This window comes from Heptranchias perlo, chromosome 5 (assembly GCF_035084215.1).
Source record: "Heptranchias perlo isolate sHepPer1 chromosome 5, sHepPer1.hap1, whole genome shotgun sequence".
In the NCBI taxonomy this organism is placed as follows: Eukaryota; Metazoa; Chordata; class Chondrichthyes; order Hexanchiformes; family Hexanchidae; genus Heptranchias; species Heptranchias perlo.
In genome coordinates, this window is record NC_090329.1 from 25601616 (window position 1) to 25673069 (window position 71454).

Genomic DNA, 71454 nt, shown 5'->3' on the forward strand with positions numbered 1-71454 from the left:
TGCCTTCTGTTCCAAGGAGATCAGTGCTCCTCCGACTGTAGTGATGTTCTCACTGGAGGATTAAAGAGGAGAAGAATAACGCGCCCCAGGGAAAAAACAAATAACCGTCTTGCTATGTTCTCTGCTCCCGCCTCCTCCCCAGCCTGCCCATTGTTTGAGAGTCAGCCGTGGCAAGTCCCCGTATCGGAGAGAGGGTCTGATGAAGAATGAGAGGGAGAAGCCCCCTGGAGCAGAGACAGTAACCCTGTCAATGGGCCGAGCCAGATTAGTACAGAATGGCGTGGCACAACACTGAAGGAGCTGTTGAAATGAAGTGTTAACATCTCCTTTAATCATATAAAGAACTGCAACACTTTGAGTGGTTGGGATAAATGATTATTATTCTTGTTTCATTTTGGTGAAAGCGAGAAACAAAAAGAATTAAAGGCGGTTTTATATTGTGACTCAAATCAGTGAAGAAATAAATTAAAATCATGGCTAATAGCTGGAAACATTCAGTAAAATATTGTTTGCACCTCATCTGATGTATTAGGACAGAGTACATAGGAAGAGAGAAGCTAACCCCCAGATAGGGAGGGAAATCAGAAGATGAATACAACTCCTAGCAGTGGCTTCTATGCGGAGTTAGCTGAGGCCTGGAAACACCACCCAGGAAATACACCGTGTGAGGAAAGTTCGAGAGGAAAAATAGTTCACAGGAACACTTTATTTAAAAAAAACTTAAGTTCACAATTCCTTCCTCCCACCCACAATGATTATACATCTACACAACATCTAGAAAGCACAAGTTGTACTCGATTTAAAAATAGCTACGTTGGCTTTATCCCCCTGATTTACAGTGCAGTGACATTTTGATTAATGGACTGGAGTAGAGTACAAGTGAATGCTGTAAAATCAGTTGACCAGACCTTCTAATGTACTATCTCAAATAAATGGTTTACCTCATGATTGTTGAATGATTTATTGATTAGAACAATAAATAGTAAACTTCTTGCACCTTTTAAAGAATTAGAAAAGCAGGAAGGTTTCTGACTCAATGTCCCGCCCGTGCTGAGCTAGTTGGTATCTTAGCCCGGCTCTACAATTGGGCTCAATGACTCAAGAATGGAAAGTGGAAACATTCAGCTAGGATTCCCACTCCTGATCACTGATATGACCCCCCCATACTAGAAAATGGGGGCACACGGCCACCGGATCTGGCCTCAGTTGTGATGCCCCGCACGGTTGTATAGCCTGCTGCTGCTGTCTGTCTAGGCTTACTTGGGTAAGTTACCAGAAAGGAGCTGGTGCCCATGAAATCATATCCAGCACGAGACAGTTCCTTGTGGGGGGGAGAAAACATTGTGGCTAAGTGCCCCCCGCCCCCCCCCCCCCCACCAGCAAAATCACCTTTAAAAAAAATCCATTCTCGGGCTGTGAGTGTTGCTGGCAAGGCTAGCATTTATTGCCCATCCCTAGTTGTCACAATTGAGTGGCCTGCTAAGCCACTTCAGAAGGCAATTAAGAGTCAACCACATTGGTGTGGGACTGAGTCACATATAGGCCCAGACCTATAGGGCCAGTTTCCTTCCTAAAGGACAGCAGTGAACCGTGAGTTTTTATGACAATCCAACAGCTTCATGGTCATTTTTACCTTATTTCAAATTCTCACACATCCATGGTGGGATTTGAACTCGAATTCCCAGGATTATTAGTCGTGGCCTCTGGGTAACTTGTCCAGGCCTCTGGATTACTAGTCCAGTATTTTAACTCGACCTTCTTGTTGAGATTTGTTCTATGTTCATCTGTGTCCGCGTTGAACCAGGCTGTTGCCCCGAGGAGCCTATGCTGTTGCAGTGTTATTCTCCAGTGAATCACTGGGACAAACTGACTGACCATCGCTGTACCTGAGATCATTAGCTGCCAGCAATTTGGATGAGGTGCTAAGATTTTGGACTGCTTTCCAAAGCCCTTCAGTTAGGAGTCACTGGCCACTGAAAGATTAAACTGTGAGCGGTGAGTCGTGCGCGAGTGTTCCCCGACTGGGAGGGAACCCTCATGTCTGGCGATTGTTGCGTGGTGTCCGTTCATCTGTTGTCGCAGTGTCTGCATGGTCTCGCCGATGTACCATGCCTCCGGGGCATCCTTTTTTGCAACGTATGAGGTAGACAACGTTGGCCGAGTCACAGGAGTATGAACCATGTACCTGGTGGGTGGTGTCCTCTCGTGTGCTGGTGGTATCTGTGTCGATGATCTGGCGTCCACGACACCACACAACCCTGCCACAGCAACCTCTGCAAGACATGCCAGATCATCGACACAGATACCACCATCACACGAGAGGACACCACCCACCAGGTACATGGTTCATACTCCTGTGACTCGGCCAACGTTGTCTACCTCATACGTTGCAGGAAAGGATGCCCCAGAGCATGATACATCGGCGAGACCATGCAGACACTGCGACAACGGATGAACAGACACCGCACAACAATCGCCGGACAGGAGGGTTCCCTCCCAGTCGGGGAACACTTCAGCAGTCAAGGACATTCAGGCTCCGATCTTCGGGTAAGCGTTCTCCAAGGCGGCCTTCGAGACACACGACAACACAAAATCGTCGAGCAGAAATTGATAGCCAAGTTCCGTACCCATGAGGACAGCCTCAACTGGGATCTTGGGTTCATGGCACGCTACATGTAACCCCACCAGCAAAAAAAAGTTATCTGTTTTTAATACAACTGGTCATTCTCTGTCTTTCGCTGCCTTTTGGGTGTCTCTCTCTCTCTCTCTGTCTTTGTGTTATGACCGCTTGTGTATTCAGTAGTCTGGGATGTAATATTTCCCTGTCTGAACACAATCCACTCCTTTGATTGCTTTGATTATATCTATGCCGAGGTGTGATAACGGGCATTTGAAAAGATTATCTGTAATCATCAGGCATTGTTCTCTGACTATATATGCTGTGCATTTACGGAATCCTACACTCACCTGACGAAGGAGGAACGCTCCGAAAGCTTGTGATTACAAATAAAGCTGTTGGACTATAACCTGGTGTTGTAAGACTCCTTACATCAATAAATAGCAGTTCCCAAACAATATTTAAAAAAGCAGCAACAGGCCAGCCAGGCCAAAGAAGTAAATGTCGCCAGATTTTACCATTGAGGTGAAATAATAATGGTCTCAGGGCAGTTTCTGGTTCACTTAGGCTGCCATGTATGGTTAGAAAGAATTTTCATTTATACAGCGCCTTTCATGACCTCAGGATGTCCCAAAGCGCTTTACAACTGATGAAGTACTTTTGAAGTGTAGTCACTATTGTAATGTAGGAAACACAGCAGCCGTTTTGCACCCAGCAAGATCCCACAAACAGCAATGTGATAATGACCAGATAATCTGTTTTAGTGATATATTTGAGGGATAAATGGGAGAACTCCCCTAACACTTCTTCAAAATAGTGCCATGGGATCTTTTGTATCCACCTGAGAGGGCAGACAGAGCCTTGGTTTAGCATCTCATCCAAAAGGCAGCACCTCTGACATTGCCATATTCCCTCAATGCTACACTGGAAGGTCAGCCTGGATTATGTGCTTATAGTCTCCAAGTGGGGCTTGAACACATGACCTTCTGACTCAGAGGCGAGAGTGCTACCACTGAGCCACAGCTGACATTTACTTAAGTGGTGTTTGAATTCTCTACCATTTTTAAGTATCACTTGGGATACAACCGGTGTATTATGCAAGAATTGAACTGATTGAAACGTCAAGCATAAAGGTCACTTTTCTTGTGTTTATCAGCAGCCAGGATTGCACATCTTTCACCAACATTAGAAATACTTGCTGAATCTTCAGAGACTGAGGAACAATGCAAACTGTTTGCTTTCATTGTCCAATGTGTCGCTCTGCACTGTGTCCTGTACTGTTAAAGGTTTGAGTGTGAGGTACAGACTGAAGAGTACCTATGCTGTGCTATGGAAGGACATTTGGTTTCAATAGTATAATGAACATAGTGAGTTGTTATGATCAGGAATGCTCTGCCTGAAACGGTGGTGGAAGCAGATTCAATAGTAACTTTCAAAAGGGAATTGGATAAATATTTGAAGGGGAAAATTTGCAGGGCTATGGGGAAAGAGTAGTGGAGTGGGACTAATTGGATAGCTCTTTCAAAGAGCCGGCCCAGGCATGATGGGCTGAATGGCCTCCTTCTGTGCTGTAAGAGTCTATGAAATGTGGAACTGGGCTAAACTTTCTATTCTCTTTGTATTTGTTATTTTTAATCATCGAACTAACTTTATTGTTGTCAAAATTGTTGAAACTTATTTTGTATTAAAATCTATTGATACAGTCTTCAGAAAAAGAACCAAGTTGTACATTTTAGTGTAATGTTAATATTTGTAATGAAAGATCACAGTGGTTTGATTGTCATCCTACAACACCATTTCATTTTGTTCCGTACTGTAGGGGCTCTGAGTACATTGAAGAAATAATGGAGGAGTGTATCTACATCATAATTAAATGAAAAACACTCAAAAATGCTATTTGCATTAATATCCCAGCTTCCTTTAAGGCCTTCCAGATTTGTTAACCCTTCAAATGCCATTGGCACTGGGGAAAACTGCTTTTGAAGATTTTAGCTCAAACCCCAGTGATGTTGTAAAATCCCTTAATTTGAACTGTATGAATACTAAAATATTGGGAGTGTCTATTACTGTAAGTACTAAGATACTGGGAGTATCTTTATAACTCAATACTAAGATATCAGGAGTGCCTTTATTACTGTAAATATTAAGATCAGAAGTATCTTACTGTAAATTCTGAGCTAGTGAGAGCATCTTTAGTACTATAAATGCTAAGATATTGGCAGTGTCTATTACTATAAATACTATGATATCAGGAGTGTTATGACCATAAATGCTAAGATATTGGGAATGTTTATACGGTAATTGCTAAGATATTGAGAGTGTTTATACTGTAATTGCTAAGATATTGGGAGTCTTATGGCAAATACTGCTATCGGAAATGTGTTTATTATTGTAAAAACTGATAGCAGGAGTATATTTATTACTCTAAATAGTAAGATATTGTGAGTATTGCATCACTGTAAACATAGCCCCTCAAACATATTCCACCATTCAATTAGGTCAGTACCTCAACTCCATTTACCCACCTTAGCTCCATACTCCTTGATACCTTAACAAAAATCTATTGATCTCAGTCTTGAAAGTTTCAATTGACCCCCAGCATCCATAGTCTTTTGGGGAAGAGAATTCCAGATTTTCACTACCTTTTGTGTGAAAGATGCTTCCTGATTTCACTCCTGAATGGTCCGGCTCTAAGTTTAAGATTGTGTCCCCTTGTTCTGGATTCCCCCACCAGAGGAAATCGTTTCTCTGTATCTACCCTATCAAATCCATTTATCATTTTAAACACCTCAATTAGATCCCCTCAACCTTCTAAACTCAAGGGAAGAGAAGCCAAATTTATGCAACTGGCCCTTTAAGTCCCAGTATCATTCTGGTGAATCTGCGCTGTACCCACTCCAAGGCCAATATATCCTTCCTGATGTGCAGTGCCCAGAACTGAACTCAAGGTGGGGTCTGACCTTTGTATTCCAGCCCCCTTGAGATAAAGGCCCACATCCCATTAGCCTTTATAATCAGTTTTTGTACTTATGCATTAGCCTTTAGTATTTTATGTACCTGGACACCTAAATCCCTTTGCTCCCCCACAGCTCCTAGTCTCTCACCATTAAGAAAATATTCTGATTTATCTTTCTTGGATCCAAAGTGGATAACCTCACACTTCTCCACATCGAACTCCATTTAGAGTGTCTATTACTGTAAGTAGTAAACGTTTAGAAGTATCATTATCACTGTAAATAATAAAATAGCAGGAATATCTTACTGTAAGTACTAAGATCTTGGGAATATCTTTATTACTGTAATAATGTTATATTTGAAGAAAATATTTTAAAGTATTGCTTCTACTCTTCTCATATGTGTGTATGTGTGTGTTTGTTTGTTGCTGGCAGAGGCTAGAACTTCAGTAAAGACCAAATTCCCAATCTTTCGAATAAGAAAGTGAATTCTGCCAGTCAGCCCTGAATTTCGGTAATAGAATTACAAACCCCTTTTATTCCGCTAATCAGAACTGCTTGTTCCAACCCTCGGAAGACACTCAGCAAGTTTAAAGGTGCCCTCAGCTATAGCTGTTCCATTCCCATGGCAAACCTCATTATTTTCAATAACCAATTTCCAAAAATGGTGTAATTCAGGACAATTAACCTCAGCAATAACAATTCTTCTTAAGCTATTTGGAAAACGAATGGACCAAATAAAATGATATTAATGAGTTCTGCATGCTAACTCTCAACTGTGGTAATGGGAGTTCTGAGCCTGCGGCTAAGAAACTGGTTCCTTGAATTAAGGCTGTCCCTGACCCTATTTCTCAGGTGCCCCCAGTCCACTCGATGCAAGTCCCCCACTGACCTCATGTCCTCTTGCAGTTCCAGCTTGAGTGCTCACAGGTTCCCTCTACCCTACCTTACAGTAGCAGCACCCACAGTTGGCTGTGCCAGAGCAATCTTATCTCCCTCTCCCAGCAAGCATCCCACCCAATGCATTTCCAGGGCTTAACCTCATTCCTGCCCCGCTCACCTCTTCCACTGCCAGCTTTCATAGGAACAGGAAGAGGCCATTCAGCCCCTCGAGACTGTTACATAGGAACAGGGGGAGGCCATTCAGCCCCTCAAACCTTTTCCGCCATTCAATCATGGCTGATCTGTATCTTAACTCCATCTACCCAACTTGCTTCCATAATCCTTAATATCTTTGCCTAACAAAAATTCATCAATCTGTTTTGAAATGTTCAATTGACCCCCCAGTCTCAACAGCTTTTTGGGGGGGAGAGTTCCAGATTTCTTTCCTTTCCCGACACGCAGCAGTTCTCCAACCACCAGCCCGCTCCATATTGCCCTCCAACATGTTTGTTCCCTTGTGAGTGACACCCTCCACATCAACGACCTCATCTTGCGTCGTCTATCGGCAACCTGGGCCTGGCCAAAAATTGGCTCGCGGGCAGCGACTCTTTCACCCTTGCCATAGCCACCTCACCCAACTATACCTTCCACCACAGCCCCCGACCATCCATCCTTCAGCATCAATTCCTCATCTCGCTGAACATCCATATCTCCCTGCCTGCTCCATCCTCAACCTCTGCTCCTGGAAAAAGCCTCCCACTTTCTCTTTCACCAACACGATCTCTAACTCCCAACTTCTTCCCCTGTAGTTCTTCACCTGCCAACACTCCCTTGGTTCCACTTGCCCTTGGTGCATGTCAGCCGTGGCTCAGTGGGTATCACTCTCGCCTCTGAGTAGGAAGGTTGTGTGGTTCAAGTCCGACTCCAGGGACTTGAGCACATAATCCAGGCTGACACTCCTAGTGCAATACCAAGGTAGTGCCGCACTGTTAGAGGTGCCGTCTTTTGGATGAGATGTTAAACCGATGCCCCGTCTGCCGTCTCAGGTAGATATAAAAGATCCCACGGCATTATTTCGAAGAAGAGCAGGGGAGTTCTCCCCGGTGTCCTGGCCAATATTTATCACTCAACCAACATCACTAACACAGATTATCTGGTCATTATCACATTGCTGTTTGTGGGATCTTGCTTTGCGCAAATTGGCTGTCATGTTTTCTATATTACATCAGTGACTACACTTCAAAAAGTACTTCAATGGCTGTAAATCGCTTTGGGACGTCCTGAGATCATGAAAGGCGCTATATAAATGCAAGTCTTTTGTTTGGTTCCAACTTCGACACCCTCATCTCCTCAAGTCCCCTATGGTCTCCCACCCCCATTACAGTCACAGTTCCCATCTCCAGGCCCTCAAACCTGATGTGTGCAGACTCCAGCGCATATGGCATATAACTGCCCTGTTATCTACAGCCAGATCTGGCTGGACCACTTCAATTAATACTGTCTCTCTCCAAGGCCAAATCCTCCATCTGTTCCAGGATTATCTTCTTGGGTCTTCGAGTAGTTTCAATCAGCTGTTCACTCCTTGTTAAAGTGCAATTACCTTAGTGATGAGATTCTGGATGCAACTGCTTACAATTAGAAGAGGCAGTTTGCTAAGTGAAGACTTCAGGCGTTCTGAATCAAGCCTGTTCTAAGAAATATGTTGGTTGGATTCGATTTTTGGTTTTACCGTCCATCGCGTATAGCAGGCAAATTCACACCAATGTACGCAGTGGGGACTGTACTGCAATCGCCCTGGCTGGTAGAGTGAAAAATAATTTATTATATAAATAACCAGGAATAAGAGCTTTACTGGGCGGGGAGAATCAACAAAAGTTATTTGCAGCTTAAGTGAGTTTTGTAAATTGGTGATTAAACAGTATTACAGTTATGTGTGTGAAGACCATGGCTGAGGGTTCCACTTCTGAACTCTCAACCCCACAATTTACCAGCTGTTAAAATGAATGGATGGAAAATCATTCAGTGGTGAGCAGGGGCTGGTGGGCGGCCTTTACCTTTCAAGATCAGTCACGTGTAATATTTTTAAACTTTGTATCAATCGTATGATAAATGGCTTTGTTACATTCGCTGTTGAAGGCCATCTATGAGCAATGCCATGGGAGGTCCAGTTTAAGGACTTTGCTGAGAGGCAGAGAGGGTGAGAGAGAGATGTACTTGCAGAGCGAGGAGTTCTGTCAGTGAGAGCATTCCAGGATGTCTGGAACATACTTTCATTCTGAATCAAGACTGGCCAACTAGGCTGAAAGCACAGAACCACTGAAACAATGAAAGCACAGGAGTAGATCTGGATAAACCATTATCTGCCTGCGACACTGAGACTAAATAAATAGTAAACTAATTTATTTGTAGTTTCCTATGTACAGTTTATAATGCTGCAAATTGTGGTCAAATATACAAACAACGTTACAAACATTTTGCTGTTGTGACAATGAAACCAGGTTCTCTTTATTGGTCATGTTCAGTGCTACGGAACTGCAGGAAGCCAAGCTTGCTGAACTAAGAACATGTCTGTTTTAATCAAATCCAAAAATACAGGCATCTGTGGCTGCAGAGCTGAACAAAGCAGTTTCATAAATAATATCACTGGTTACAGTGCATGCGGCAGCTAAACTAAACACAAATAGTATCTATTGAAAGGGAAGTCAACCTTAACTATTGAGGATCACTCACACTAAGGTATAATGTGCCTCTCCAATGTGTTGCAAGAGCAAGAAAATCAACTATTTTTGTTTAGATAGATTTAACAAAGCAGCGAATTTAATAGATTTAATGGATTTACCAGAGTGATTGCAGGTTACAAGTGAGAGGTCAGATGGTTCATAACTGGAATACTAGAAACCTGGGAGCATTTACTGGGCTGTAATTTAAGCAAAGAGGCTCAAGTAATCTCCTACATGTCTGTAACCATTCCCTGATCCTTTCAATATTTTCTAGGGCCAGATTGTTGGATGTGCCACTATTAGCACAAAGGAGTTATCTGTGGGCATGCAACTAGTTGGAGTTGTCAGGTTGAGTTAATATTCTGGAGTATTGTTAGATTACCATTGTGGTCTGGGGAGAAACCTCACAGGGGTTTTATCCCGGTGGGGGATTTACCCGTGCTGGGTGACTTTGTTAGGAGATTCAATGCGGTTTTTTTGCACCTCTGTGAAGCTGTTTGGGACATTTTTCTATGTAAATGCAAGTCATTGGTGTTTTTGGTTGAGGGGAGCATGTGATATGGAGAATTGTATGTGGCCTGTCGAAGGAATGGGTTTGATAGGCTTTCCTTGTCCCATACTTTCTTGATGTCCTGTGACCCCAGCGATTAGTTTTCTGCTGTAACGGGTGCAGATTGCAGCCAGTAATTCTAAAACAGCAGTGCTGTTTCTCTTGTTTTTTTTTTTGAAGATTAACTGAGGGCAGAGGAGCAGTGGGACATTGCAAAATAGTGAGTGAGATCAACAAAATGGTACCTACAAACCCACTGGGTGCCTGCATTGTGGGTTTCTCAGCCTAACAATTCCAATGGTATTCCAAACAAAAACAGTTAATTGCAAAGACTGTAATTCTCATGACCCCTATTGACCTGAGGCAGGTAATGGGTCATCATTAACTATGCCAGCCATAAGGAGGTCTGTTCCTGAGACTGTTTGTGTGGGTGACCCCCAAAGAAATGGACCTCTTCATTGACTTATTGGTGAGTTAGCAAAGGGCTACACGCAAATAACCACTTTAATAAGAAAATTATGGGGGGGTGGGAGGGGTTCACTCGATCTCTTGCCGTAACTTTGGCGGAAGCTGGTGAAATGGCATAAACAGCTGTTAGCACCGTTTCTATGGGGTTTCAGCCAATCTTTCATAAGAACATAGGAAATAGGAAAAGGAGTAAGCCATACGGCCCCTTGAGCCTGCTCTGCCATTCAGTAAGATCATGGCCAATCTTCTACCTCAACTCCTCTTTCCTTCCCGATCCCCATATCCCTTGATTCTCTTAGTGTCCAAATATCCATCAATCTCAGTCTTGAATATACTCAACGACTGAGCATCCACAGCCCCCTGGGGTAGATAATTCCAAAGATTCACAATTGTCTGAAGAAATTTTTCCTCATGTCAGTCCTAATTGGCCGACCCCTTATCTTGAGTCTATGATCCCTAGTTCTAGACTCTCCAGCCAGGGGAAACAGCCTCTCAGTATCTACCCTGTCAAGCCCTCTAAGAATTTTATATGTTTCAATCAGATCATTTCTCATTCTTCTAAACTCTAGAGAGTATAGGCCCATTCTACTCAATCTCTTCTCATAGGACAACCCTCTCATCCCAGGAATCAGTCTAGTAAATCTTCGTTGCACCCGCTTTTGCCAAAGATGTGGTGGAAAATCGGGTGAACCCCAGCCTATTCTATCCCTAAGTGTTCACATATTCTCACAGAGCAGGTAAACCACGTCGAATGATAATATGAAATCAGTTTAGTTTTCTCATTGACGCTCACGACCAAGGAGTGTTGAATGACCGGCCGTCTTAGAGCGTAGGAGTGTTAGTCTTTTAAAACTCCTGATCCAAACTTACAAAAGTTGAGAATGAGAAGTAGAATTGAGTGGAGACTGGAGATTCAGAGGGCCTTACACAGTTTGGTCGGTTTAGTTACGACTACAATGCAATGCTGTCGTTCTTGTATTCTGGTGCTGAGCAGGGAAGGGCAAAGTTTTAATGAGGGCATCTCACCCGTGCCAACAGTAAGAGCTTCAGCAATGTCTCACTGCCCCAGACACTAGTTAAACCAAATTAGTTCATTTTGGCCCAATTTTATACCAGAGGTAGGTACCAAGGAATCTAAGTCATGGTCAGCATGGTCTCCTGGACCAGTCTCAATTGCCTAGAGAGAGCTGAGAGGAATTTTCCAGATTTTTGCCTGTAATTGGCCGTGGGTTTTTATCTGGTCTTTGCCTCTCTCAGGAGATCCCCTGGCTCCGGATGGGTGGGGAGTGTCTTAATCAAGATGCATGAGGCATTAAGACTGTACGGGACTGGCCGGATGGACCAGTTGGTCTTTTCCAGTCCGACATTTTTGTATGTTCATGGATTTTTAAAGGGTTGTTTTAGCCATACCGGGAAACTTCAGGTTCATTCCAGGAAACTCCACCGAGCATCTGACTAGTTGAGCACCAGATGTGTTTCAGAGTAGCAGCACTGAAGGGCCAACAGGTGAACGTTTTGTGGTGCGATCTATCAGGGTTAGACAGGTGCAATCAGTGGTGAGTTAATATCCTTGCGATTACCGCCACATCACTTCATGAATCTCCGTCCACTAATCTGCTCCAACATCCCGCTCGACATATTTGCAGATGCTGAAGGTTTAAATGGCCAAGGACCAGATCAGCACGATCTAATTGAATGGTGGAACAGGCTCGAGGGGCTGAATGGCCTCCTCCTGTTCCTATGTTCCCAACTGGAAAAAAAAATGTTAATTTTCCTTTTAAGCAAGTAAGCCATCAGAATGTGTTGTGTGTGGTGGTTGTGACTTTACATTTACCTGTGAATTAGGTGTGTCAGCATCACAAAGCAGTAATGACAGGAATTAATTGTTAAGGCCGACTCCCCTATAAACTAGCCTAGGCATTAGCTCTACCCAGTCTCACAATCCCAAATTTATGCAGACAAGTCACCCGGTAAACTGCCATACTCAGTAGAACGCGTTGTCAGGCCAAGGTACTTCCTCAGAAATTTGCTATATCTTTTCTGATTGGTCTGTCTGCTCAGATGGCTCCAGTTCCTGACCGATTTCCTGACGCCCATGAAGCCGCCATATCTTTTCTGGAAACTTCTCTTGCCCTCCGCAACTTTCCTAAAATCATGTTTCCCCTTCATAAACCCTCCATATTTTTTGGAAGCCAGTGGTTCTGGTTGGAAATCATAGGAATTCTGGTCTGATGGCATCTCTGTATCTTGTCGACTGTTGTCCACCTCATTTGTGGCCTCGGTTCCGTCATTGTAGATATCTTCTGTGCTGCCAATGGGTGACATGTTCTTCACGGTTTGGAGAGAGCCTCGAGCGTTTCCCGAGTTGAGTCTCCCATTGCTTCCAGCGATGCCAAAAGGCAGGCTTCTGGCTTGAGATGTGCTCACGTCTGGAGGTGACACTGGTGACGCAGAAGCGATTTTTCTGCAGTCCTCTGCAGAGGGTACAACTTTCCCTTCGCACTCTAGAACGCAGACCTAAAACGACAGGACAGGTTAATCAGCGATGGAGTGCGCTTCTGTTACTTTTCACTAAATAATTTGTTCTATCACTCCCCAAGAATGTCTGCATTCTTACACAGGAGGAGGCCACTCAGCTCCTTGGGCCTATTCTGCCATTCAGTGAAATCATGGCTGATCTGTATCTCAACTCTATTTACCCGCCTTTGTTCCATATCCCTTGATAACGTTACCTAACAAAAATCTATTGATCTCAGTATTTATTACTGAAAATACTAACATCAGGAGTATCCTACTGTAAATGCTAAGATATTGAAAGCATCTTTATTATTGTAAATATTAAGATATTAGGATGTTAATACTCTAAATGCTAAGGTATTGGAAGTGTTTTTACTGTTAATACTAAGGTATCAGAAGTGTGTTTATTCCTGTAAATATTGATATAAGGACATTCAGCCCCTCGAGCCTGTTCCACTATTCAATTAGATCATGACTGATCTGTACCTCAACTCCATTTTCTTGCTTTTTCTCCATATCCCTTGATACACTTACCGAACAAAAATCTATTATCATCAGTCTTGAAAATTCCAACCGACCCCCAGCATCCACAGCCTTTTGAGGGAGAATGTTCCAGATTTCCACTACCCTTTGTGTGAAAAAATGCTTTCTGATTTCACCCTTGAATGGCCTGGCTCTCATTTTAAGATTGTGCCCCTTTGTTCTGAATTCTCTCACCAGAGGAAATAGTTTTTCTCCATCTACCCTATCGAATCCTTTTTATCATTTTAAACACCTCAATCAGATCACCCCTCAATCTTCTAAACTCAAGTGAATACAAACCAAATGTATGCAACCTGGCCTCATAATTTAACCCTTTCAGCCCCGGTATGATTCTGGTGAATCTGCACTGTACCCGCTCCAAGGCCAATATATTCTTCCTGAGGTGCGGTGCCCAAAACTGAACACAGTCTCCAGATGGGGTCTGACCAAAGCTCTGTGACAGCGTTACTCTTTATTGGTGAGATGTCCGTGAACAATTCCAGATATGACTCTCAGGTAGAGCTGATCTTGCTCCCACCAATCAATGTGATGAGTTGTGTGATGTAGAGTGCCATACTTTTCATTCCGAACCTGAAATCCCAGTGACAATGATGCAGTCCCTGCTTCCTGCCATTGGTTGGTGCTGGTGTACTTTGTACAGCCCATTCTTGCTAACATGCTTTCTAATAGAAAGTATTTTCTTTACAGCAGCTCTGTGCACTGCCTGTTGAACTTTCTCCCTCCGCCTCGCATCCCTTCACTTGGAATGGTAGACAGCCTAGTAACCAGTAACCAGTGTGGTGTGGTGGGTGCTGACTCTCTGCATGTCTGCAAGAGGGAGCTGGGCTGGTTTTTGACTGGGGCAGAGATCGCACCATATAGAAGGTAAATGTCTTGGTCCATGTGATCTCCTGGACTAGTTTCAATCGCCTGAGGTTGGCGGGGGGAGGGGTCAGAGAGGAATTTTCTCCCCCAAATTGCCCTGGGGTTTTTATCTGTTTTTTTGCTTCTGCCAGGAGATTACATGGGGGTGGGGTGGGGGCAGGTATGTCCAGTCATGATTCTCCAGCCATCATTAGTTTGGGGCAAGCTTGGTGGACCGGCTGGTCTTTTCCTGCCCGTCATTTTCATAAACCAGAAACTTGCCGCTTGATTACCTCCTCTTCGGATGAAGGAGTTCCCCAGAGGGCTCCGTCAGTATATCTGGTGAATAGCTGAGCCACATGGGCCTGCGAGGTCCCTGGTGTGATCCCTGGCCCGTGCCCAGTATGCTGACCTCAGGGGAGTGCCCCGCTAGGGAAGGGGTGAAAGAATATGCTGCTGCTCCTGGTCACCGCCCAACGAGCCCTGCGGAAGCAGATGCAGATGGAGCTCGGCTGGGACTGGAGGCTGGGGACTGGGGCTGAGGGCTGGGACTGGGGACCGGGGACTGGGGACAGGGGACAAGGGACCGGGGAGTGGGAGCTGGGGCTGGGACTGAGGACTGGGATTGGGGGCCAGGGACTGGGTGTTGGGACTGGGGACTGGGGGCTGGGGACTGGGGACTGAGACTGGGGACTGGGGGTTGGGGACTGGGGTCCGGGGTCGGTGGCCGGGGTCTGGGGGCGGGTGTGTGGACTGGGATCTGGGTGCTGGGGACTGGGACTGGGGGCTGGGATGGTGGCTGGGGGCTGGGGGCCAAGGACCGGAGATTGGGGACTGGGGACCGTAGAGTGGGAGCTGGGGGCTGGGACTGAGGACTGGGACAGGGGGCTGGGACTGAGGACTGGGGGCTGGGACTGAGGACTGGGACAGGGGGCTGGGACTGAGGACTGGGGTCTGGGGTCAAGCGACTGGGGACCGGGGGCTGGGGACCAGGACTGGGGGCTGGAACTGGTGACTGGGGCTGGGGACTGGAGGCTGCGGGCTGGGGACCGGGTCTCAGGCAGCGATGCCTGTCCCCCATGGTTGATTGATCTGCTGACACTCACTATCATGAGTGATGGCCGCCTGCATGAGATACCATGCAACCACTGCACCTCAGCAGTGAATCGGTGCCTTCAGTGAAGACAAATGTAGGTCCTTTACAGTCAGAAATGGGGTAATTATAATGGGGAACAAAGAAATGGCAGAACAATTAAACACATACTTTTCTTCTGTCTTCACAAAGGAGGACGCAAATAACCTCCCAGAAATGTTAGGGAACCAAGGGTCTAGTGAAAGGGAGGAACTGAAGGAAACCAGTATTAGTAAAAGAATAGTGCTAGGGAAATTAATGGGGCTAAAGGCTGACAAATCCCCAGGGCCTGATAATCTACATCCCAGAGTACTAAAGGAAGTGGCCCTGGAAATAGTGGATGCATTGGTGATCATCTTCCAAAATTCTATAGACTCTGGAACAGTTCCTACAGATTGGAGGGTGGCAAATGTAACCCCACTATTTAAAAAAGGAGGGAGAGAAAAAACAGGGAATTACAGACCAGTTAGCCTAACATCAGTAGTGGGGAAAATGCTAGAGTCTATTATAAAAGATGTGATAACAGAACACTTGGAGGGCATTAACGGGATTGGACAAAGTCAGCATGGGTTTATGAAAGGGAAATCATGCTTAACAAATCTACTGGAGTTTTTGAGGATGTAACTTGTAGAATAGATCGGGGAGAACCAGTGGATGTGGTGTATTTGGATTTTCAGAAGGTTTTTGATAAGGTCCCACACAAGAGGTTAGTGTGCAAAAATAAAGCACATGGGATTGGGGGGAATATACTGGCATGGATTGAGAATTGGTTGACAGACAGGAAACAGAGAGTAGGAATAAACGGGTCTTTTTCTAGGTGGCAGGCAGTGACTAGTGGGGTACCGCAGGGATCAGTGCTTGGGCCCCAGCTATTCACAATATATATCAATGATTTGGATGAGGGAACTAAATGGAACATTTCCAAGTTTGCAGATGACACAAAGCTGGGGTGGAATGTGAGCTGTGAGGAGGATGCAAAGAGGCTCCAATGTGATTTAGACAAGTTGGGTGAGTGGGCAAGAAAATGGCAGATGCAGTATAACGTGGATAAATGTGAGGTTATCCACTTTGGTTGTAAAAACAGAAAGGCAGATTACTATCTGAATAGTGATAGATTGGGAAAAGGGGAGGTGCAACGAGACCTGGGTGTCCTTGTACACCAGTCGCTGAAAGCGAGCATTCAGGTGCAGCAAGCAGTTAGGAAGGCAAATGGTATGTTGGCCTTCATTGCAAGAGGATTTGAGAACAGGAGCAGGGATGTCTTACTGCAGTTAGACAGGGCCTTGGTGAGACCACATCTGGAGTATTGTGTGCAGATTTGGTCTCCTTATCTGAGGAAGGATGTCTTTGCCATGAAGGGGGTGCAATGAAGGTTTACCAGACTGATTCCTGGGATGGCAGGACTGACGTATGAGGAGAGATTGGGTCGACTAGGCCTATATTCACTAGAGTTTAGAAGAATGAGAGGTGATCTCATCGAAACATATAAAATTCTAACAGGACTAGACAGACTAGATGCAGGAGGATGTTCCCGATGGCTGGGGAGTCCAGAACCAGGGGTCACTGTCTCAGGATATGGGGTATGCCATTTAGAACCGAGATGAGGAGAAATTTCTTCACTCAGAGGGTGGTGAACCTGTGGCATTCTCTACACAGAAGGCAGTGGAGGCCAAGTCATTAGATGTATTCAAGAAGGAGATAGATGTAATTCTTAATGTTAATGGGATCAAGGGATATGAGGAAAAACCAGGAACAGGGTACTGAGTTAGACGATCAGCCATGATCATTTTGATTGGCAGAGCAGGCCTGAAGGGCCAAATGGCCTACTCTTGCTCCTATTTTCTATGTTTCTATGTTTCAGGAGAGGAAGGAAGAAACTGGCAAAGGAAGTAAAAGTGCAGAAGTGTTAAGATCTTCTTCTAAATTGTTGCACCACCCCTGACCCTGCTGACCCCATATTCGAGAAAAGGAGTAACACTGCCCTGTGCATCCATCCTCATGCAGGGTAAGACAGGTCCACAGTTGAAGAGGGGTGGGTTGGAACATGTTCTGAATGGGTTTAAGTCCAGAGACTTGAGCACATAATCCAGGCCGACCTTCCAGTCCAGTACAGAGGGAGTGCTGCGTTGTCGGAGGGTCAGTACTGAGGGAGTGCTGCACTGTCCGAGGGGAAGTACTGAGGGAGCGCTGCACTGTCCGAGGGGAAGTACTGAGGGAGCGCTGCACTGTCGGAGGGTCAGTACTGAGGGAGTGCTGCACTGTCGGAGGGTCAGTACTGAGGGAGTGCTGCACTGTTGGAGGGGCAGTACTGAGGGAGTGCTGCACTGTTGGAGGGGCAGTACTGAGGGAGCGCTGCACTCTCCGAGGGTCAGTACTGAGGGAGTGCTGCTCTGTCCGAGGGTCAGTACTGAGGGAGTGCTGCACTGTCGGAGGGTCAGTACTGAGGGAGTGCTGCACTGTCGGAGGGTCAGTACTGAGGGAGTGCTGCACTGTTGGAGGGGCAGTACTGAGGGAGTGCTGCACTGTTGGAGGGGCAGTACTGAGGGAGCGCTGCACTCTCCGAGGGTCAGTACTGAGGGAGTGCTGCTCTGTCCGAGGGTCAGTACTGAGGGAGTGCTGCACTGTCAGAGGGTCAGTACTGAGGGAGTAATGCACTGTCGGAGGGTCAGTACTGAGGGAGTAATGCACTGACAGAGGGTCAGTACTGAGGGAGTGCTGCACTGACAGAGGGTTAGTACTGAGGGAGCGCTGCACTGTCGGAGGGTCAGTACTGAGGGAGTGCTGCACTGTTCGAGGGTCAGTACTGAGGGAGCGCTGCACTGTCAGAGGGTCAGTACTGAGGGAGCGCTGCACTGTCGGAGGGTCAGTACTGAGGGAGCGCTGCACTGACAGAGGGTCAGTACTGAGGGAGCGCTGCACTGTCAGAGGGTCAGTACTGAGGGAGCGCTGCACTGTCGGAGGGTCAGTACTGAGGGAGCGCTGCACTGTCGGAGGGTCAGTACTGAGGGAGTGCTGCACTGTCGGAGGGTCAGTACTGAGGGAGCGCTGCACTGTCGGAGGGTCAGTACTGAGGGAGCGCTGCACTGTCGGAGGGGACATCTTTTGGATGAGACGTTAAACCGAAGCCCCGCCTGCCCCCTCAGGTGGACGTAAAAGATTCTGTAGCCACTATTGGAAGAAGACGGTGTTCTGGCAAAGGCTTAACTGATGAAGGCAGTGGCTGGCCCAGCCCAGGAGGGGTTGAGGGTCAATTACCTGATCTGTGCTGAGTTAGCTGGCCCTATTATAGATGGTGCTGCAACTGGCCTCAGTACCCCTGGTTAGACAGGGAGTGAGGCTTCCTGTGCCGGATCTATGACCAGCGACCCTTGCTGACAGTGCGTGAGGACCAGGCTTGGACCTGAAACCGCCTGCGTTCGATTAGCCTGTTGACATTCACTGTCGCGACTTATTCATGAAGAATAGCCACTCAGCAAAGTACAAAAGGTCCCTCTGGACCCCACATCCCAATAGGATCTGTTGCCTTCAGGAGGGAAAGAGGAGATATGAAAAATTGGGCAGCATTTTTTAAAAAATCAACCTAAACATTTTGGGAAACAAAACATGGCTGTATCTAACACAATGGTGAAGAGACATTGGATCAAACTGTGATCTACTGTCATAGAACTACATCAAATCTACAGCACAGAAACAGGCTGTTCAGCCCATCTGGTCTATGCCTGTGTTTATATTCCACACGAAATCCTCCCACTCTAATGACCTCTTCACACCCTGGCCCCATTTAAAAAAAAATTTTTTTATTCGTTCACGGGATGTGGGCGTCGCTGGCAAGGCCGGCATTTATTGCCCATCCCTAATTGCCCTTGAGAAGGTGGTGGTGAGCCGCCTTCTTGAACCGCTGCAGTCCGTGTGGTGACGGTTCTCCCACAGTGCTGTTAGGAAGGGAGTTCCAGGATTTTGACCCAGCAACAATGAAGGAACGGCGATATATTTCCAAGTCGGGATGGTGTGTGACTTGGAGGGGAACGTGCAGGTGGTGTTGTTCCCATGTGCCTGCTGCCCTTGTCCTTTTAGGTGGTAGAGGTCGTGGGTTTGGGAGGTACTCCCTCATGTATTCATCAAGCCTCCCCTTAAATCCTGCAATTCTCTCTGCTTCAACCACTCCACGTGGCAGTGAGTTCCACATCACCATTGACCAGAAACTTAACTGGACCAGCCACATAAATACTGTGGCTACGAGAGCAGGTCAGAGGCTGGGTATTCTGCGGTGAGTGACTCACCTCCTGACTCCCCAAAGCCTTTCCACCATCTACAAGGCACAAGTCAAGAGTGTGATGGCATACTTTCCACTTGCTTGGATGAGTGCAGCTCCAACAACAGTCAAGAAGCTCGACACCATCCAAGATAAAGCAGCCCGCTTGATTGGCACCCCATCCACCACCCTAAACTTTCACTCCCTTCACCACCGGCGCACAGTGGCTGCAGTGTGTACCATCCACAGGATGCACTGCAGCAACTCGCCAAGGCTTCTTCGACAGCACCTCCCAAACCCGCGACTTCTACCATCTAGAAGGACAAGAGCAGCAGGCACATGGGAACAACACCACCTGCACGTTCCCCTCCAAGTCACACACCATCCCGACTTGGAAATATATCGCCGTTCCTTCATTGTCGCTGGGTCAAAATCCTGGAACTCCCTTCCCAACAGCACTGTGGGAGAACCGTCACCACACGGTCTGCAGTGGTTCAAGAAGGTGGCTCACCACCACCTTCTCGAGGGCAATTAGGGATGGGCAATAAATGCTGGCCTCACCAGTGACGCCCACATCCCGTGAACGAATAAAAAAAAAAAATTCTCACCACTCTGTGTAAAGAAATCCCTCCTAAATTCTTTATTTGATCTGTTAGTGTCTATTGTATATTTATGCCCCCCCTCTTCTGGACTCACCTACAAGTGGAATCAGATTCTCCACATCTATCCTCTCCAATGCTACAGTTCCTTACAGAATGAATACCATTAGGGAAAACTGCTGACAAAGTCCCAGGGATGGGGGGGAAATCAAAACCAGGAAATATGTCAATTCCTCCAGAGAGCAGGAGGACAGTGGACAACTGTTTTGACTGGGCTATGGTGTAAGGCATAAAACAAAACAATCCTACAAATTGTTAATTAAAACCAGAACTCTTTGATAAAACTGGCGGGGATTCCTGCAGAAAGGAACACTTGTATTCACAGTGACGGAATTATTGGCAAAGAATGATGAATTCCTATAGGCTCAAGGCCTTTGATTTTATTGATTAACAAAGTGATGAAAAATGGCAGATACAAGACTGTGAGATGGAGACATGGTTTCTGAGACTCACCAGTATGTTGAAGTGTTGATGCGGATAGAGTAGTTTGTTACAGGTGAGGCACTCAGCCTGGCAGTCCCCCTGACAACAAAAAACCAGGGAGCAGAGCAGTACGAGAGACAGGAGAGAGATCTTCATAGTGGTTCAGTTAGGATAGGCTACAAAAGAAAAAGATACATTATTCATTCACATTAACCCTCAGCTTCATTTAGGTGATCTTCAAACTCCCCTTCAAAATGTTCAACACCCGCTAACTGAATCACAGGTATAGAACGAATAAAACACTGAGCTTTCTATAACTGAAACACAGACATAGAACAAATAAAACACTGAGCTTTCTATAACTGAAACAGGTATAGAACGAATAAAACACTGAGCTTTCTATAATTGAAACACAGGTATAGAACGAATAAAACACTGAGCTTTCTATAATTGAAACACAGGTATAGAACAAATAAAACACTGAGCTTTCTATAACTGAAACACAGGTATAGAACAAATAAAACACTGAGCTTTCTATAATTGAAACTCAGATATAGAACGAATAAAACACTGAGCTTTCTATAACAAACACAGATATCGAACCAATAAAACACTCAGCTTTCTTTTACGTCCAATTCTTCTGAGGGCACCAAATGTTTACTCTTATATTTCTCTGCAAATTTCTGTTCATTTTCTTTATGAAACCCCTGAACATATTGGAATATAGGATAGTACACAAGTGTCAACTGATGGGTGATAAAAAAAAGTCCTCAGTTTTATTTCTTTAAAAAATGTGTGAATAATGAAAGGCAAGATCTATTTATATAGTGACTTATCACGTCTGAAAAGACTCCACATCAATTGTACTACTGTGACTTTAGGTACTAGATCCCACAAACACAGTGAGATGAATGCCCAGTTCATCTATTTTAGCTAAGGCTAAATGTTGGCTGGAGAATTCTCTATTCTTCAAATAGTGCAGTAGCATTCAGCTGAACAGGAAGACAAGCTCTCAGTTTAACACCTCCAACAACGCAGCACTCCCTCAGAACCATACTGGAGTCTCAGCCAACATTATGTGCTTAGGTCAAGGCTGGAGCTTTTACTCATAACCCTTTAGTTAGGACAGAAAAGTGCTACCCACTGTTAAATGCAGCAAGTGTATGCAACTATATTTGGTTGGAGCTTACTAGACTGGTTGAGGGAAAAATATTGACAGGACACCGGGGAGAACTTCCCTGCTCTTCTTCCAAGAATGCCATGGTATATTTTACATTCAGCTGAACAGGGAGATGGGGCCTTAGTTTAAAGTCTCATCTGAAAGACGGCACTCCCTCAGTACTGCATTGAAGTGTCAGCCTGGATTATTTGCTCAAGTCTCTGGAGTGGGACTTGAACCCACGGCTATAATCCATTGGAATCACACATTGTGGCCGTTAATATGCTCCATAGGGGTTTGGGATATGAAAAGTAAACAACAAGTGTTGAAATTAACCCTGTAGATATTGAGCTGCTTTAAAACCTTTTGAGGTTCAAAAAATAAGTTCTAGTGACTGAGGTTTGGACCCAGCTCCGCCATGTGTCCCCCCTGTATCACAGTAAGAGCTCTGTCCTACATGGTTACATGGTGTGATGATGTGGACAGATATTTTGCACCTTTAATAACCTCTGAGCTCATTTCAATGTTTTTATTTCCCCAAATGGCCTTGTTATTTTATGCCGCTTGTGAATTGTTTCGTGTTTTGGAGATCTGGTTAGGGGCGATGTCAAATATCCTGCTGTAAATATCACAAGGCAAGCGAATCTGCAGGATGATGCCTCCGGCACTGCCAGCCTTACCTTTATGAGAGGTTATCACTGTGAAATGCCTGCTGTACGTTAATGATGAATGTAATGGCCTCAGCCTTAGCATAAAACAAGAGGACTTCCAGCCTGAAGGACATTTCCAATAAGACTGTTGGCTAAAAGCCAAATCAATGGAGCGGGAGCCCATTTTCATCAGTGTACAATCTTTCAAATTGTTACTAGTCGATCAGTGGCAGTTTGTCCAAGCGATTACTGCAGTAGAATTAATAATCTCGTTGTTAAGATCCACTTTCCATGTGCAATGTGCCATCTGTTTGCATGTAGCACTAGATTCACTTGTGAAAACATACTGTGGGTTAGGGTACCCTTGTCCAGCTTCCACCACTCCCACCCATCATCGCTCACAAGTATCTAATCCAATAATAGGAACAGGAGGAGGCCATTCAGCTCCTCGAGCCTGTTCCGCCATTCTATTATGGTGTTAATGGTATGAGGTATCAGCCATGGCTCAGTGGGTATCACTCTCACCTCTGAGTCAGAGGTTGTGGGTTCAAGTCCTGCTTGAGAGACTTGAGCACAAATTCCAGGCTGAGACTCCCGGTGCAGTACTGAGGGAGTGCTGCACTGCCAGAGGTGCCGTCTTTCGGATGAGACATTAAACCGGATGTAAAAGATCCCATGGGCACTATTTTGTAGAAGAGCAGGTGAGTTCTCCCCATGTCCTGAACCAATATTTATCCCTCAACCAGCATCATTACAATAGAGTATCCAGTCACTATCATATTGTTGTTTGTGGGATCTTGCTGTGCGCAAATTGGCTGTAATGCATTTCCTACATTACAAAAGTAACTACACTTCAAAAGTACTTCATTGGCTGTAAAGCGCTTTGGGCCATCCTGAGGTTGTGAAAGGCGCTATATAAATGGAAGTCTTTTTATTAGATCAGGGCTATCTGTACCTCAATCCAAATTACCCTCCTTTGCAAAATAGCCCTTGATGCCCTTGGCTTACAAAAATCTATCGATCTCAGTCTTGAAAACATCAATTGACCCAGCATCCACGGTGTTTTGGTGGAGAGAGTTCCAGATTGCCACTGCCCTTTGTGTGAAAAAGTGCTTCCTGATTTCACTCCTGAATGGCCGAGCTCTAATTTTAAGATTACGTCCCCTTGTTCTGGATTCCCCTACCAGACAAAATAGTTTCTCTGTATCTACTCGATCGAATCCATATATCACTTTAAACACCTCAATTAGATTCCCTCAACCTTCTAAACTCAAGAAAAGAAGCTAAGTTTATGCAACAGGTCCTCATAATTTAACCCTTTAAGCCCTGGTTTCAGCAATAATACCAACAGACTCATTCTATCGATATATGTATCAATGAATCTTGTCTAAGTAAAATACCCAGTAATTCACCAACATGGAATCTAAAAAACATAAAACATGCCCATCAGTTGAAATAGTAATTACAAGAGTGAGGGTCACAAAAGGAAAGAATATTTTCCTATCTGGGGCTCACGACCCTTGCTTGTGGCTCCCAGAACTGTATCTGAATCTCTGGTTCTCTGTGTTTCTACTTCTCCCCTTTACAACAACATCTACAACTCGTATTTAGACAGGTGGAAGCAAAAACGGATACTGAACCAAAGCGGGAGAGCTGAGGAGAGCTGACCAATATTTAACTGCACAAAACAAGGTGTAAACTTGTTGAAAAGGCAAACAGTTCTTGATATGAGCTTTCTACCAACTCCTTTTTATCCTTTGTATCTCATCTCTATATCCAGCTTTGATTCTTCATTCTTCAGTGTGGTTGTCTATTTTTCACACCTGTGCTTTCTTTCTATCTCCTCTCTCTCCCAGTTATCTGCACTAGCTCCTCCTGAATGTGCTGGGGGTGAGGGTCTGTGGGTAGTGTTCCTCCCGTACTGCTTCCCAGCAGGAGCCTGGTCGGAACTGTCAGGTCCATGGGAGCATTACAGCGGAACTGGACCCGCAGTGTCCACACACAGACATAGACACAGATACCCACACACAGACACACACAGACATACAGATACACAAACACAGACAGACCCAGACCCAGAGGGGGCACTGAGACGCAGCAGGGGACTCTGGTTAACTTTTGCATTCTCCTCCTTAGCACAGAGACCTGCAATACTTCCCTCAGCACAGAGCAGCGATCAAACCTAGGATCCCGCTCCTGGGACTCGGTACCAGACTCCATAACCATTTACCCACTGAATCGACGCCTCGCTTCTTCACTTAGAGACTCATCACTCAACCGAGCTTGGGTTCGGTTGGGAATCAATCGCTCTCCGAGTCCCACTGCCTCGCTCATTCCTTCACCCTGGCAGATCCCCTCCCTCAGCCTCCCCTCCCTCACAGCCTCCCCTCCCTCAGTCTCCTCTCTCTCACAGCCTCCCCTCCCTCACAGCCTCCCCTCCCTCACAGCCTCCCCTCCTTCAGCCTCCTCTCCCTCACAGCCTCCCCTCCCTCAGCCTCCTCTCCCTCACAGCCTCCCCTCCCTCAGCCTCCCCTCCCTTACAGCCTCCCCTCCCTCAGCCTCCTCTCCCTCACAGCCTCCCCTCCCTCAGCCTCCTCTCCCTCACAGCCTCCCCTCCCTCAGCCTCCCCTCCCTTACAGCCTCCCCTCCCTCAGCCTCCTCTCCCTCACAGCCTCCCCTCCCTCAGCCTCCTCTCCCTCACAGCCTCCCCTCCCGTACAGCCTCCCCTCCTTCAGCCTCCTCTCCCTCACAGCCTCCCCCCCTCAGCCTCCTCTCCCTCACTGCCTCCCCCCCCACCCCCCTCAGCCTCCTCTTCCTCACTGCCTCCCCCCACCCCCCTCAGCCTCCTCTTCCTCACTGCCTCCCCCCCACCCCCCTCAGCCTCCTTTCCCTCACTGCCTCCCCTCTCTGAGCTCGGGATCTCCCAGGATCTCCTGACGTACAAGAAAGTGAAGGAAGGCAGAGTGAAACTGACAGCAAAGCGCCTGTTCTTCCCCCTCCCGGGCGCCGGCTCCAACTCGGGGTGAACAGTCCGGGAGCCGAGATGGTCTTCTCGGGGACCGAGGGAGAGGGGAGCGAGGAAGAGAGGACAAAACCCGAGGGAGACATGGAAACTTGAGGGGAGGGTGCAGGAACTGGAGAGAGTGGGAGTGGGCGGCGGGGACACTGCTTTCTAGTAAATGAAAAGAAACAGTGAAGTCATAGATTGCTGGGGAAAAGAAATTGGGAAATTAAACAGGACAAGTCAGAAGGAAAGAGTGAGAATAAAACCAGATTTAACAGGGAGTTTCACGTATCAATAATCAAGTCATAAACCTCATGGGCTGACCGCAAAGAGAAAGGAAACAAATAAATACTTAACTGGACCAAGAAGGAAACAAAATTAGTAGAAAGAGACTAGAGATGGTGAGAAGGAGAGAAGCAGGGACAGCGAGAGCAATGGGGAGATAGGTGGTCAAAAACCGAAGGAACCGGAGCACAGCGGGAAGTTAGAGGGAGCCCGGGCCACAGACAGAGAGAGAGGAATAAAGTTTAAAGCGAGCACCGGGTGTTAACGGGTAACTGAGCGGCGAACTAGGGTGAGATGGAGAATTGAGAGCACATCTCCTACCTGAGACTGTCCCGGCAGTGACTGGGTAGCTGGTGCGAGTTGTACTCCTTCACTCACAAACATACACGGCAGGTTGCACCGTCCCCCCAATCCTGATGCAGGTTGTGTGGTTTAACACTGCCCGTGTGTCTCACTCCCCCCTCTGATATACCCTGACTGGACAGACCGACCAGAGTCAGCAGGCGAAGAGCACACCCCTTCCAGGAATAGATGCATTTAGACAGCAGCTTCCTGGAACCCCTCACACTCACTCACTGATACAATGACACTCAATCACTAAACCCCTGAGTCACTCAGTCACTGACCCCTGAGAGTCACTCAGTCACTAACTCCCGGCAGTCACTAACACTTCACTGAGTCACTAACATGTCACTCAGTCATTAACACTTCACTCAGTCACTAACCCCCGACAGTCACTAACATTTCACTCAGTCACTAACCCCGACAGTCACTAACACTTCATTCAGTCACTAACCCCCGACAGTCACTAACATGTCACTCAGTCATTAACACTTCACTCAGTCACTAACCCCCGACAGTCACTAACATTTCACTCAGTCACTAACCCCCGACAGTCACTAACATTTCACTCAGTCACTAACCCCCGACAGTCACTAACACTTCACTCAGTCACTAACCCCCGACAGTCACTAACACTTCACTCAGTCACTAACCCCCGACAGTCACTAACACTTCACTCAGTCACTAACTCCCGACAGTCACTAACAACTTCACACAGTCACTAACCCCGACAGTCACTAACACTTCACTCAGTCACTAACCCCCGACAGTCACTAACACTTCACACAGTCACTAACACTTCACTCAGTCACTAACCCCGACAGTCACTAACACTTCACTCAGTCACTAACCCCCGACAGTCACTAACACTTCACACAGTCACTAACACTTCACTCAGTCACTAACCCCGACAGTCACTAACACTTCACTCAGTCACTAACCCCCGACAGTCACTAACACTTCATTTAGTCACTAACACGTCACTCAGTCATTAAACCCCGACAGTCACTAACACTTCACTCAGTCACTAACACTTCACTCAGTCATTAACCCCCGACAGTCCTCAGGAGTTCCTCAGGGCAGTGTCCTAGGCCCAACCATTTTCGGCTGCTTCATCAATGACCTTCCCTCCATCATAAGGTCAGAAATGGGGATGTTCGCTGATGATTGCACAGTGTTCAGTTCCATTCACAACCCCTCAGATAATGAAGCAGTCCGTGCCCACATGCAGCACGACCTGGACAACATCCAGGCTTAGGCTGATAAGTGGCAAGTAACATTCGCGCCAGATAAGTGCCTGATAATGACCATCTCCAACAAGAGAGCGTCTAACCACCTCCCCTTGACATTCAACGGCATTACCATCGCCGATACCCCTACAATCAACATCCTGGGTGTCACCATTGACCAGAAACTTAACTGGACCAGCCACATAAATACTGTGGCTAAATGAGGAGGTCAGAGGCTGGGTATTCTGCAGCGAGTGACTCACCTCCTGATTCCCCAAAGCCTTTCCTCCATCTACAAGGCACAAGTCAGGAGTGTGATGGAATACTCTCCACTTGCCTGGATGAGTGCAACTCCAACAACACTCAAGAAGCTCGACACCATCCAGGACAAAGCAGCCCGCTTGATTGGCACCCCATCCACACCCTAAACATTCACTCCCTTCACCACCGGCACACAGTGGCTGCAGTGTGTACCATCCACAGGATGCACTGCAGCAACTCGCCAAGGCTTCTTCGACAGCACCTCCCAAACCCGCGACCTCTACCACCTAGAAGGACAAGAGCAGCAGGCACATGGGAACAACACCACCTGGACATTCCCCTCCAAGTCACACACCATCCCGACTTGGAAATATATCGCCGTTCCTTCATCGTCGCTGGGTCAAAATCCTGGAACTCCCTTCCTAACAGCACTGTGGGAGAACCTTCACCACACGGACTGCAGCGATTCAAGAAGGCGGCTCAGGACCACCTTCTCAAGGGCAATTAGAGATTGGCAATAAATGCCGGCCTCGCCAGCGACGCCCACATCCCATGAACAAATAAAAAAAAGTCACTAACACTTCACTCAGTCACTAACCCTCGACAGTCACTAACACGTCACCCAAGTCACTAACACGTCACTCAGTCACTAACACTTCATTCAGTCACTAACACTTTACTCAGTCACTAACCCCCGACAGTCACTAACACGTCACTCAGTCACTAACCCTCGACAGTCACTCACACGTCATTCAGTCACTAACACGTCACTCAGTCACTAACCCCCAACAGTCACTAATACTTCACTCAGTCACTAACCCTCGACAGTCACTAACACGTCACTCAGTCACTAACCCCCAACAGTCACTAACACGTCACTCAGTCACTAACCCTCAACAGTCACTAACACGTCATTCAGTCACTAAACCCTGACAGTCACTAACGCTTCACTCAGTCACTAAACCCTGACAGTCACTAACGCTTCACTCAGTCACTAACCCCCAACAATCACTAACACATCACTCAGTCACTGACATGTCACTCAGTCTCTAACCCTGGACAGTTACTAACACATCACTGAATAGGAATCTGGTAAATTGTGAAGTTAATTCTCAGTAATTAGGATTGGGAGGGAGCAGCCCGATGAGCAGGGTCAGTGCAGAAGTGTGAGGTTATCCAGTTTGGATTCAAGAAAGACAATTTGGAATATTTTCTTAATGGTGAGAGACTAGGAGCTGTGGGGGAGCAAAGAGATTTTGGTTTCCAAAAGTGATCAAAAAGGCTAACGAAATGTTGGCCTTTATCTCAAGGGGGCTGAAATACAAAGGGGTGAAAGTTATGTTACGGCTGTACAGAGCTCTGATCAGACCCCATCTGGAGCTACTGGGGCCGATTTTCGGATGGCCGAGCAGGTGCGTTGGGGGCAGGGAGGGTCCTAAAATGGCAGAATCCCGGAGCGGGTTCGGAGCCCAGCTGACATGTCACTCATCGCTCCAACCCGCTGACCTCCGGGTTCCGCAGTGATGCGTTCGGGTGTGCGCGCAGCTCTCGAATGCGGGACTCCCACCGGCAATTAAAGCCAGCAGGGTGCTGCTTTAGATAGTTAGGTAGATAGTTGAGGTACTTGAGAGACCTCATTGAGTGGAGATTGTGGCAGGGGTGCAATTTTGAAGGATCCTCAGTGTGTTTCCCGTGCTGTGGGAAACACTCCCTGTTGGAGCAGATGTGTTTCAGCCAGCAGCCAGTGGGAGATACAAATGATTATTTGACAGGTGGGGGGAATACCTCATTTATTGCAGCAGGGCACTCTGTCACTTCAGACAAAGTTTTGGCTGCAACACCTTTGTCTTTCCACTCAAAATTCTTAATTTATACCCTAAACTCTGCTGTGCAAACACATTTAATTACTTTGCGGACCCCCTCAAACGCACACCGTCAGGATTGGGGGGCACTAACATAGCTGCATTCATCACTTCATCTGAGGACGAGCAACATCACCAGCCTCGCAGGCACGGCGTCCACCTCCGCCATGTGGAGCTCTCCACACAGTGCTGCGCCACAACAGCACAGAGGGCGACAACAGAGAAAGCGACGTTGCTGAGGCACTACTGCCACAGGTACTACAGACCGAGGCTCAGCTTCCTGGATCTCTCTGAGGAGCAGTGCATACAGAGGCTCAGAGTCAGTCGCCAGGTAGTTGCGGACATCTGCAGCCTCCTTCATGCAGAGCTGCTCCCGGCTGGCCCGAGCAGCATCTTCTTACCTGTCGCTGTCAAAGTCACCACTGCCCTTAACTTCTTCGCCTCCGGATCGTTCCAGGGTGCCACCGGGGACATCGCCGGGGTCTCTTAGTCGTCTGCACGCGAGTGCATAAGGCAGGTCACTGATAGCTTGTTTCGCAGGGCCTCGCACTATGTCAACTTCCCCATGGATGACCTCAGCCAGACGGAGAGGGCAGTGGGATTCCACGCTGTGGCTGACTTCCCACGGGTGCAGGGTGTAATCGATTGCACCCCTATAGCCATACGAGCACCTCCACACGAGCCAGGACTGTTCATCAACAGGAAGGGCTATCGCTCCATCAACACTCAGCTCGTTTGTGACCATCGCAAGAGATTCCTTCACATGTGCGCCAGATACCCTGGCAGCTGCCACGATTCCTTCATCCTCCGGAAGTCCAAAATCCCACCCCTCTTCCACCCACTGAACACCTTTAAGGGCTGGCTCCTCGGGGACAAGGGATACCCCCTGCACACATGGCTCATGACACCTCTGAGGAACACCACCACTGAGCAACAGCGTCGATATAACGACAGCCACATTGCTACCAGGTGTACAATTGAGTATGCTATAGGGCTGCTCAAGATGCGCTTCAGGTGATTTGATCGTCCTGGGGGGGGGCGCTTCAATACGCACCAGACAGAGTGGGATGCATTATAGTTGTCTGTTGTGCTCTGCACAACATGGCACAACAGAGAGGGGGTGCCGCTGGAGGAGGCCCCATCCACATCTGCCACCCATATTGAGGAGGAGGAGGAGGCGGAGGAGGAGGAGGAGGCAGAGGAGGAGGAGCAACCCATGGGCAGAACAGCGGCTCACCTGGCTGCTTGTGAGGCCAGGGAGTCACTGATATGTGAACGGTTCTCCTGACATCAGACCGGGTGAAGAGTCCAGTCCTCACCACCTGGACAGAGCAGCGGGCCACACCAGCCCCCCGCCCCGCCGCCCCCTGCACAAAATAGTCCTGCAACTACACATACACCTGCTGTAGAGTGACCCAATGGGTGACATCAAGTGTGGGTGTTCATGGTGAACTTCATGAAAGGGACTTATTAACAAAAATCAAATATAAATAAAAAACATGACAAACCGTCAAACCCCCTTGTGCATCCCCTTTGTGCTCACAAAACTTTCGAGTACTTATGAGTACTTCTACATGGTGCATCACCTGTGACTGCAGCAGTGGTAGTGGCAGGTTGCTCTTGTTCATGCCCTGACCGATTAGATGCTTTGGGCCTACGCCCTCTTGGTTTCGGTGCTCATGAGGGCCCCTCCAAAGACTGCTCCACCTGCACCTGTGCAGGGGCAGACTTGGCCACCTGGAGAGGAGGCAACATTGTGGGTATTGGTTGAGAGAAGGGCAACGAGAGAGACGTGGGGGCGCTTTGAGTGGCATCCCCACTTCCATGTTCCCTTTCGCCATCTTCCCTCCACTGGGCCAGGCCCACACCACTGCTACCACTCTGCTGGACGACAGTTTGGAGGACAAGTGTGAAGCCTTGTAAGGCCAGTGCCAGAGTATCTGCCTGCCTGTTTAAGGTGGCAGAATGTTGCTCACCCTGAGTCCGAAGGGCCGATGTCAGGGCCTCAGTGGATTCATTGGTGAGCCGCACTTGAAGCTCTATGGAGGCTAGCCTTCCCTCCATCGCAGACATTCCTGCACTTACCCGTGGCACTATCTCAGAGATGCCCTCACGTCCCTGTGACAGTATCTCAGAGATTCCCTCCTGTACCTGTGCCACCATTCCACTCATGCAGAAGTTGGACTCCTCCATCCTCTGCGCGATTGTGGAGAGTGCGCGTGGCAATTGTTCCAGCACCTTGCAAATGTGCTGCTGCCCCTCGATCATTCTCCTTTTAAAGGATGGCCCCCAGCATTCAGCATCTGTGTCCAGCTGAGCAGAGCCAAGCCTGGAAAAGAGTGCTCCCACCGACGCGGACTCTCCACAGCTGCCCCTGCCACCAGTGTCAGCTCGTGCTCACATGTGTGTGGTGACTCACCATGTACGACCCCAACTAAGTGAGGACGGGGATCCACCAAGGGTCTTGTTCTGGATTCCCCCACCAGAGGAAATAGTTTCTCTGTATCGACCCTATCGAATCCCTTTATCATTTTAAATACAGACCCCCATCATTTATGGCGGGTGTGTTAGTGCTAACGCGATTTGCCCGCTGCATCAGGTCTCAAGGGATATAGAAAATTGGCAGGTGAATTTCATCACCTTCTGCTTTCTATTGCGAGGCTGGGTCAGATAGCATCTTCAACAGTACGAGCTGTATATATATATAGGCTGTTGAAAAGCTTACCCTCAGGATTGGGGCAGTCTTGACTGTATTCATTTCTATTCTTATAGCCCAACTTCAAGCAACAAATTTACCTTAAGATACAGCAGAACTTCATTGAAGTAAGCTGTCATCACAAGCGTCCCATCAAATAGACATTCTCCAGGGATCATTCCTGGGAGCAGCCAGTCTCTGCCCTTGGGATTGGCCGGTGAAGGGCTTCATCCTGTTAATGGGGACAAACAATCTGCCAACTGCACAAGGAAAGCCAAGTGAAAGGATTAATGCTGGCTAGCCGAAGGCATTCTCCAATCGTTTATTGAAACTGGAATAGGTAGGTGAATGGATTAATTAGTTCCTTTGAGAATAGGAAAAAGAATAAATGAAAGGCTTTCTCCCATCCTCCCAGAGCAGGTTGTATGGTGACAGCTACTTATTTCTGTCTCATCGTAACAGAAGGAGATGGCTGAAAGAATCATTTTCTGATTTTAAAAGGTTGAGTCGCTGTTAACCAGCCGAATGTAAAACTCCCTCGCTCGTTCATATGGGCCGCTCACCTAGCTACATAATGGGCTATGTCATAACCCGCTCACCTAACTACATAATGGATTATATCATATTCACCTAACTACATAATGGATTATATCATATTCACCTAACTACATAATGGATTATATCATAACCCATTTACCTAACTACATAATGAGTTATATCATAACCCATTTACCTAGCTACATAATGGATTATATCATAACCCATTTACCTAACTACCTAATGGGTTAGATCATAATCTGTTCATTTACCTAACTACTTAATGGGTTATATCATACCCCATTCACCTTCACCTACCTAATGCGTTATATCATATATTTATAATGAAAAGACTTAAGCCATTTTCTCCAGCGCCCACCATAAACTCTGTTCCCTCGCCACCGATTCCATCCTCCTCCCCGGCTACTGTCTCAGGCTGAACCAAACCGTGGCACCCTATTTTCCCTGAGCTGAGCTTCGGACCCCATACCCTCTTCACCACAACGACCGCCTACTTCTACCTGTATATTATCGCCCATCTCTGCTCCTGCCTCAGCCCACTTGCTGCTGAAACCCTCATCTATGCCTTTCTTATCTCCATACTTGACTATTCCAATGCTCTCCTGGCCGGCCTCCCATCTTCCACCCTCCCTAAGCTTGAGCTCATCCAAAACTCCTACCCATATCCTAACTTGCACCAAGTCCTGTTCACTCATCACCCCTGTGCTCGCTGATCTACATTGGCTTCCGGTCCGGCAATGTCTCAATTTTAAAATCGTCATCCTTATGTTTAAATCTCATCCTCATGATCACGCCCCTCTCTATCTCTGTAACCTCTTCCAGCCCTACAATCCTCCCAAGCTCTCCATTCCTTTGACTCTGGCCTCTTGTGCGTCCTCCCCTCCCTTCACCCCACGGCTGTGCCTTCAGCAGTTTAGGCCCCATGCTTCCTAAACCTCTCTACCTCGCCACCTCCCTAACCTCCTTTAAGACGCTCCTTAAATCCCACCTCTGAACAAGCTTTTGGTCACCTGTCCCAACAGCATCCAATTTTTTGATTACGCCTCTGTGAAATGCCTTGGGATGTTTTTCTACGCTAAAAGTTCTATCTAAATGCAAGTTGTTGTTGTTTTGCTGCTGTTTAATCTTCGGTATTTGTTAAATGTTGTTAAACTGGAATGGATTAACAAGCACTAGAAACCAAGTGCAGTGGTAACTTTTAACAGTCGATCTGCTAGAATCCATTATCTGAAGTTGTTATTCTACATCATTAAGTCTGACCATTTCATGATTACATTGATAAACAGTACCTAAAAAAAGGTTCTAAAAAATGAACGTCAGCAGGTCCAATTTCTCTCAATTATTTTTTGTGTTTTTGAAACATTAGTAAAGTTGTCAGAATCCTGGGTCATTGGTCACCAAAATGGGCCCTAAAGTAAGACACTGGATCAAATGAATGGTGTCAGAAATCAAAAGACCATATAAAGTTCTCCCATCAATTTCCAAAAACAAGATAACCGGGTGAATATCTACCGAACAGAAACCGTAAATACAGAACTTTCAGACAACTTGTTCTCGGGGTGTGACTGAGGCCAGCATTTATCGTATCTTTATACAGTGTCTTTCATGACCTCAGGTTGTCCCAAAGCGCTTTACAGCTAATTAATCACTTTTGAAGTGTAGGCACTGTTGTAATGTAACACGGCAGTCAAGTGTGCAGGAGCCCCCGCTGCATTGAGCCCACGCCGATAACCAGCTTCGATTTGGGTTGTTGGTGAGAGCAGTTTTTTTTAATTCGTTCATGGGATGTGGGCGTCGCTGGCAAGGCCAGCATTTATTACCCATCTCTAATTGCCCTTGAGAAGGTGTTGGTGAGCAGCCTTCTTGAACTGCTGCAGTCCGTGTGGTGAAGGTTCTCCCACAGTGCTGTTAGGTAGGGAGTTCCAGGATTTTGATCCAGTGACGATGAAGGAACAGTGATATATTTCCAAGTCGGGATGGTGTGTGACTTGGAGGGGAACGTGCAGGTGGTGTTGTTCCCATGTGCCTGCTGCCCTTGTCCTTCTAGGTGGTAGAAGACGCGGGTTTGGGAGGTGCTGTCGAAGAAGCTTTGGCGAGTTGCTGCAGTGTATCCTGTAGATGGTGCACACTGTAGCCACCGTGCGCTGGTGGTGAAGGAAGTGAATGTTTAGGGTGGTGGATGGGATGCCAATCAAACGGGTTGCTTTGTCCTGGATGGCATCGAGCTTCTTGAGTGTTGTTGGAGCTGCACTCATCCAGGCAAGTGGAGAGTATTCCATCACACTCCTGACCTCTGCCTTGTAGGTGGTGGTAAAGCTTTGGGGAGTCAGGAGGTGAGTCACTCGCTGCAGAATACCCAGCCTCTGACCTACCCTTGTAGCCACAGTATTTATGCGGCTGGTCCAGTTAAGTTTCTGGTCAATAGTGACCTCCAGGATGTTGATGGTGGGGGATTCGGCGATGGTAATGCCGTTGAATGTCAATGGGAGGTGGTTAGATGCTCTCTTGTTGGAGATGGTCATTGCCTCGCACTTATCTGGTGCGAATATAACTTGCCACTTATCAGCCCAATCCTGGATGTTGTCCAGGTCTTGCTGCATGTGGGCACGGACTGCTTCATTATCTGAGGGGTTGCGAATGCAACTGAACACTGCAATCATCAGCGAACATCCCCATTTCTGACCTTATGATGGAGGGAAGGTCATTGATGGTTGGGCCTAGGACACTGCCTTGAGGAACTCCTGCAGCAATGTCCTGGGGCTGAGATGATTGCCCTCCAACAACCACTACCATCTTCCTTTGTGCTAGGTATGACTCCAGCCACTGGAGAGATTTCCCCCTCATTCCCAAATCCAATCCGGCCAATTACCGTCCCATCAGTCTACTCTCAATCATCAGCAAAGTGATGGAAGGTGTCGTCGACAGTGCTATCAAGCGGCACTTACTCACCAATAACCTGCTCACCGATGCTCAGTTTGGGTTCCGCCAGGACCACTCGGCTCCAGACCTCATTACAGCCTTGGTCCAAACATGGACAAAAGAGCTGAATTCCAGAGGTGAGGTGAGAGTGACTGCCCTTGACATCAAGGCAGCATTTGACCGAGTGTGGCACCAAGGAGCCCTAGTAAAATTGAAGTCAATGGGAATCAGGGGGAAAACTCTCCAGTGGCTGGAGTCATACCTGGCACAAAGGAAGATGGTAGTGGTTGTTGGAGGCCAGTCATCTCAGCCCCAGGGCATTGCTACAGGAGTTCCTCAGGGCAGTGTCCTTGGCCCAACCATCTTCAGCTGCTTCATCAATGACCTTCCCTCCATCATAAGGTCAGAAATGGGGATGTTCGCTGATGACTGCACAGTGTTCAGTTCCATTTGTCCTGCTTTTTGTGGACAGGACATACCTGGGGAATTTTCCACATTGTCAGGTAGATGCCAGTGTTGTAGCTGTACTGGAACAGTTTGGCTAGAGGCATGGCTAGGGTGTCCCGACCAGGTCTAAACACATATTATTCCTCAGGGATGTAATCCTCAGGGAGTGCCATGAGTCCTTGAAGTAACATTCTTTCCGGGACCTTGTATACAACGCACAGAAATGGTATCGGCCACTGGTTTTCTGGATCATAGGTTACTCTCCCTGGTTGGTCACTGTAAGGTCACTGCGAACACTCCTCCGGTCACTGTAAGGTCACTGTGAACTTTCATCGGTCACTGTAGCGTCACTGCGAACTTTCCCTGGTCACTGCAAACTTTTCCTGGTCAGTGTAGGGTCACTGCAAACTTTCCCCGGTCACTGTAGAGTCACTGCAAACTTTCCCCGGTCACTGTAGAGTCACTGCAAACTTTCCCCGGTCACTGTAGAGTCACTGCAAACTTTCCCCGGTCACTGTAGAGTCACTGCAAACTTTCCCCGGTCACTGTAGCTTCACTGCTAACTTTCCCTGGTCACTGCGAACTTTTCCTGGTCAGTGTAGGGTCACTGCAAACTTTCCCCTGTCACTGTAGAGTCACTGCAAACTTTCCTGGGATGCAGTAGAGTCACTGTGAACTTCACCCGGTCACTGTAAGGTCACTGCGAACTCCCCCTGGTCTCTGTAAGGTTACTGTGAGCTCTCTCTGGTCACTGTAAGGTCACTGTGAACTTTCACCGGTCACTGTAAGTCACTGTGCAGTTTCACCGGTCACTGTAAGGTCACTGAACTTTCACCGGTCACCGCAAGTCACTGTGCAGTTTCACCGGTCATTGTAAGGTCACTGTGAACTTCACCCAGTCACTGTAAGGTCACTGCGAACTTTCCCCGCTCACTGTAAAGTCACTGCAAACTTTCCCTGTTTACTGCAAGATCACTGCAAACTTTCCCCAGTCACTGTAGGGTCATTGCAAACTTTCCCCAGTCACTGTAGGGTCACTGTAATCACCTGCTACATAAATGGAAGGTGAAAAATAGCCCCATGCACAACTGTGCAGAGTTTTCAAGGTATCTGAGCGTACTCTGCCTATCCAAGTATTCTCAGCGTATCCGAGTATAGTCAGCCTATCCAAGTATTCTCAGCTTGTACCAGTGTGCTCAGCTTGTACCAGTATACTCAGGGTATCCAAGTATACTCAGCTTGTTCCAGTATACTCAACCTGTGCCGGTATACTCAGTGTATCCGAGAATACTCAGCCTATTCCAGTATACTCAGCTTGTACTGGTATACTCAGCGTATCCGAGTATACTCAGCTTGTATCAGTATATGCAAGGTATCCGAGTATACTCATGCTATCCGAATATATTCAGGTTATCCAAGAATACTCAGCCTATCCGAGTATATTCAGCCTATACGAGTATACTCAGCCTATTCAAGTGTACTCAGCCTGTCCGAGTATACCCTCCCTTCCACTCCTGTCAACATGACTGACGATGTCACTGGAAATCTCCACTGCCTTGAAGTCAGTGTATCAGTGAGAATATTCCTGCAGTTACCAGTTTGAGTTTGAGACCTCGGGGTTCTATCTGTACCTCCTGGGCATTAAGTCGGCCTGGGTGCAGCGCAGAGAGGGCAATTAGATGGGGGGAGTGCATGCCTGTAACTAGCCAGGGGATACAGATGAAAATCTACCCGCCAGTGATGCGCAAGACAAGTAGATGTAGAGCTGGATCAGATGTGACTGAAAGCAACGTGCTGTAGACTCATTGTTGGATGTACTTCCAGCAAGTGAATTTTTCATATGCTGTTGAAGAGGTTTAATTGCATTTGGCACCAAGTGCCTTTTATCCTTCAGTGCTTTTATGATGCTGGTTAACATAAAAACATAAGAAATTGGAGCAGGAGTAGGCCATACGGTCCTTCGTGCCTGCTCCACCATTGAATAAGATCATGGCTGACCTTCAACCACAACTCCACTTTCCCGCCCAAACCCCATATCCCTTGATTTTCCTGGAGCCTAAAAATCTATCAATCTCAGATGTGAATATACTCGTGAATATACTCAATGTCTGAGCATCCACAGTCCTCTGGGGTAGAGAATTCTGAAGATTCACAACCCTCTGAGTGAAGAAATTTTTCCTCATCTTGGTCCTAAATGGCCGACCCCTTATCCTTAGACTATGTCCCCTAATTCCAGACTCTCCAGCCGGGGAAAACAGCCTCTCAGCATTTACCCTGTCAAGCCCTCTAAGAATTTTATACGTTTCAATGAGATCACCTCTGATTTTCTAAATTCCAAAGAGTATAGGCCCATTCTACTCAACCTCTCCTCATAGGACAACCCTCTCATCCCAGGCATCAATCTAGTGAACCTTTGTTGCACCGTCTCTAAGGCAAGTATATCCTTCCTTAGATAAGGAGACCAAAACACAGTACTCCACGTGTGGTCTCACCAAAGCCCTGTACAATTGCAGCAAGACTTCCTTACTCTTATACTCCAATCCCCTTGCAATAAAGGCTAACACACTATTTGCCTTCCTAATTGTTATTTTCTTAATGTATCCTTTTCATTTAAGAAGGGAATCCATTAGCTGAATCAGCAGGAGCAACTACAATTCAGTGTGAGGGGCTGTTCAAACACAGTTCTCGTTTTGAAACAGTCAGAGTGTTTGGGGAACTGGGCACACGGTATAGTCCAAGTGGTGATATTTAAGGGTCCTAGTCAGATTCAGAACCCAGCTGATTGCGTGAATGAGCAAAGGACAGGAGCCCAGGATTGCAGCACCAATCGGCACTGTGTGGGAGACCTCCCACTGCCCCCTTCTGGGAGAACAACAATCGCAAAACAGATAGAGGCGTGCTGCAATACCATCCAATCAGGAGATACTCCTGGAAAGAAAGAAGTTGCATTTATATAGCGCCTTTCACGACCTCAGGACGTCCCAAAGCGCTTTACAACCAATTAAGTGCTTTTTGAAGTGTAGTCACTGTTGTGGCGTAGGAAACATGGCAACCAATTTGCGCGCAGCAAGGTCCCACAAACTGCAATGAGATAATGACTAGATAATAGTTTTTAGGTGTTGGTTGAGGGAAAAATATTGGCCTGGACACCGGGGAGAACTCCCCGCTCTTCTTTCATGGTGGCCGAGGGACTTTTACATCCACCTGAGAGGGCAAACGGGGCCTCGGTTTAACGTCTCATCTGAAAGACGACACATCCGACAGTGCAGCACTTCCTCAGTACTGCACTGGGCGTGTCAGCATGGATTATGTGCTCAACCCACGACCTTCTGACTCAGAGGTGAGAGTGATACCCACTGAGCCACGGGTGTCCTGGAATAGTCACCTCCACTCTGTCAGGTATTGAATGCGGGGGGTGGGGAGGGGGGGTGGGCAGGTTGAGAGTTGTGCTGTGCTATCCCTTGCCACAGACTCGGTGTCCTGTCCCCATGCTCATCGTGCTGCCATTTTAATTACCCAAACAGCCTTTGCGAAGGTTGAAACATACATTAACAATGTTAGAGGCATTTCATAAAGGCTAACAACATTTTTGTCCCCATAAGCTGCCACTCACCTTTAAGCGGCTGTATCCCTTTAATTTTACCCGTTGTATGCAGCCTGTAAGAGGTGTTTTTACTAGATCACTAGATTAATTCCTGGGATGAGAGGGTTGTCCTATGAGGAGAGATTGAGTAGAATGGGCCTATTCTCTCTGGAATTTAGAAGAATGAGAGGTGATCTTATTGAAACATATATTCTGAGGGGGCTTGACAGGGTAGAGGCTGAGAGATTGTTTCCCCTGGCTAGGGAGTCTAGAACTAGGGGGCATAGTGGCAGGATAAGGGGTCGGCCATTCAAGACTGAAATGAGGAGGAATTTCTTCACGCAGAGGGTTATGAATCTTTGGAAGTCTCTACCCCAGAGGGCTGTGGATGCTGAGTCATTGAGTATATTCAAGGCTGAGATCGATAGATTGTTGGACTCCAGGGGAATCAAGGGATATGGAGATCAGGTGGGAAAGTGGAGTTGAGGTTGAAGATCAGCCATGATCTTATTGAATGGCAGAGCAGGGTCGAGGGGCTATATGGCCTACTCCTGTTCCTATTTCTTATGTTCTTATGTTCATTTGGTTTCCTGCTCCCCCAGGCCAGCTCCCAATGCCAGGAGTCAACAGGAGGCAGGAGACTGCTCACATCATGTAAGTGAGGCTGCCCCTATGAAATCAGAGGCCTGTGAATGCGGGCGGTGGGGGGTGTGGGGGCGGTGAGCATGTTGAGTGTTGTGCTGTGCCATCCCTTGCCACAGACTAATGGCCAAATGGAAAATCTCCTCCTTAGCTTCTTTTGGAACCCCCCTCTTCCCTTATCGAGAGGATGGGATGGGAACTGAGTCCAGGTCTGGGCCAGAGCTACTGTCGATCTGGTCATTGTGAAATGGACCAGGGTGGTACAGGTAGGTTGCCCTGTAGTTTCTGACCTTCACTTGACCGCCTGAGACCGACCAAGTGGGGGAAATGTCTGGGGGAGTTCACATTTCATCAACAAATTGTGCTGCTCCATCCCACACTTAAAGATATCATTGCCTAAAACCTCTCGTCAGTACACTGGGAAAAAAATATTGCAGGTTTCCAAAGACCTTGTGACGCTGTAAAATCTTTGGAAATGACGGTCCACAGTTGTGATCCAAGTGTAAAATGCTCCCTAAAAGCTAGTGTTATTGTCCAGAGTAATGAGTGTGGACAATCCACAGCTAGCACTGAGTTGAGGGCAGCCGTGTTTTTGATACATCCAATCACCTCTACTTTTTGGTTGCTTTAGTTGAGAGTGAATTTGCTGAATCAGTAGTTTAATAGATAGTGGATGTTTATGTAACAATTTGCAAACTGATTATTTATAATCCGCTGGAACGAGTCTTTCATTCTGGTAGAATTCCCACCTGAGTCAGAAGGTGCAGGGTTTGAATCCCGCTCCAGACAGTCCCGGAGAGTGGAGACCGGAGCTCCAGACAGTCCCGGAGAGTGGAGACCGGAGCGCCAGAGAGTCCCGGAGAGTGGAGACCGGAGCTCCAGAGAGTCCCGGAGAGTGGAGACCGGAGCTCCGGAGAGTCCCGGAGAGTGGAGACCGGAGCTCCGGAGAGTCCCGGAGAGTGGAGACCGGAACTCCAGAGAGTCCCGGAGAGTGGAGACCGGAGCTCCAGACAGTCCCGGAGAGTGGAGACCGGAGCTCCAGACAGTCCCGGAGAGTGGAGACCGGAGCTCCAGAGAGTCCCGAGAGTGGAGACCGGAGCTCCAGAGAGTCCCGGAGAGTGGAGACCGGAGCTCCAGAGAGTCCCGGAGAGTGGAGACCGGAGCTCCAGACAGTCCCGGAGAGTGGAGACCGGAGCTCCAGACAGTCCCGGAGAGTGGAGACCGGAGCTCCAGACAGTCCCGGAGAGTGGAGACCGGAGCTCCAGAGAGTCCCGGAGAGTGGAGACCGGAGCTCCAGAGAGTCCCGGAGAGTGGAGACCGGAGCTCCAGAGAGTCCCGGAGAGTGGAGACCGGAACTCCAGAGAGTCCCGGAGAGTGGAGACCGGAGCTCCGGAGAGTCCCGGAGAGTGGAGACCGGAACTCCAGAGAGTCCCGGAGAGTGGAGACCGGAGCTCCAGACAGTCCCGGAGAGTGGAGACCGGAGCTCCGGAGAGTCCCGGAGAGTGGAGACCGGAGCTCCGGAGAGTCCTGGAGAGTGGAGACCGGAACTCCAGAGAGTCCCGGAGAGTGGAGACCGGAACTCCAGAGAGTCCCGGAGAGTGGAGACCGGAGCTCCAGACAGTCCCGGAGAGTGGAGACCGGAGCTCCAGACAGTCCCGGAGAGTGGAGACCGGAGCTCCAGAGAGTCCCGAGAGTGGAGACCGGAGCTCCAGAGAGTCCCGGAGAGTGGAGACCGGAGCTCCAGAGAGTCCCGGAGAGTGGAGACCGGAGCTCCAGACAGTCCCGGAGAGTGGAGACCGGAGCTCCAGACAGTCCCGGAGAGTGGAGACCGGAGCTCCTGAGAGTCCCGGAGAGTGGAGACCGGAGCTCCAGACAGTCTTTTTTTTTCAAAAAATATACTTTATTCATAAAATTTGCAGCAATACATACAATACAGTTCTTATATCACATTCCAAACGTACACAATACAGATTATACAATTTGCAGGTTACATCAAGTAAGTTCAATGAACACATTGTACATAATTACAGTTCATGACACTCTAGGGTCCCTCATTGCATTACACTCAATACAGATGATTGATTACAGATTCATTACAGGTACATTACAGATTCATTACAGGTACATTACATAAATTTGAATTTTACATTCTGCCCGAGGGGTTTTTCCCTGATTGCAGCCCCTCCACATACAGTGGCGGGACGGCTCTAAACGGTTGCCTTTCCCCACAGAGCCTTTGCGGCGGCCGCACCCAGCTTCAGTGCATCCCTGAGCACGTAGTCCTGGACCTTGAAATGTGCCAGTCTGCAACACTCGGTGGAGGACAGCTCCTTGCAGTGGAAGACCAGCAACTTTCGGGCAGACCAAAGAGCGTCTTTCATCGAGTTGATGGTCTTCCAGCGGCAGTTGATGTCCGTCTCGGTGTGCGTCCCCGGGAACAGCCCACAGAGCACAGAGTCCTGTGTTACGGAACTGCTCGGGACGAACTTGGACAGATACCACTGCATCTCCCTCCAGACCTTCTTTGCAAAGGCACATTCCAGAAGAAGGTGGGTGACGGTCTCGTCTCCACCGCAGCCTCCTCAGGGACAGCGCACGGTGGCGCTGAGACTCCGTGAGTGCATGAAGGATCTGACGGTGAGTGGAGACTGGAACTCCAGACAGTCCAGGCGAATGGAGACCAAAGCTCCAGACTGCCCCGGTGAGTGGAGACCGGAGCTCCAGACAGTCCCGGTGAGTGGAGACCGGAAATCCAGACAGTCCCGGTGAGTGGAGACCGGAGCTCTGGCTCTGAATTCCGGGTTGACATCCAGTGGGATTCTCGTGTCTGGGTTGTGGAAGCCTAGAAAACCCTCCCTCTGTATAGGACTAACCCCCCTATTGGCTGATATAAAGATGGTTGTAGCCACGGAAGGAGCGTTCACATTTCGGCCTATCAGACCCTTAATCATCCCGTGAATCCTCACACTACTTCACACTGTTCTCCAAGGGAAGAGCGTGAATATACGAAAGCAACAGCAAGTCGCTGTTTATTGAAATCCTGATCCACACATACCGTTTGTGCCAAACTTTATTTGTATTTATCAAGATTTATCCGTGCTGTATTCAGGATTTGTTTTTTTTCTGTGCTCTGTTTCTTGATCCTATATTCTGTATAGTGTCAATCGCCCACTGCTGTTTCATCACTTACATTGACTGAATGTGTACAGGTGCCAGGCATTGCCCAGGGCTGTTTGTTAGGAATTGATGCTGGTTGCTGGAGATTTCTTTTGCAGTTCAAATAATTCGATTAATTCAGAAAGTAAATTACAGCAGGGAAAACCCAACTAGTGCGAGGATCTGTTGGCCCTTTAAATACCTTTCCGCTTAAATCGACTGACTTCACTCTGTCACTGCTCACGGTTACTGAGCGTCGGGACATGGTGCAATGGCAACAGGAACAATGTGCAATGGATTGACTTCAAAGTGACATCACTCGCCTCTCATTGGAACAGGTCATTGAAACTCCCGCTGTTTTGGTTGAGAGATTTCACTGGGCACCTTGTCACCCAAGGGAAAATTGGGCAGAAATCAGGCAGAACTGCTGTCGACCCAGCTCACAGCTCCGTCACAAACCAGTTAACCCCTTTAAAGGGCATGATGGGGATGAACAGCAGCCTCAATACCTTCAGAAGGGTAGAGGAAAGGGGAGGGGGAAGGGAGGAGGAAAGTGAAGAGGGAGGGGAGAGAGCAGGAGGGAGAGTAGAGGGGAGAGGGAAGGAGGGAAGGGAAAAGGGGAAAGGGAAGGAGGGAAGGGAAGAGGGGAAAGAGAAGGAGGGAAGGGAAGAGGAAAGGAGGAGGCGGGAGGGAAGGGGAGAGAGGAGGAGGGAGAGGGGAGGAGGAAGAGTAGAGGGGAGAGGGAAGGAAGGAAGAGGGGAAAGGAAAGGAGGGAAGGGAAGAGGAAAGGAGGAGAGGGGGAAGGGAGGAGGAAAGTGATGAGGAAAGGGGAGAGAGGTGGAGGGAGAGAGGGGAGAAGGTAGAGTAGAGGGGAGAGGGAAGGGGAGAAAAGGAGACAGGAGTTGGTGAGAAAGCACTGAAAGGGCCTGAATTGGGCTGGAGGAAGGAGTTAAATGATGTCACACAATAAAAGGATCTTGTGAAAACCTATTACAATAACACATCTCTCCAACTACCCGCTGTGCTCTTTATTTGTTTCATAAACTCTCCCCAGTACCCATCACCTCTGTTGCCTTTTGGTGGAATGGCTGTTTGGAGTGTGGGCATAGTGACTGTGATCAGTTTGTGACTCACTGGCTGGTGCGATCGATTGTACAGTGAGATCGGTCGGTTACACGGGTCGCGAATTACTGCGAATGGATTAGAGTTTTAGGGGGTTACTGTGACTTAACAAGAACACTTGCCGTGTTAGTAATAGAAGTGCCATTGTCTAACCAACTGCATTATAAATATATGAATCACGACTTTGGCAGGTGTTCTCAAAGTAACAGCAGTGAGAGTGGAGAGGGTTATTTTTTTACATCGAATTACGGAGAATTTACAGCATAGAAACAGGCCATTTGGCCCAACAGATCTATGCCAGCATTTATGCTCCATACAAGCCCCCTCCCTCTCTACTTCGTCTCACCCTATCAGCATATTCTTCGATTCCTTTCTCCCTCATGTGCTTATCTCGCTTCCCCTTAAATCTATCTATGCTATTCACCTCAACCACTCCTTGTGGTAGTGAGTTCCACATTCTAACCACTCTCTGGGTAAAGAAGTTTCTCCTGAATTCCCTATTGGATTTATTAGCGACTATCTTATATTTTTGGCCCCTAGCTCTAGTCTCCCCCGCAAGTAGAAACATCTTCTCTGTGTCTACCCTATCAAATCCTTTCATAATCTTAAAGACCTCTATCAGGTCACCCCTCAGTCTTCTATTTTCTAGAGAAAAGAGCCCCAGCCTGTTCAATCTTTCCTGATAGTTGTAACCTTTCAGTTCTGGTATCATCCTAGTAAATCTTTTTTGCACCTTCTCCAGTGCCTCTATATCCTCTTTATAATATGGAGACCAGAACAGTTCACAGTACTCCAAGTGTGATCTAACTAAGGTTCTATACAAGTTTAACATAACTTCCCTGCTTTTCAATTATATCCCTCTAGAAATGAACCCCTTTTTAACGGCCTTATTAACCTGCGTCACTACATTTAGTGATTTGTGTATCTGTGCCCCCAAATCCCTCTGCTCCTCTACTCCATTTAGACTCTTTATTATCCAAGCAGTATGTGGCCTCCTTATTCTTCCTACCAAAATGTACCACCTCACACTTATCTACATTGAAATTCATTTCCCAATTACACACCCATTCTGCAAGTTTATTAATCTCTTCCTGTATTTTGTCGCAGTCCTCCGCAGTATTAACTATACCTCCCAATTTGGTGTCATCTGCAAATTTTGAAATTGTACTTCCAATTCCCGAGTCCAAATTGTTAATGTAAATTGTGATCAACAGTGGTCCCAGCACCGATCCCTGTGGAACACCACTTCCCACATTTTGCCAGTCTGAGTAACTACATTTAACCCCTATTCTCTGTTTTCTGTTTTGTAGCCAGCTTGCTGTCCATTCCGCTACCTGTCCCCTGACTCCACATGCTCTGACCTTAGACATGAGTCTACTATGTGGTATCTTATCAAAGGCCTTTTGAAAATCCAAATGTATTATATCTACTGCATTAACCGTGCCAACCCTTTCTGTTACTTCTTCAAAGAATTCAATAAGGCTGGTCAGGCATGACCTTTCCTTTTGAAATCCATGCTGACTATTCTTGATTATATTTTCGGTTTCTAGATGTTTTTCTATTACATCTTTGAGTAAGGATTCCAGTATCTTTCCTACCACCGACGTTAAGCTAACTGGTCTTTAGTTCCCTGGACTTGTTCTATCTCACTTTTTAAATATAGGAATCACATTAGCTGTTCTTCAGTCCTCTGGCACTATTCCCTTTTCTAATGAATTTTTATATTATGTAATTGTGCTTCTGTTATCTCTTCTCTAGCTGTGCGGGCGGCCAATTTGCTATGAACCCATTTTGCGCTAATGGCATAGAACAATTTCACCCCTGTTAACCCTGTAATGTTTCATCAGAGAATTAGTCAAAAGCTCCTGAAAAGAATTCAGATTTTAGGTTGTTTTGTTTTAAAATAGTTTATGTATAGTGTCAGTCAAGTATTGTACTGCTGCTCTCTAGCTGTGTTTTTCTCCTTCTTTGTAATTATCTCACTTGTAAATAAATTTATTTAGTAGTTTTAACCTGAATGTAATGGTCTAACAGAATAATATCTAGCGCCTTTTGGAGTGGGCACTCCGTGTGCTCTTTGGTGTGTAATATGTTGTTAAAAGGGTAATTGTTAGTTCTGTGATGGGCTCTGCTCCTCATAGCGTGCATTGTGTGCCAGCTTTGGTTGATTGGAGACTCAATCTGCCTTTTCTCCCGCAAACACATGAAGAAAAATTGCTGGGAGAAAGGCCGAATTGTAACAGGGACCTGAATCCAAATCGAGCTCAGGTTGGAGGAAACTACGGAAACAGGGTAAAAACTGACAAAACATAGAAACAGGAGCAGGCCATTCAGCCCCTCGAGCCTGCTCTGCCATTCTATTAGGTCATAGCTGATCTGTATCCCAACTCCATTTACCCGCCTTTGCTCCATATCCCTTGATAACCTTATGCAACAAAAATCTATCGATCTCAATCTTGAAAGCTCCAATTGACCCCCAGCATCCACAGCCTTTTGTGGGGAAGAGTTCCAGATTTCCACTACAAACACCTGTGGAATGAATTAAAAACATCAGCAGATGAAATTAATCTGGTCATAAGGACAAGTACAGGAACAAGCTGAGAAATAACATGGAACCACTTTGGAAGAGTACAGAGGGAAGAATGGCAAGATTCCAGCACATCATCAAAGCACATTGAACATTGAATGAGATTGCTGCAGGATGTGGGAAAGTACTTTCTGCAGATTTGATTACTGATTGTTGCAGTAGGCAGATCTGGAAGTTCCTTCGGTGCATAATTGCATGTGCTGCACAAAAGACTGTTTGTTATTGATCTTCCAGATGGGAAATACAAAAAGGGAGGTAACCGTCAGCTTTTGAAAGTGAGGAGCGTGGTACATCTAAATCCTTTTCACCAGAGAGAATGATCCAGACTGCCTGCAGTTCCTCTGAACTTTGAAAAGGTTTGTTGACAGAGGCGAGCAGCAGGTAAAAAAGTGTGCAGGTGTTCCAGGGGGCCCCTGGGAAGGTGGGCGGCTCATCAAGAGGAGCGTTTGACTGTGCTGAGAAATCAAATGATCACTGCACTGGCCACCGACTGAAATGCCATCTACAGTCCGCCATCACTGGGCTGTTGGTTGTGGTGAAACATGTACAACAAGTTAATGGGCAGCAGTACCAGCTGTTTTGTGACAATGATGTACTGGGAAGCAAGCAGAATCTCTTTGGTTTCGAGCCCGCTTGGCAGCGGGAGATTGGAACAGAGCAGATTGGCTGTGACGTGCTCAATAATATGATACATCCGGGCAGGCTCCTAGCACAGCAGGCCTTGGGCAATGTTGGTTTGCTCACCACCTGCAGAAGGCCCAGTCTGGCAGCTATGTCCTTCAGGACTCGGCCAGCTCGGTCAGTAGTGGTGCTACCGAGCCACTCTTGGTGATGGACATTGAATCCCCCCACCCAGAGTACATTCTGTGCCCTTGCTACCCTCAGTGCTTCCTCCAAGGTGCTCAACATGGAGGAGGACTGATTCATCAGCTGAGGGAGGACGGTCAGTGGTAATCAGCAGGTTTCCTTACCCATGTTTGACCTGATGCCATGAGATTTCATGGGGTCCGGAGTCAATGTTGAGGACTCCCAGGGCCACTCCCTCCTGACTGTATATCACTGTACTGCCACCTCTGGTGGGTCTGTCCTGCTGGTGGGATAAGGCATACCCAGGGATGGCGATGGAAGAGTCTGGGAGGTTGGCTGAAAGGTATGATTCTGTGAGTATGGCTATGTCAGGCTGTTGCTTGACTAGTCTGTGGGACAGCTCTCCTAATTTTGGCACAAGTCCCCAGATGTTATAGAGGAAGACTTTGCAGGGTCGACTGGGCTTAGTTGTCCTTTGTCGTGTCTGGTGCCTGGTGGTCTGATGCCGGGTGGGCCGTTCGGTTTTATTCTTATTATGACTTTTTGTAGCGAGATTATACAACTGTGTGGCTTGCTTGGCCATTTCAGAAGGCGATTAAGAATCAACCACATTGCTGTGGGTCTGGAGTCACATATAGGCCAGACCAGGTCAGGACGGCAGGTTTCCTCCCCTTAAGGACATTAGTGAACCCGATGGGTTTTTACGACAATCCGATAGTTTCATGGCCGCCATTACTGATACTAGTATTTCCTACATTACAATTGTGACTGCACTTTAAAAGTTCTTGATTGACTGTAAAGCGCTTTGGGACGCCCTGTGGTCGTGAAAGTCACTATATAAATGCAAATCCTTCTTAATGGGAAACCCAGACCCAGCTGGACAAATGGTGAGAGTTTCACCAGTTCTCCGTACTGGTTTTGGCTGGTTTTGGCCGGTTTTAGCGGGTTTCGGCTGATTATGGCTGGGTTCGGCTACGTTTGGCTGGGTTCGGCCAAACGTAGCATCTCTACCTTTATACATACTTGTGGGTCCTGAGCCTTGGGTCTTGACAACCTCAGGTCTTCAGGCTTACTGTGTCCTTCTCGAGAGAAAATGTCCATTCAATATTAGACAAACAGAAAGTCTACTCAATGGACTTCTCAATGGTTTGGCTTGGTTTAGAAGTTCTTAACAGCAACAACTGCATTTATATAGCACCTTTAACAGAGTAAAAAATCCCAAGGTGCTTCACAGGAGCGATTATCAAACAAAATTTGACACCGAGCCACATAAAGAGATATTAGGACAGGTGACCAAAATCTTGTTAAAAGAGGTAGGTTTTAAGGAGCATCTTAAAGGAGGAGAGAGAGGTAGCGAGGTGGAGAGGTTTAGGGAGCAAATTCCAGAGCTTAGGGCCTAGACAGCTGAAGGCACAGCCGCCAATGGAGGGGCGATGAAAATCGGGGATGCGCAAGAGGCCAGAATTGTAGGAGTGCAGAGATCTTGAAGGGTTGCAGGGCTGGAGGAGGTTTCAGACATAGGGAGGGGTGAGGCCATGGAGGGATTTGAAAACAAGGATGAGAATTTTAAAATTGAGGCGTTCCCGGACCGGGAGCCAATGAAGGTCAGCGAGTACAGGGGTGATGGGAGAACGGGACTTGGTACTTGCTAGGATACGGGCAGCAGAGTTTTGGATGAGCTCAAGTTTATGGACCGTGGAAGGGGAGCATTGGAATAGTCGAGTCTAGAGGTAACAAAGGCATGGATGGGGTTTCAGAAGCAGATGAGCTGAGGCAAGGGCGGAAACGGGTGATGTTAGGGGGGTAAAAGTAGGCGGTCTTGGTGATGGAGAGGATATGGGGTCTGAAGCTCATCGCAGGGTCAAATAGGATGCCAAGGTTGCGAATGGTCTGTTTCAGCCTCAGACAGTGGCCAGGGAGAGGGATGGAGTCAGTAGCGGGGGAACGGAGTTTGTGGTGGGGACCGAAGACAATGGCTATGGTCTTCCCAATGTTTAATTGGAGGAAACTTTTGCTCATCCAGTACTGGATGTCGGACGAGCAGTTTGACAAATTAGAGGCAGTAGAGGGGTTGCGGGAGGCGGTGGTGAGTTAGAGCTGGGCGTCGTCAGCTTACATGTAGATGAGAAATAGGAGGGGGCCAAGGATAGATCCTTGGAGGACTCCAGAGGTAACAGTGCGAGAGAGAAGCCGTTGTTGGAGATTTGCTGGCTACGACAAGCGAGCGCAGTCCCACTCAGCTATGGTGTTTCAGATACCCAGGTACCCAAACTAGACATAAATTATGTGCGGCACTGGTTAGCTAGTGAGCGTAGAATGTTTTTCCAAACTCCTTCCCAAGGTCCATGAGAGGATTGCTTCTCACAGTCGTCTGGAAAGTGGGCTACATTCCCTCTGCCCCACCATGAAACTGTGTCAGTTTTGCCCTGCCTCCTTCCCTTGTGGTCCCAGTGGAGACTGAGGGCTCAGTAGATAATGAAGTGTGGATGCAAAACGTGTGTCCTACCATTCCATAGCACCTCAATGTAGCAACTCTCTGCACTGGTTCACTTGGTCACTCCCCAGCCACTGGACTCAATATCCACTCCCTCCACTTCCGGCACACCGTATCTGCAGTATATCGGATCTACAGGATGCACCGCAGCAACTCACCAACATTACTTCGACAGCACCTCCCTCCCCAACACCTCTCCCACTGAGAAGGACAATAGCTGCAATGCCTTGGGAACACCATCCCCTCCGACTCACGCATCATCCCCGCCGACTCACGCAGCATCCCCTCCGACTCACGCATCATCCCCTCCGACTCACGCACCATCCCCTCCGACTCACGCACCATCCTGACTCGGACATATATCGGCCGTTCCTTCGTTGTCGCTGGGTCAAAATCCTGGAATTACTGACCTAACATCACTGTGGGAGAATCTTCACCAGTGATCAGACCTTACGCTGGTGAGGAGGGGGGAAGGGAGACTGGTGTCTGGGGGGAGTTGGTGTCCGGAGGAGGGGAATTGGTGTCTTGGGGGAGATTGGAGTCTGGGGGTGGGGGATTGGTGACTGGGGGTGGGGGGGATTGGTGTTTGGGGCGGGGGGGGGGAATTGGTCTCTGGGGGAGGGATCAGTGTCAGTGGGAGGGTTTGGAGTCTGGGGCTGGAAATGGGTGTCTGGGGGGGTCGGTGTTTGAGGGGGGAATTGGATTGGTGTCTGGGGGGGGTGTCAGTGTTTGAGGGAGGGGATTGGATTGGTGTCTGGGGGGTGTCGGTGTCTGAGGGGGGGATTGGATTGGTGTCTGGGGGTTGTCGGTGTCTGAGGGGGGGATTGGATTGGTGTCTGGGTGGGGTCGGTGTCTGAGGGGGGTATTGGATTGGTGTCTGGGGGGAGTCGGTGTCTGAGTGGGGGATTGGATTGGTGTCTGGGTGAGGTCGGTGTCTGAGGGGGGGATTGGATTGGTGTCTGGGGGGTGTCGGTGGCTGAGGGGGGGATTGGATTGGTGTCTGGGTGGGGTCGGTGTCTGAGGGGGGGATTGGATTGGTGTCTGGGGGGTGTCGGTGTCTGAGGGGGGGATTGGATTGGTGTCTGGGGGGTGTCGGTGTCTGAGGGGGGGATTGGATTGGTGTCTGGGGGGTGTCAGTGTTTGAGGGGGGGATTGGATTGGTGTCTGGGTGGGGTCGGTGTCTGAGGGGGGGATTGGATTGTTGTCTAGGTGGGGTCAGTGTCTGAGAGGGGGATTGGATTGGTGTCTGGGGGGTGGGGGTCAGTGTCTGAGAGGGGGATTGGATTGGTGTCTGGGGGGTGTCGGTGTCTGAGGGGGGGATTGGATTGTTGTCTAGGTGGGGTCAGTGTCTGAGGGGGGGATTGGATTGGTGTCTGGGGGGTGGGGGTCAGTGTCTGAGGGGGGGATTGGATTGGTGTCTGGGGGGTGGGGGTCAGTGTCTGAGAGGGGGATTGGATTGGTGTCTGGGGGGTGGGGGTTGGTGTCTGAGGGGGGGATTGGATTGGTGTCTGGGGGGAGTCAGTGTCTGAGAGGGGGATTGTATTGGTGTCTGGGGGGTGGGGATTGGTGTCTGAGAGGGGGATTGGATTGTTGTCTAGGTGGGGTCAGTGTCTGAGGGGGGGATTGGATTGGTGTCTGGGGGTGTCGGTGTCTGAGGGGGGGATTGGATTGTTGTCTAGGTGGGGTCAGTGTCTGAGGGGGGGATTGGATTGGTGTCTGGGGGGTGGGGGTCAGTGTCTGAGGGGGGGGTTGGATTGGTGTCTGGGGGGTGGGGGTCAGTGTCTGAGAGGGGATTGGATTGGTGTCTGGGGGGTGGGGGTTGGTGTCTGAGGGGGGGATTGGATTGGTTTCCGGGGGGAGTCAGTGTCTGAGAGGGGGATTGGATTGGTGTCCGGGGGGAGTCAGTGTCTGAGAGGGGGATTGGATTGGTGTCTGGGGGGAGTCAGTGTCTGAGAGGGGGATTGGATTGGTGTCTGGGGGGTGGGGGTTGGTGTCTGAGGAGGGGATTGGATTGGTGTCTGGGGGGAGTCAGTGTCTGAGAGGGGGATTGGATTGGTGTCTGGGGGGTGGGGGTTGGTGTCTGAGAGGGGGATTGGATTGGTGTCTGGGGGGTGGGGGTTGGTGTCTGAGGGGGGGATTGGATTGGTGTCTGGGGGGAGTCAGTGTCTGAGAGGGGGATTGGATTGGTGTCTGGGGGGGAGTCAGTGTCTGAGAGGGGGAGGGATCGGTGTCTGGGGGGGGTGTTGGTGTCTGAGAGGGGGGGATTGGATTGGTGTCTGGGGGGTGGGGGTTGGTGTCTGAGGGGGGGATTGGATTGGTGTCTGGGGGGAGTCAGTGTCTGAGAGGGGGAGGGATCGGTGTTTGGGGGGGGTGTTGGTGTCTCAGAGGGGGGGATTGGATTGGTGTCTGGGGGGTGGGGGTTGGTGTCTGAGGGGGGGATTGGATTGGTGTCCGGGGGGAGTCAGTGTCTGAGAGGGGGATTGGATTGGTGTCTGGGGGGGTCGGTGTCTGAGGGGGGGATTGGATTGGTGTCTGGGGGGTGTCGGTGGCTGAGGGGTGGATTGGATTGGTGTCTGGGTGGGGTCGGTGTCTGAGGGGGGGATTGGATTGGTGTCTGGGGGGTGTCGGTGTCTGAGGGGGGGATTGGATTGGTGTCTGGGGGGTGTCGGTGTCTGAGGGGGGGATTGGATTGGTGTCTGGGGGGTGTCAGTGTTTGAGGGGGGGATTGGATTGGTGTCTGGGTGGGGTCGGTGTCTGAGGGGGGGATTGGATTGTTGTCTAGGTGGGGTCAGTGTCTGAGAGGGGGATTGGATTGGTGTCTGGGGGGTGGGGGTCAGTGTCTGAGAGGGGGATTGGATTGGTGTCTGGGGGGGTGTCGGTGTCTGAGGGGGGGATTGGATTGTTGTCTAGGTGGGGTCAGTGTCTGAGGGGGGGATTGGATTGGTGTCTGGGGGGTGGGGGTCAGTGTCTGAGGGGGGGATTGGATTGGTGTCTGGGGGGTGGGGGTCAGTGTCTGAGAGGGGGATTGGATTGGTGTCTGGGGGGTGGGGGTTGGTGTCTGAGGGGAGGATTGGATTGGTGTCTGGGGGGAGTCAGTGTCTGAGAGGGGGATTGGATTGGTGTCTGGGGGGTGGGGATTGGTGTCTGAGAGGGGGATTGGATTGTTGTCTAGGTGGGGTCAGTGTCTGAGGGGGGGGATTGGATTGGTGTCTGGGGGTGTCGGTGTCTGAGGGGGGGATTGGATTGTTGTCTAGGTGGGGTCAGTGTCTGAGGGGGGGATTGGATTGGTGTCTGGGGGGTGGGGGTCAGTGTCTGAGGGGGGGGTTGGATTGGTGTCTGGGGGGTGGGGGTCAGTGTCTGAGAGGGGGATTGGATTGGTGTCTGGGGGGTGGGGGTTGGTGTCTGAGGGGGGGATTGGATTGGTTTCCGGGGGGAGTCAGTGTCTGAGAGGGGGATTGGATTGGTGTCCGGGGGGAGTCAGTGTCTGAGAGGGGGATTGGATTGGTGTCTGGGGGGAGTCAGTGTCTGAGAGGGGGATTGGATTGGTGTCTGGGGGGTGGGGGTTGGTGTCTGAGGAGGGGATTGGATTGGTGTCTGGGGGGAGTCAGTGTCTGAGAGGGGGATTGGATTGGTGTCTGGGGGGTGGGGGTTGGTGTCTGAGAGGGGGATTGGATTGGTGTCTGGGGGGTGGGGGTTGGTGTCTGAGGGGGGGATTGGATTGGTGTCTGGGGGGAGTCAGTGTCTGAGAGGGGGATTGGATTGGTGTCTGGGGGGGAGTCAGTGTCTGAGAGGGGGAGGGATCGGTGTCTGGGGGGGGTGTTGGTGTCTGAGAGGGGGGGATTGGATTGGTGTCTGGGGGGTGGGGGTTGGTGTCTGAGGGGGGGATTGGATTGGTGTCTGGGGGGAGTCAGTGTCTGAGAGGGGGAGGGATCGGTGTTTGGGGGGGGTGTTGGTGTCTCAGAGGGGGGGATTGGATTGGTGTCTGGGGGGTGGGGGTTGGTGTCTGAGGGGGGGATTGGATTGGTGTCTGGGGGGAGTCAGTGTCTGAGAGGGGGATTGGATTGGTGTCTGGGGGGTGGGGGTTGGTGTCTGAGGGGGGGATTGGATTGGTGTCTGGGGGGAGTCAGTGTCTGAGAGGGGGATTGGATTGGTGTCTGGGGGGTGGGGATTGGTGTCTGAGGGGGGGATTGGATTGTTGTCTAGGTGGGGTCAGTGTCTGAGGGGGGGATTGGATTGGTGTCTGGGGTGTGGGGGTCAGTGTCTGAGAGGGGGATTGGATTGGTGTCTGGGGGGTGGGGGTTGGTGTCTGAGGGGGGGATTGGATTGGTTTCCTGGGGGAATCAGTGTCTGAGAGGGGGATTGGATTGGTGTCCGGGGGGAGTCAGTGTCTGAGAGGGGGATTGGATTGGTGTCTGGGGGGAGTCAGTGTCTGAGAGGGGGATTGGATTGGTGTCTGGGGGGTGGGGGTTGGTGTCTGAGGGGGGGATTGGATTGGTGTCTGGGGGGAGTAAGTGTCTGACAGGGGGATTGGATTGGTGTCTGGGGGGTGGGGGTTGGTGTCTGAGGGGGGGATTGGATTCGTGTCTGGGGGGAGTCAGTGTCTGAGAGGGGGATTGGATTGGTGTCTGGGGGGTGGGGGTTGGTGTCTGAGAGGGGGATTGGATTGGTGTCTGGGGGGTGGGGGTTGGTGTCTGAGGGGGGGATTGGATTGGTGTCTGGGGGGAGTCAGTGTCTGAGAGGGGGATTGGATTGGTGTCTAGGTGGGGTCAGTGTCTGAGGGGGGGATTGGATTGGTGTCTGGGGGGTGGGGGTCAGTGTCTGAGGGGGGGGTTGGATTGGTGTCTGGGGGGTGGGGGTCAGTGTCTGAGAGGGAGATTGGATTGGTGTCTGGGGGGTGGGGGTTGGTGTCTGAGGGGGGGATTGGATTGGTTTCCGGGGGGAGTCAGTGTCTGAGAGGGGGATTGGATTGGTGTCCGGGGGGAGTCAGTGTCTGAGAGGGGGATTGGATTGGTGTCTGGGGGGAGTCAGTGTCTGAGAGGGGGATTGGATTGGTGTCTGGGGGGTGGGGGTTGGTGTCTGAGGAGGGGATTGGATTGGTGTCTGGGGGGAGTCAGTGTCTGAGAGGGGGATTGGATTGGTGTCTGGGGGGTGGGGGTTGGTGTCTGAGAGGGGGATTGGATTGGTGTCTGGGGGGTGGGGGTTGGTGTCTGAGGGGGGGATTGGATTGGTGTCTGGGGGGAGTCAGTGTCTGAGAGGGGGATTGGATTGGTGTCTGGGGGGGAGTCAGTGTCTGAGAGGGGGAGGGATCGGTGTCTGGGGGGGGTGTTGGTGTCTGAGAGGGGGGGATTGGATTGGTGTCTGGGGGGTGGGGGTTGGTGTCTGAGGGGGGGATTGGATTGGTGTCTGGGGGGAGTCAGTGTCTGAGAGGGGGAGGGATCGGTGTTTGGGGGGGGTGTTGGTGTCTCAGAGGGGGGGATTGGATTGGTGTCTGGGGGGTGGGGGTTGGTGTCTGAGGGGGGGATTGGATTGGTGTCTGGGGGGAGTCAGTGTCTGAGAGGGGGATTGGATTGGTGTCTGGGGGGTGGGGGTTGGTGTCTGAGGGGGGGATTGGATTGGTGTCTGGGGGGAGTCAGTGTCTGAGAGGGGGATTGGATTGGTGTCTGGGGGGTGGGGATTGGTGTCTGAGGGGGGGATTGGATTGTTGTCTAGGTGGGGTCAGTGTCTGAGGGGGGGATTGGATTGGTGTCTGGGGGGTGGGGGTCAGTGTCTGAGAGGGGGATTGGATTGGTGTCTGGGGGGTGGGGGTTGGTGTCTGAGGGGGGGATTGGATTGGTTTCCGGGGGGAGTCAGTGTCTGAGAGGGGGATTGGATTGGTGTCCGGGGGGAGTCAGTGTCTGAGAGGGGGATTGGATTGGTGTCTGGGGGGAGTCAGTGTCAGAGAGGGGGATTGGATTGGTGTCTGGGGGGTGGGGGTTGGTGTCTGAGGGGGGGATTGGATTGGTGTCTGGGGGGAGTAAGTGTCTGACAGGGGGATTGGATTGGTGTCTGGGGGGTGGGGGTTGGTGTCTGAGGGGGGGATTGGATTCGTGTCTGGGGGGAGTCAGTGTCTGAGAGGGGGATTGGATTCGTGTCTGGGGGGTGGGGGTTGGTGTCTGAGAGGGGGATTGGATTGGTGTCTGGGGGGTGGGGGTTGGTGTCTGAGGGGGGGATTGGATTGGTGTCTGGGGGGAGTCAGTGTCTGAGAGGGGGATTGGATTGGTGTCTGTGGGGGAGTCAGTGTCTGAGAGGGGGAGGGATCGGTGTCTGGGGGAGGGGGTGTTGGTGTCTGAGAGGGGGGGATTGGATTGGTGTCTGGGGGGTGGGGGTTGGTGTCTGAGAGGGGGATTGGATTGGTGTCTGGGGGGAGTCAGTGTCTGAGAGGGGGATTGGATTGGTGTCTGGGGGGAGTCAGTTTCTGAGAGGGGGGGATTGGATTGGTGTCTGGGGGGTGGGGGTCAGTGTCTGAGAGGGGGATTGGATTGGTGTCTGGGGGGTGGGGGTTGGTGTCTGAGAGGGGGATTGGATTGGTGTCTGGGGGGTGGGGGTTGGTGTCTGAGGGGGGGATTGGATTGGTGTTTGGGGGGAGTCAGTGTCTGAGAGGGGGATTGGATTGGTGTCTGGGGGGAGTCAGTGTCTGAGAGGGGGAGGGATCGGTGTCTGGGGGGAGTGTTGGTGTCTGAGAGGGGGGGATTGGATTGGTGTCTGGGGGGAGTCAGTGTCTGAGAGGGGGAGGGATCGGTGTCTGGGGGGAGTGTTGGTGTCTGAGAGGAGGATTGGATTGGTGTCTGGGGGGTGGGGGTTGGTGTCTGAGGGGGGGATTGGATTGGTGTCTGGGGGGAGTCAGTGTCTGAGAGGGGGATTGGATTGGTGTCTGGGGGGTGGTGGTTGGTGTCTGAGGGGGGGGTTGGATTGGTGTCTGGGGGGAGTCAGTGTCTGAGAGGGGGAGGGATCGGTGTCTGGGGGGAGTGTTGGTGTCTGAGAGGGGGATTGGATTGGTGTCTGGGGGGTGGGGGTTGGTGTCTGAGGGGGGGATTGGATTGGTGTCTGGGGGGAGTCAGTGTCTGAGATGGGGAGGGATCGGTGTCTGGGGGGGGTGTTGGTGTCTGAGAGGGGGGGATTGGATTGGTGTCTGGGGGGTGGGGGTTGGTGTCTGAGGGGGGGATTGGATTGGTGTCTGGGGGGAGTCAGTGTCTGAGAGGGGGAGGGATCGGTGTTTGGGGGGGGTGTTGGTGTCTGAGAGGGGGGGATTGGATTGGTGTCTGGGGGGTGGGGGTTGGTGTCTGAGGGGGGGATTGGATTGGTGTCTGGGGGGAGTCAGTGTCTGAGAGGGGGATTGGATTGGTGTCTGGGGGGTGGGGGTTGATGTCTGAGGGGGGGATTGGATTGGTGTCTGGGGGGAGTCAGTGTCTCAGAGGGGGATTGGATTGGTGTCTGGGGGGTGGGGATTGGTGTCTGAGGGGGGGATTGGATTGTTGTCTAGGTGGGGTCAGTGTCTAAGGGGGGGATTGGATTGGTGTCTGGGGGGTGGGGGTCAGTGTCTGAGGGGGGGGTTGGATTGGTGTCTGGGGGGTGGGGGTCAGTGTCTGAGAGGGGGATTGGATTGGTGTCTGGGGGGTGGGGGTTGGTGTCTGAGAGGGGGATTGGATTGGTGTCTGGGGGTGGGGGTTGGTGTCTGAGGGGGGGATTGTATTGGTGTCCGGGGGGAGTCAGTGTCTGAGAGGGGGATTGGATTGGTGTCCGGGGGGAGTCAGTGTCTGAGAGGGGGGTTGGATTGGTGTCTGGGGGGTGTCGGTGTCTGAGGGGGGGATTGGATTGTTGTCTAGGTGGGGTCAGTGTCTGAGGGGGGGATTGGATTGGTGTCTGGGGGGTGGGGGTCAGTGTCTGAGGGGGGGATTGGATTGGTGTCTGAGGGGTGGGGGTCAGTGTCTGAGAGGGGTATTGGATTGGTGTCTGGGGGGTGGGGGTTGGTGTCTGAGGGGGGGATTGGATTGGTTTCCGGGGGGAGTCAGTGTCTGAGAGGGGGATTGGATTGGTGTCCGGGGGGAGTCAGTGTCTGAGAGGGGGATTGGATTGGTGTCTGGGGGGAGTCAGTGTCTGAGAGGGGGATTGGATTGGTGTCTGGGGGGTGGGGGTTGGTGTCTGAGGGGGGGATTGGATTGGTGTCTGGGGGGAGTCAGTGTCTGAGAGGGGGATTGGATTGGTGTCTGGGCGGAGTCAGTTTCTGAGAGGGGGGGATTGGATTGGTGTCTGGGGGGTGGGGGTTGGTGTCTGAGGGGGGGATTGGATTGGTGTTTGGGGGGAGTCAGTGTCTGAGAGGGGGATTGGATTGGTGTCTGGGGGGTGGGGGTTGGTGTCTGAGAGGGGGATTGGATTGGTGTCTGGGGGGAGTCAGTGTCTGAGAGGGAGATTGGATTGGTGTCTGGGGGGAGTCAGTTTCTGAGAGGGGGGATTGGATTGGTGTCTGGGGGGTGGGGGTCAGTATCTGAGAGGGGGATTGGATTGGTGTCTGGGGGGTGGGGGTCAGTGTCTGAGAGGGGGATTGGATTGGTGTCTGGGGGGTGCGGGTTGGTGTCTGAGAGGGGGATTGGATTGGTGTCTGGGGGGTGGGGGTTGGTGTCTGAGGGGGGGATTGGATTGGTGTTTGGGGGGAGTCAGTGTCTGAGAGGGGGATTGGATTCGTGTCTGGGGGGAGTCAGTGTCTGAGAGGGGGAGGGATCGGTGTCTGGGGGGGGTGTTGGTGTCTGAGAGGGGGGGATTGGATTGGTGTCTGGGGGTTGGGTTTGGTGTCTGAGGGGGGGATTGGATTGGTGTCTGGGGGGAGTCAGTGTCTGAGAGGGGGAGGGATCGGTGTTTGGGGGGGGTGTTGGTGTCTGAGAGGGGGGGATTGGATTGGTGTCTGGGGGGTGGGGGTTGGTGTCTGAGAGGGGGATTAGATTGGTGTCTGGGGGATGGTGGTTGGTGTCTGAGGGGGGGATTGGATTGGTGTCTGGGGGGAGTCAGTGTCTGAGAGGGGGATTGGTTTGGTGTCTGGGGGGAGTCAGTCTCTGAAAGGGGGATTGGATTGGTGTCTGGGGGGAGTCAGTGTCTGAGAGGGGGATTGGATTGGTGTCTGGGGGGTGGGGGTCAGTGTCTGAGAGGGGGATTGGATTGGTGTCTGGGGGGTGGGGGTTGGTGTCTGAGGGGGGGATTGGATTGGTGTCTGGGGGGAGTCAGTGTCTGAGAGGGGGATTGGATTGGTGTCTGGGTGGAGTCAGTGTCTGAGAGGGGGAGGGATCGGCGTCTGGGGGGGGGTGTCGGTGTCTGAGAGGGGGGGATTGGATTGGTGTCTGGGGGGTGGGGGTTGGTGTCTGAGAGGGGGATTGGATTGGTGTCTGGGGGGAGTCAGTGTCTGAGAGGGGGATTGGATTGGTGTCTGAGGGGTGAGGGTTGGTGTCTGAGGGGGGGATTGGATTGGTGTCTGGGGGAGGGTCAGTGTCTGAGAGGGGGATTGGATTGGTGTCTGGGGGGTGGGGGTTGGTGTCTGAGGGGGGGATTGGATTGGTGTCTGGGGGGTGGGGGTTGGTATCCTGCAAGAACTGCAGACCCTAATTTACATGCATTATTCGCCACTATCACTTTTTTTAAGAAGTGGGGGGATGTTAGGGTGTGGCCACTATCATCGTTGCTGCTGAACTCCTGACCCCAGCACGACATCTTTTCCCAATATGGGGGGCAGCGGGCCGGTTGGTGCCTGAAAAACGGCCGTATTTACGGGCCTGAGTATCTGAACCTCAGGTTGTGGGCTGTCAGATAGTGGCTGAATTCTGCTGATCATGACTGTGCGCTATGACCGTGGAGAGAGTGCAGGGTTAGAGGGGTTACTGATGTGTCTGCTCATTGACCAGTTATCATGCTGAGTTCAGCAGCTGACTGCCTCCTTTCAGGGAGGGAAAGCCCTCAATTAGACATCATTACTCTAATGATATATCCAGGTGACACTTCAATATTCCAGCTCTCTATTGGGTGAACAAACAATCATTGGAATTGGTTCCCAACCAATCCGAGATGAGCTTGTATTATTCGTGTGGGCCCCAGGCCCAGGGAAGGTAATGAGGTGCTGCTGGAATCCCTTTAAAACTAGGGAAGGGCTCATGGGGAATAGAGATAGAGAATGGAGGAGAAAGAGAGAAAAAAAAAGCCTAGCCTCGCCTATTGAATGCTTCTGATACTGGATGCCATTCTGTTAGTAGAGGGATTCTCATCTGAAGTCTTTTAAAACATGGCTGTTCTGGAAGCAGGGAATTCTCTGTAGGTGCTAGTGGTGGAGGGGTTAATACTAACCAGTGTTTTTCCATCCTCCTGGAATATACACTCTGATATCAGCTGAACTTCTGAATCAAAGTTGTTGGATTTCAGGAGGTTTTGATGATCTGAATGATTTGAGCCTGAGTGAGAATATTCCTTCCCCTGCTACCCAACCCCAGGGAGCTTTGGTGGGCCCTAGGGCTGAGATGGCAGATGGGTCTAAGTATGAAATCCTCAGGGAACTTGGCTGTGGCAGTTACAGGATTGTCTATGAAGCCATTGACCAGGCTGGGGCTGAAGTGGTTGTGACGGAGCTCTGCGATGGAGGGGATATGAATGATTATTTGCTGGGCAGAAGCCCCAACTGCAGCTTCATGCTGAGCAGTGCTGTAGTATTCCTGCACCTGAATCAAATCTTCCATCGAGACCTAAAACCAGACAGTGTCCTAACAGGACCTGTTTTAAAGGTAAGTTGGGTTTGGTCTTATTTTCTGCAGGAGGTTAAGAAAGAGAACTTTCATTTGTATAGTGCCTTTCAGAATGTCCCAAAGTGCTTTACAGCCAATTAAATACTTATGATGTGTAGTCACTGTTGCAATGTAGGAAATGTGGCAGCCAATTTATGTATAGCAAGATCGCACAGTCAGCAATGTGATAATGACCAGGTAATCTATTTGTGATTTTGGCCAGGACACTGGGGAGGACTCCCCTGCTCTTTTTGAATAGTACCATGGGATCTCTTACATACCTGAGAGGGCAGAAGGAGCATTGGTTTAACATCTCATCTAACAGACAGCACCTCTGACTGTGCAGCACTCCCTCAGTGCTGCACTAGATTTTTGTGCTCCAGTCTCTGGAGTGGGACTTGAACCCATGACCTCCTGACCCTTTTTACAAACAAAATAACACTAGTTAGGCCAAACAGCCTGTTTGTGTTGTAATTTCTGTATCTTGTTCATTTGCTTCATGTGCTTATTAAAAAAAAATCATGATTAGAACCTAATCTGTTAAGTTCCCAATAAAACTTTGTATTTAGTCAGATATAAATTATCCAAGTGTAATGAGTGAGTGGCCAGCAATCAAATCCCCCAAATCTTTGTCAAAATGACTGTTCTGTTACTAACGGTTTCCACGTGTGTGTGTGTCGGGCCCCGGGTTGGAGTTAGGGCAACGTGTTTAATGCAACTACAGGTGGACATGGAGTAAACGTGTAAGAAGTGCTTTCCGTTTTTAACACCAGTGGGACTGCAGTGAACATCACATCGCCGATTAGCTGCGACAAACTGTCTCGCCTGTGACCCCTTTTTCACCTCGTGTTCTAGGTGGCTGATTTTGGTTTAAGTACAATATGCCGGAGCAAAGGCAGCGTGAATCGGCGGCAGCTGTCGACAGCGTGCGGCTCTAACTTCTACATGGCATCTGAGCTCTGGGAGTGGCAGTACTCGGCCAAAGTGGACATCTTTGCCCTGGGAATCATGTTCTGGGCGATGATCGAGAGAATCACCTTTAGAGATGCTGAGTCCAAGAAAGAGCTGTTGAGTGAGTGTCCAATGTGGGGTGAGGTTCAAACCCCTCCATAGGGACACGAGGTGACAACCTCACTTGGGATACTGGCCTCCCAGCTCTGCAACTGAAAGTGATGGATGAAAGTCTTTCCCCTTTTGTGTATAGCTCCTTCTACACTATCCTACAAAGACTGCAACAGGAACCCCTAGTTACAACGAGGGTCTTTCCGTTCCTCACGCCAGTCGCCCATGTAGCTTCTCCGAGTGCTATCATTGAATCTTACAGGAGGCCATTTCGCCTATCGTGCCAGCTCTTTGAACAAGCTGTCCAATTAGTCCCACTCCCCCGTAGCCCTGCAAATCCCCCCCTGACCAGGATGATCTGGGCCCCCCTGATGTTTGATGTCTTTCTGAATGGATCTGCAGTTGCATCTCTTAGACCCTGACCTCTGCTATAATGGATGTTCTTTGATTCCTCCATGAATACAGATGACCCTAAGATCCTTTTCTGTAACCAATCTAACTCTAAGTTCACACACTGACCCGTGTTAATGGAGGTGTCAGAATAAAATAGCCTCATTCTGACGTCCTGTGACCTCAAGCACACGATCCATGTCACCAGTTCATCACTCGAGGCAGAGATGAGCAGAAGAACTTGTTGCCATCCCTGAATGAAGGGGTTGCAGATCTTCAGTGGTATTTGTCCCTGTCTCTCCTTTCTTGCCTCCTTTTTCTGGGCTGGGAGGTGAGGTACCTTGTCCTGTCACTAATGACACTTTGCACCTCTCTTTGCTTTCAGCCTTTGAGGGTCACAGAACAAAGTTTCAAACCATAACTTGATGGGTTCCACACAGACACAATTTTATAAAACCATTTCTGGGAGGGAAAGAAGTTTAAAAAAAAAAATAAAAAAAATAATAAAACCTTTCATCCCATCAATCTTTTTAAGTGGTTCTGCAATTTCTCCCAAAATAATAAATGCCCCAAATTCAGTTCAAAGGTGCCTCTTGCTGCCCAGAATACAGCCTTGAACTGGATGCTGAGTTTCTCTGTACTGCTGTAATATATCACACCTTGAAGTGTTGGTATTTTATTTGACAAAAGATAGCTTGTTGAGGTTTTTTCTTGTTTCAAACTAGATGGTGGATTTTGAACTTGCCATCCAGTGTAAAATCAGCGATGCGAATTGGCCGCCTGATTCATTGCCAGTGACATCAGTGAAAAGGGAAATCAGTCAGAGGATGGGCTGTTCTAGAAACTCAGTTTTACACCTGAGCCACAAGTTCAACATCTACCATCTAGATATTTTCAAATTGATAGAATCGGGGATAGCGCATTGTTTCGATGGGGAACGGTGCATTGTGGCTCAGTTTAGTAATCGTGTATATGGTTATTAAATGATAGCAATTGTCATCACTCGTGAGTTAAGAAACTAGAATTCTTAGTTAAATTTACTGAAGCAGATGATGCAAAGCCAAATATTCAATTGAACCACACCAAAACTGCAGAAATCTCCACCAGATAACAGCATGATCTGGGCTGTCAACAATCCTAACTCCTAAGGAGGGATGGAGTGATTTTGATTGAAATATTATAGATCATAGAAATTTATGGCACAGAAGGAGGCCATTTGGCCCATTGTGTCCATACCAGCCGAAAAAGAGCTATCCAGCCTAATCCCACTTTCCAGCCCTTGGTCGTAGCCTTGTAGGTTACGGCATTTCAAGTGCATATCCAAGTACTTTTTAAATGTGATGAGGGTTTCTGCCTCTCCCACCCTTTCAGGCAGTGAGTTCCAGACTCCCGCCACCCTCTAAGTGAGAATTTCTTCTCAGCTCTCCTCTGATCCTTCTACCAATCACTTTAAATATCAATCTTTTAGATCTGTGGAGTTGGAGTGCCGGATGATTCTTCGCCGTTCTCACCTGGGATTTTTTGGTTTGCCTTTACAGGTACCTACTTTCCTCAGGAGGATGATTTAATCCCTGTGGGCAAGGCGTTGATGGAGAACCCCAGCCTGGAGCTCCCAATTCTATGAATAATAAAAGGGCTATGAATAAGGGCATTCAGGAACTTCTACGAGACATGTTGGCCTTTAACCCCCAGGAACGACCAGATGCCTTTGGTCTACAGGCTCTAATTGAGCAAGTCATGTTCTCTGGAACAAGGTGATGCCCCAAGATGGAGTGGTGAACACACAAACTTCTCCCTCCCTGGAGAACAAATGAAAAATATCCAGAGCAGGACTTGGAGGTGGGCACTGGCCCCAGTTTTAGATGCAGCTGGTGTTATATTGGATACCATGGTTTGAACCTCGCTTATGAACCATCCTCAATCGAGATGTACGGAACAGAGTTTCTCACTTCCAGTATGGGTCAGGATTCATGGGTAAAAGGCAACATTCCAAATATTTATTTCCAGAGGGAAGTAAAGGACTTACTTTAACAGATGGGGTACAAATGGTTACTTACTGTGGACCACAATTTGTCTGGTATGGGCACATGGGTTTTTCACATGTTCAGTAACTCTTTCCTCTCTGCCACCCACTGAGTTTTATTCTTACTTGCTAAGTAGAGGTGATCTGCTCGTAGGACTCCCCTGTTGGGGAGTAGCAGCTCATCATTGTACACAAGGGCAGTGCTAGACCTATCCTTCACCCCCTGGGTGCGAAAGGAGCCAGTCTGCTCTGCTAGTTCCTCTGTTCCAGCCTAACAGTGTGCCTGAGATCACAGCCTTCCCAAGTGCTGACTCTCTCTAGAAGGCATGGTTTACCTGCTACTTTGCTGTGTACTCCACCTGTTGTTTAGGTTTCCTGGACCATTCTTGCCCCTCCAACTACCAAAAAGGCATCTAATTGGCATCTTTGGTGGGTGTGCCAGGATTTCTGCTGCTCTGGTCTGATGGCACTGTGCTGATTCTGGTCAGTTCTGCCTTGTGATCCTGGAGTAAACAGGAGATGTAAGAAACACAGGGTCTGTCAGTACTGAGAGAGAAAAGGAGAGTCAGTGTTTGGGGGGGGGGGGGGGGGGGGCTGAGGATCTGACTGAAGGCTCTCTTTGTAACCTATAGCTTCTATTTTTAGATGCTCATGAACTTGCTGTTTACTTCCAGTATTTTCCCTTTTTTTTCTGGGAGTGGATGGGATTGTCTCTGTTGCAGGTAGAGCAGGTGTAGATTCTGTATCGCCCTGGGCCTCACTGGGACTGTACATTGGAACATTCCCTCTTCATCTTTATGACTTGATGACCTGACCTCCCTCCCCCTCCCAAAACCCAGCTTCTGCCTGAGGGATGATCTCCTTCTGTGCAGAGTGACAGTCCTGAGTTTGAAAGTGTTGCCCAGGCCCTGTTCGCTGAGTCCCACAGAAACCAGTTCCCATACATTGACATTCCAGTGGCAGCAAAGATTGATAGATTGGGCGGAGGCAGCAAGCATTGGTAGGGGGGGTATATCACCTTGGTGCACAAGGGGCTCTCCTGAGGTTTGATGGCAGGTGTTAAGGTAACCTGTTAGAGCAGATGTTTTCAGTTTGCCTCTGGCTATTCTGTGCCTGATTTGGGAATGCTTCAGGCTGACCGTACACCTCAATCTAATGTACTGGAATCACACAGCACAACACTAATGTCCTTCCTTTAGGGAAGGAAACTTGTCGTCCTTACCCAGTTTTCCCTATGACTCCAGCCCCACAGCATTGTGGTTAATTCTAAATCACCCTCTGAAATGGTTGCAAGCCACTCAGTTGTACAGTCTCACTAGAAAAAGTCATAAGAATAAAACTGACATTGGACCACTAAGCACTGGACATGACAAAGGCTAACTAAGTCCAGTTGACCCTGCAAAGTCCTCCTTACTAACATCTGGGGACTTGTGCCAAAAGTGGGAGAGCTGTCCTACAGACTAGTCAAGCAACAGCCTGACATAACCATACTCACAGAATAATACCTTTCAGCCAACATCCTAGACTCTTCCATCACCATCCCTGGGTATGTCTTGTCCCATGGGCAGGACAGACTGACCAGAGGTGGCAGTGCAGTGATATACAGTCAGGAGGGAGTGGCCTAGAGAGTCCTCAACATTGACTCTGGACCCCATGAAATCTCATGGATTCAGGTCAAACATGGGCAAGGAAACCTGCTGATAACCACCTACTGCCCTCCCTCAGCTGATGAATCAGTCCCCCTCCATGTTGAGCACCACTTGGAGGAAGCACTAAGGGTAGGGGACTTCAATATCAATCAGCAAGAGTGGCTCGGTAGCACCACTGCTGGCCGAGTCCTGAAGAGCGAACCAACAGGAGGGGGAGGGGAAACCTACTTGACCTCATCCTCACCAATCTACCAGATGTATCTGTCCATGACGGTATTTGTAGGAGTGACCACTGCACAATCCTTGTGGAGACAAAGTTCTGTCTTCGCACTGAGGACACTGTCCATTATGTTGTGTGGGTAGAGGACTTCAATCTAGCAGCTCAAAACTGGGCATTCAAGAGGCGCTGTGGGCCATCAGCAGCGGCAGAATTGTATTCCAGCACAATCTGTAACCTCATGGCCCAGCATATTCCTCACTCTACCATTACCAACAATCCAAGGGATCAACCCAGGTTCAATGAGGAGTGTAGAAGAGCATGCCAGGAGCAGCAGCAGGTGTACCCAAAAATGAGGTGCCAACCTGGCGAAGCTACAACACAGGACTACATGTCCGCTAAATAGCGGAAGCAACATGCTGTAGACAGAGTTAAGCATTTCCACAACCAAGGGATCAAAGCTCTGCAGTCCTGCCACATCCAGTCATGAATGGTGGTGGACAGTTAAACAACTAACGGGAGGAGGAGGCTCTGTAAACATCCCCATCCTCAACGATGGCAGAGCCCAGCACGTGAGTGCAAAAGACAAGGCTGAAGCGTATGCAACCGTCTTCAGACAGAAGTGCTGAGTGGATGATCCATCTCTGCCTCCTCCCGCTATCCCCACCATCACAGAAACCAGTCTTCAGCCAATTCGATTCACTCCACGTGATATCGAGAAATGGCTGAGTGCACTGGATACAGCAAAGGCTATGGGCCCCAACAACATCCTGTAGTGCTGAAGAACTAGATGTTCCTCTAGCCAAACTGTTCCAGTACAGCTACAACACTGGCATCTACCTGACAATGTGGAAAATTGCCCAGGTGTGTCCTGTCCACAAAAAGGACAAATCCAATCCGCCCCATCAGTCTACTCTCAAAATAATCAGCAAAGTGATGGAAGGTGTCGTCAACAGTGCTATCAAATGGCACTTAGTCACCAATAACCTGCTCACCGATGCTCAGTTTGGGTTCGGCCAGGACCACTCAGCTCCAGCCCTCGTTGCAGCCTTGGTCCAAATATGGACAAAAGAGCTGAATTCCAGAGGTGAGAGTGACTGCCCTTGACATCAAGGCAGCATTTGACCGATTGTGGCACTAAGGAGCTCTAGTAAAATTGAAGTCAATGGGAATCGGGGAAAACTCTCCAGTGGCTGGAGTCATACCCAACACAAAGGAAGATGGTAGTGGTTGTTGGAGGCCAATCATCTCAGCCCCAGGACATCTCACAGGGCAGTGTCCTTGGCCCAACCATCTTCAGCTGCTTCATCAATGGCCTTCCCTCCAGCATAAGGTCAGAAATGGGGATGCTCGCCGATGATTGCACAGTGTTCCGTTCCATTTGCAACCCCTCAGATAATGAAGCAGTCCGTGGCCCTATGCAACAAAACCTGGCCAACATCCAGGCTTGGGCTGATAAATGGCAAATAACATTTGCGCCAGGCAATGACCATCTCCAACAAGAGAGAGTCTAACCACCTCCCCTTAACATTCAATGGCATTACCATCGCCGAATCCCCCACTATCAATATCCTGGGGGTCACCATTGACCAGAAACTTAACTGGACCAGCCACATAAATACTGTGGCTACAAGAGCAGGTCAGAGGCTGGGTATTCTGTGGCAAGTGACTCTCCTCCTAACTCCCCAAAGCCTTTCCTCCATCTACAAGGCACAAGTTAGGAGTGTGATTGAATATTCTCCACTTGCCTGGATGACTGCAGCTCCAACAACAGTCAAGAAGCTCGACACCATCCAGGACAAAGCAGCCCGCTTGATAGGCGCCCCATCCACCACCCTAAACGTTCACTCCCTTCATCACCAGCGCACTGTGGCTGCAGTCTGTACCATCTACAGGATGCACTGCAGTAACTCGCCAAGGCTTCTTCGACAGCACTTCCCAAACCCGTGACCTCTACCACCTAGAAGGACAAGGGCAGCAGGCACATAGGAACAACACCACCTGCACGTTCCCCTCCAAGTCTTACACCATCCCGACTTGCAAATATATCACCATTCCTTCATTGTCACTGGGTCAAAATCCTGGAACTCCCTCCCTAACAGCACTGTGGGAGAACCTTCACCACACAGACTGCAATGGTTCAAGAAGGTGGCTCACCACCACCTTCTCAAGGGCAATTAGGGATGGGCAATAAATGCTGGTCTTGCCAGAGATGCCCATATCCCATGAATGAATTTAAAAAAAACACTTCCCTATCGAACAGAACAAACCCACTCCAGCCCATCATCAGGACATTTGAGTCACTTTACAAAACCGCCTCACCCGCTGACAATGCAGTGTTAAACCATGGTGGCTGCATCCTCTCAACTCTGGAGAGGCAGTGCTGGGCGGTGAAGCTACGCCTGAAGGACAGTGTTGTTGGGAGGCTCTGAATACGCTAACACTTTATTCTCATGGTTTCTGTCCAGAGCGAGCCTGGGTTCCAAGAAGCTTCACATTGCCATCTCTTTATCTGCACAACAAGTAGCAGGGGGAGATTATTAGGAGCTCTTTGTCACCACTTGACTCAGTCACGCTGACTCCTGCAGCCTGAGTTACATGCGTGTGTTATCCCCACCCACCTGAGTACAGAATGGGAAATTAATAAATAAAACAGCCTCCTTCTAGCGCCAGTGAAAAGCTGAAACCCATTTCATCAAACCTTCCTGTATGGCTGTGTCCATTTCTTTGTGTGATTCACCGTGTGCAGGGGTGATGGAACCAGGGGCTGACCCATGTTTCCGAGACAGTCCATCAGTCTCAGTGTTAGAATTTAATTCAAGAACAAAAGACCCGTTGTCAGAAATGTTAAAAATTCCCACTAGCAGGTGGGTGTAAAAGATCCCATGGCACTATTGGAAGAAGAGTAGGGGAGTTCTCCCCGGTGTCCTGGCCAATATTTATCCTTCAACCAACATCACTAAAAACAGATTATTTGGTCATTATCACGTTGCTGTTTGTGGGATTTTGCTGTGTGCAAATTGGCTGCCATGTTTCCTACATTACAACAGTAACTACACTTCAAAAGTACTTCATTGGCTGTAAAGCGCTTTAGGATGTCCCGAGATTGTGAAAGGCGCGATATAAATGCTACTCTGTCTTAACATGAGATGTGCTATTTCTATAACTGCCTGTGCAGGGGGTGCTCTCTCTGCAAGTCAACTGATACTGTACAGAAACTGGCATTTGTTTTCAAGAAATACTGCACAAAGGTTGTTGTTGCTAAATTGAGTGCTGTGAGTGAGAGGCTGAATGTGTGAGGGTCAGCTAGTCAATCTTACCAATGATTCAAACGAATGAATGAAGTGCGCAAGTATTTGACAGTCAGTCAGTCTGGACAGCATGGATATATTTGACACGTTAAACAAAGTCTGCAGTGACGATAGACTATTTGACCCAGCAAACCTATTCCATTGAGAGACCACGTGTGATTTTAACATGTGCTTATTCCCATCACCCCTCTGTTGGTCCCCACTTTAAGGAATACAAGGGCTGATTTCCCAATCGGAGGTCAGTGAGCTTCCCCGCTCTGTAGCCATCTGTTCCCGCTCTGTATCCGCCTGTCCCCATCCTACTGCAGTGGCCTGGTGCCCTCCCCTGATTCAGTGAGGTCAGCTGACTCGACTGAGTGCAGCGAGTCTTCCACAGGGAGCCTTCTGCAGGGAATCCCACAGAATGAGGAGCAGCAGCTCTTGAGGGACTGCTGCTCCAGATTAGCGGGGCACGGCCACTTAAAGGTAACTGGCTGTAGCGGGGAGGGAATATGAGAAAATGAGTGTGGGGCAATTGCATGAGGAAAAATGGGAAGTGGAGGAGGGTATGTGGATAAAGGGGAAGGAGAGAAAGAAAAAAAAAGGGGAAGGAGAGAATGTGGAAAAATGGGAAGGAGAGACTGGAAAATGGGAAGGGGGTAAAATTGCTGTAAAGTCCAATTTTTTCCCATCAACTGCCTTGTGCTGTACACTAGATAATATTGCAGAATTTCATCTGCTTTTGACTCTCTCCAATGCTGAAGGTTAAAGCTTTCAATAATCAGCAAAAAGCAGCATCTCTACAGATACTGTGAAACCAATTAACCACTTGTCCATTTAAGATCGCAGCAAACCAATCTGGGTGTCCCTTCACACAATGCGAGCTATTCTCACCGGCCCAATAAATCGATGTGTGATTCACTCTCTCTATTGTGGACATTCAAACTGCACAATGGAAGTGAAAATTGCTGCAACTTTCTGGGGGGAATTGCTCGGAGCACTGCTACCCAGGTGGAATATCCATACAATTCATCTCCCGCTGACTGTGTAATCTGCACTTAAAAGCCCTGGTTTGTAATTTATGTCAGGATTTATTGTACGCAGCATCTCTTATTTTCTTTTAGAAAGGATCATTTTCCACACCAGCTGACGTCTCTTCCATGGAGAAATTATGGCACAGTTGGAGGAACAGAATTGTTAGAAGAAATATTATTTTGTCAGGCCTGAAAGGATTTCTGCTTCGCCCTGTCAGAGCTGGAGTGTAGTAAAGGGTCAGTTGATGCACGGTACTGTAACCCAGCATTGGTCTGGAGAGCGGCAGGAGGGGGTCACCATCAGCCATCCATGGACCCACTGTGGGAGTGGAAGTGATTGAAACATACATGACCCAGCTGGACATGGGGCAGTTGGGAGGGTTTAATTTCCTCGGGATTTCTCCCGTTCCACCTCTGTAACTCCTGCCAAAGTCCTGTTTACAAGCTGCCAGGAAATCCACCAACCCCCCATAGATCTGCAGCTATCCCTGTAGACACATTCAAATCCATTCAGGGAGAAGACTGACCACCACTTTACCAGGGCAAGGAGGGAATGGGTGATGGCGATGGTGAATTGGTGAAGGTGAATGGGTGATGGTGAATGGGCGATGGTGATGGTGAAGGTGTATGGGCGATG

At 49.2% G+C, this 71454-nt stretch overlaps 2 protein-coding genes and 1 pseudogene across 4 annotated transcripts in view; 2 read left to right on the top strand and 1 right to left on the bottom strand.

The window, feature by feature from the left end:
* Nucleotides 1-945, top strand: part of fbxo16 (F-box protein 16) — a 42705-nt gene extending 41760 nt beyond the window's left edge. For all 3 annotated transcript variants that reach the window (XM_067984161.1, XM_067984160.1, XM_067984158.1), the window contains exon 9: nt 143-945. In XM_067984161.1, coding sequence (XP_067840262.1) covers nt 143-210 — 68 coding nt within the window. In that variant the 3' untranslated portion in view covers nt 211-945. The remainder of the gene's footprint in view (nt 1-142) is intronic.
* Nucleotides 946-11426: 10481 nt separating this feature from the next.
* pnocb (prepronociceptin b) lies at nt 11427-26066 on the bottom strand. The gene is made up of 3 exons (XM_067983733.1): nt 25980-26066; nt 20591-20736; nt 11427-12708 (listed from the first exon to the last, which is right to left on the bottom strand). Exons 2-3 carry the CDS (start codon nt 20714-20716, stop codon nt 12142-12144), a joined length of 693 nt encoding a protein of 230 aa, XP_067839834.1. The 5' UTR covers nt 20717-20736; nt 25980-26066; the 3' UTR covers nt 11427-12141.
* A 34492-nt stretch (nt 26067-60558) lies between these two features.
* On the top strand, nt 60559-65187 carry LOC137321347 (serine/threonine-protein kinase PDIK1L-like; annotated as a pseudogene).
* Nucleotides 65188-71454: the final 6267 nt, after the last annotated feature.

What these genes read in the sequence shown, in the direction of transcription:
- pnocb (XM_067983733.1), bottom strand. Translation starts at nt 20,716, where the DNA reads ATGAAGATCTCTCTCCTGTCTCTCGTACTGCTCTGCTCCCTGGTTTTT. An exon ending in ATCAACACTTCAACATACTG is followed by an intron (nt 12,709 to 20,590) that starts GTGAGTCTCAGA and finishes CTGTCGTTTTAG; the next exon opens with GTCTGCGTTCTAGAGTGCGA.